This window comes from Cryptomeria japonica, chromosome 8 (genome assembly GCF_030272615.1).
Source record: "Cryptomeria japonica chromosome 8, Sugi_1.0, whole genome shotgun sequence".
Classification (NCBI taxonomy): domain Eukaryota; kingdom Viridiplantae; phylum Streptophyta; class Pinopsida; order Cupressales; family Cupressaceae; genus Cryptomeria; species Cryptomeria japonica.
Window position 1 is genome coordinate 323,200,237 of NC_081412.1, and position 72,089 is coordinate 323,272,325.

The following is a 72,089-nucleotide window of genomic DNA, read 5'->3' on the forward strand; positions in this document are numbered from 1 at the left end:
GATTATATTTTTAAAATGGGTTGGGGCTTAAATCTTTATAAAATAATTGGCAAAACGAAAAATGAATTGAGGTTTGCAAGGCACCGTGTGTCTATTTGAGATAACAATTGAATGATATTAGTTATAAAATGTAAATAGAAGTGCAAAAAATTTAAAAATTAAAAGATAAATGCATATCTCTCTTACACACAATTTTTTGGGGGGCATATTAACACTTAAATTTTCCTTGCTTTTTGTATAAGTACATCTACAATTACAAAACTAAGCTCGTGATTTTATTTATATATTGGGTTGGGGGTTTAATATTTATAAAATGGTTGGGAAACATAATCATGAGATGAAATTTGTAAGACTCTATAGTATGTATTTGAGATAATATTTGAATGATATTAGTTGCAAAATGTAAATGGAAATTAGTTGCAAAATGTAAATGGAAGTGAGGATAAAAAATAAATTATAAAATCCTCCCTACCCCACGTGCCCCTCCCACCTCTCTCTTGTAAATTGTTAATCATCAACATGTATGTGCTTGTGTTGCTTTGTATTGTTTTCTTTTAATGGATTAAAAAATGATAGCATAGATTCATGTTAGATTTTAGATTTTGGAAATTATATGATCGACATGTCATTATTAATGTCTCCAAAAAAAAATTGTGTTCAAACTTCGATCATAAACTTGTTTTATGATTGCTCTTATCATCTTTGTCCTTTTTTGTGCTTCAAGGTGAAGCCAAAACCCTTCTAGGCACACCTTTTTTTTTACTATTGCAACTTGTCTAAAACTCCATGGCAATGAGTGCTAGAAGTTGTGAACACATTTTTTAGTTTTGGATCTTTAAGACAATCTTTGCTATGACATGCTCATACGCATCATTTATCCATTTTCTTAAAATTTTGATCTTGTCATTCTTATACCATACTTAATGGGTCTAAGTGGATATTTGTTGACACATTTTTACTTTTTGGTACACCCTTTGGTCTAGTGCACTCCAAGTCACTTAGTTATCTCTTTTTTACCTTTTTAACAACTTTTGGTATGCTCTTTCTATTGGCACAAATCAAAGCAATGTGTTGGAACCCTAAATTTTAGCAAAACTTTAGGGTCTCCTAAATGAGATAATTTAGTGAACACCCCAAAAAATGCACCCATGAATCCTGATCCCGATGGGCAATTTGACCTTGCAATTATTTTTACCACCCATAAATAAGTATGATCATCTATATTGAGCTTCCTAGAATCAAATTTGATACCTCTGTCAAATAGCGAAATTTAGGTGCATACTAGTCTGAGTCACAAAACTATTCCAAGTAGCCACTTTTGAGAGTTGATAACTTGGTCCCTGTAAGCACTCATTCTAATCCAATTGTTCTACTCAATTTTCTATATGAAAATGAACTCCTGTGTCAGTTTTTAGAGACCTATGACCTCATTTGCTATTTTTCCAAGGTCAATTCCATTTGTGATTTATTCATTTTATTACTTACACATTGCAAAATCTACCAAAGTGGCTTTCTGTTGAAATTATTATTTCACACTTGGATTACAATTAGACTGAACCAATTGATCCACATAATTTTTTGTATCACAATAGACCACAGTGCAAGGTTCTGGAACCCTACTAATCCATTTGATAATTTTCTTGAGCTTAAACCAAATACAATTTATGCATATCTGGAACTTGCATGAGGGTAAAATTGATTGTGTAGCCTACTTTGGAAATTAATATCTTTCACCTCAGAAGGAATTTATCAGAGTTGTCACTTGCATTGCAATCTCTGGTTAAATGTCTACATGATTGTCAACTTTTGTGACCCCATGGTATGATTTGGATGGTTTTCAACATTGATTCTGGATGCAAAATTCATGATTGGACACTTTTTACAAAATATTAGAGTGCACAATTTGATAATGTTTAATCAGTTCATGACCACAAATTTACTCTGAATTGTTCCTATTACCTGTTCAAATGAATTATTTTGAAAAATAAGTCAGAGCAAGGTATGGAGTGTTAATTCAAAAAGAATGGCGTATTTGATCATCAGATAAGGTTAGTACTGTTACAAGTTCATTAATGAAAGACATCTTCTTTATGAAATTTGATAATTTGAATTATTGAAACCAAATGTTTACCATATGTGGGGATAAATGTGGCTCCCATAAGGGTAGAGCCCAACATATAGTTTTAAAATGGGATCGACTTTCATCTGTGCAAACCCATAATGGCTTGTTATTTGAACTCCAATAATAATATTTGAAATGGCCACATTATATGTTTGAAGAGGAATAACACTCAAGAGAAATCAAAATTTAAATCAGTCAAAAATTATTTAAATTAATCATTATGGAGCATTATAAGAAATGATCTTATATATAAACTATATATGTGATGATAAAACGAAAACCATTAAATTGGTTAATATGAGCCAAAGTAGTGGACCTGGCAAAGAGAAGAGTTTGCTCAATTGTGTTATCCACAAAACAAAGCTAATCTGCATAACAAAAAATAGCTTCTCCAAAATGGTGGGCCCCCAAGTGAATACAATTAGCAGGTGTAAGACCAAATTTCATGAAGAAGATATATTAGTGAAAGATGAATATACTTTCATAAAGAGATTTTGATAAGTAAAAAAAACATAGCAGCCAAGTAAAAGTGTTTCATTTAAAGAAGGTAAAAGTGTGAAGATTAAGTGGGTGTGAAGTTACAAATAAAATTATATGAGAGAACAATCAACCAAGGGTAATTAATGAAAACCATCCAGAAAACGTTTTCACATTTAAAAGGTAATTGTTTATCCATTTGCATATTGAAGAGGAATTGATAAATGCTAAGTTGAAGTATTATTACACCAATAGAGTAATTAATTTTACAAAGGCAAAAATGCAATTAGATGTATCTTTTATGAATTATTTCATTAAAAGGTAAAACAGACACGGTATGACAGGCTATAACATGTCATATTGTGATCAAATCTACTCATTAATGAAGATGAATTTGTCAAAATGGTTTTCTTGGTTAGTTGCTACTAGGCACCAACTTTCCAAAACATTTTGAAATTCGAAGTTGGACAAAAATATTAAAGATGGAAGAGGTAATAGTTTTCAAAAATTTGAGAAGGATAGAATTATTCTACCCAAAGTATTTACTTCAATATTTTACAAGACTTGAAGGGAAATGATAATGAATCATATGAAAGAATGAATGGAGTGGGAATAATAACTTAATTGGTGAAAAGATGGGTGAAGTATTTTCACTTGATTATGAAAGGGAAGAATTATTTTGAGAAAAATAAAATCATTTCAAAGAGTTTTGCATGGTGAATGTTATAAAGTGCATTATGACACTTTTAAATATTGTTTTCCATATGAAATGCATTATGGTATTTTCTCATTTTTAATACCCACAGTTTGTGCAAGGAAGGATTATTTTTCAAGTGAAAATTATTACAAGAAGTTGCCAGTGAAGGAGAGTTATCATAACTATCTTCAAGAAATACAAAGGGACTAAAATTAAAAAAAAAATAACCTATTGAAGATGGTTAATCAAATGAAAGATTGCATCACTCAAAGTGAAGGGTCATAACCCTAAAATTGTAGTGTAAATTAACAACTTAGGTGATAATTAATATATTTTAGAGCAACATGACTTTGTTATTAAGCATTGTAACGGTTTGAAAAAACTCCTTGAATATTATAAAAGGAGAAATCAGAACTGAAGATAAGAAAAAGTTTGTAAGAGAAAGGAGTAGATTATAGCCTCAGGCTTACCGTTGTACTATTTTTTGACAAATATATATAATATAATCAGTCATTTTTCCTTTGCGTATGTGTTGTGGATTATTGCATCTTTCTGTAGGCAGCTGCTTGTGATATTATCTAAAGGAGATAAGGTTACTTGTGTTCTTCCAATAAAACTCTATGTTTCATATTGTAAATTTGGATAAAAGATTTACTTGCGAATTGTAATTGTTTCTTGTATTTCTTCCTTGGATGGTCTCTTAAGGTTAGGGTTAAATTCATTCAAGCGGTTTACAATAAAGACATTGAAGTAGAGCTCATAAGAAACAGTAACTGATAGACTAGCTGAGAGGGGGTGGGTTTAAAAATTGTCTCATAAGTTTACACAATAAGTCCTAAAGAAATATAAAGACTTTGTAGCCCAAACAATAAAGAAAGGCATTGGTCACCTATAAAATACAACTCATTACCATATCAATTCATATTTCACTTTAAAGTAATAGGAGTAGCCGAGTAGGAAGTATAGAATAAATTAGCAATAGTGTAGACATATAAATCTCAAGCACAAAGATCAAATAGTTTCTACATCAACAATCTTGAACTCATCTACTATATCTCCATCCTAGGAACTTATGTCATTCTGAGATAGGAGGAAGTTAGATTAAGGCACTAAATCTGCTATAAAAAGCATCAGTCGGAGGAACAACTAGTGAGTAGGTATACCCGCCTAGGTCCTGTAGAGCCTAAAGTGAGAGAGTTAGTAACCAAATAGGTTCACTCTATAAGTTGGCCAAGTCAATTGGAGGGTTTGATCACAGGAGTTGGCATTTCCTTAAAACCTATCCAATCTGTTGATTTGAGACCCAACACAATGGAAGGTCACTTTTCATATTTCTACTTTTTGGAATAGTGTATTGATGCACTTCATAGGTCTAGATGCCCCATTTAAACTTAAAACACTAATATTTGAATTTTGTTTGCATTAGTGAATGATAATGTACTAGCATGCCCATTTTTTAATCCAAACACTTGATTTGAGATGTTTAGTGAATTTGGGCACTCAAATACACTAGGATGTCTATTTTCATGTCTAAAAGTACTTTTGCACCTTCTTTCATGTCCAAGCTTCATTTTTCATCTTGCTCAATGTGTTTGAAAGCTCCTTCAATTGACTATGCGGAGGCATTGGTTAGAGATTGTAACCACAACATTCTTGACCACTGTAAACAAGGATCCAACAATGTTTTTTTACAGATGGAATAACTTTCATTTGTTTCAAAAATTGACATTATATGAAATTTCTTGTATGGGTACAATAACTACTTGAGTCAATTATATAAAAACTAAATCTCACCATGTGCCCAAGTTGGTTTAGTTTCAACTAGTTGTTATGTGGCAAATCCTATGACAAAACTTCAATATGCTATGGCTACCATAATATTTGATAATATCAATATTGATTCCTCTCTCTACCTCTCTTTCTTCCTAGACCTCTATATCTATATTGTTTTGCCTCTCCATCTCCATATCTCTCTCTCTCTCTCTCTCTCTCTCTCTCTCTCTCTCTCTCTCTCTCTCTCTCTCTCTCTCTCTCTCTCTCTCTCTCTCTCTCTCTCTCTCTCTCTCTCTCTCTCTCTCTCTCTCTCTCTCTCCCTATTGCAAAAATAGCATGCATGTTAGTAATGGAGCCTAATTATCTTCCTAATTTAAAGGTTTTGTCTCAGTCATGTATGAATTCCTATAAGTGAATACATAGTTGATTTGAAGCTATCACTTCTCCATTGAAACCTTTGTCGCACAAACAACATCATTTTATAGATGACCTACTAATCAACCTTGTGAACTACACAATTATATACAAAAAATAGACCAAAATTTTTCTCTTCACCATACCCATTACATAATATATTAAGATATATAATTAAATAATAATTTTATACTCTTATTTAATAATCAAATATTAAATTTGTACTCATCCCTAGCAATACTTGTATTCCCTATAATTTTATTCAAAACATTAACTCTCAACTTCATTAACCTATAAGCATTCACTTCTGATAGACTGAATCAACATCCACATCAAAGCCCAAGCCAACATTTGATTTAAATGGAAAAAATAAGTTATGTAACACTTAAAAGAAATTCTACCTAAAACTAAAACCAAATCCTTTTAACAAGATTGTACCCAACAACAGCTTTAGCAAATCAACTTTATAAAGTCCTTTTAAAAGGATCTAACGAACATCATGCTTTTATTTGTTGCACACTTTTCTTGTTAGTTTAAAGCTATAATTTAAAATGCAAGTCATTTGAATATTTGATTGAAATCACTAGTGTGGCATTTGCATGCGACCTTAAGTTACCAAGTAACAACCATTCACTTTGACATACATCCATTCACATATAACATTTATGAAAGATTTTATATCATATGTAAATTTGTTTTTATGTGATATTACAACATTAGTTTTTATTGATATTTTTTGGTTAAGAACAAATGATTTATGAATATTCTTAAAATACAATTTTTATCTTTTGTATGATATATCTAGGAATTTTGAATTTCAATGGATGATATAACCAAAATAATATACCATCACCCTCTTCAATTTTACTCAATCACATGAGCTACAACTCTTTGATATATAACATTTATTTCAATTAAAATATAATATAAGATATGACACCCAACTAACTTGTGGCTTGTTTTTGTCTTTAGACATGTAGTGTTGCGGTTAAAACACTTCATTGGTGAAGCGACCACCAAGGTTCAAATCCTTGTTGGGCCATTGAGCTCGCATGCCTTGTGCTTTAACTAGGCCATTGTGCTCGCGGGTTTGATCAAGTGAAGTATGGGGATGAGGTCCCCCATTTGTGACCTCACCAGTTCATAGCTCCAGGTCAAAAGTGTTTCACCTGGAGCCGAAGGACGTGTCTTGCTATCGTTAGCGGACACCTTAAAAAGTTTACCAGGTATAGTTAAAAAAAACTTGTGGCTTGTTTCTAATGACAATTTATTTTAATAAGATTATAAATGATTTGATCCCATTTTAACATTTGTAACTTTTATATAAATTATTTTCTTGAATGTAATTTTTAATTATATATTAATTAATATAAACATTATAATGTCATTTCATTAAATATATTATATAAAAATAATAAAAATAATAAAAAACATAATTAAATATAATATTTTTAAATATATAATTTTGTTAAAGATAATTAGACAATTATCTAATATTAGATAATAATAAAATTAAGCAAGAAAACATAAATTGCAAATGTTTCCAAATGAATGTATGAACAAAACTCTCATCAAAATATAAGTGAGGCTAAAGGGAAGCGTACATGGGTGGGCCTTTCAGCTTGATTGAAATTGTCGTTAACGTTATTTAAATTTGCCACTCTTTGGTATGGTATTACCATAAATTCTTGAGAATGGTCCATCATCAGAAAATAAGAGCAACATCATGTGTTAAAGATCATGGGAATTTTGAAAATGTTGCAAGTGAACCTTTGATTGTTTAATTTCTTCTAGGAAAGATTTTGTTAGGGCTTATGTTTTCTTTTCTCACCTTCAACAATGTTTATGCAACCATCAGATTGTACATTTGACCATATTTATTAATTAAAAAATAACAGTTTTTTTTAATTTTTTAATTAATTAATAAATAGGATTAAATGTGTAGTATGATAGCCCTGCATAGACAAGAGTCAAGACTCCTAATGTCTTATATTTAATAGCCTTTTTTTATACTATAAATTAAACTAAAGTTGTTTTGGATGACTCTTACGCATCAATTTCTTGATTTTTAACAAAATAACTATCATTTAAAACCAATTAGAGTAAGGGTTTGCAACGTCTTGGTTTTCCTCGACTTCTTTGATAATTCTAACCCCTCATTTCTTTTGAAAGCTATATTCATTGATAAAGTCTTTGAATCTAAAAATTTTTATGAATATTGTCACTTAGGAAACCACGATAATCAATGAATCTAATCTTAAAGTTTTATTCTTTGAGGATTTGGATCATCTTCAAAACCTCATATTGTATAATGATAACTTTACCCTTAATTTTTAAGGTAGATCCATGTAGTTACATCCTTTGCTTGGTTGGTAATATTTTCTCTCCAACTTCACCTTTCGTTATCTTCAGTGGTGCAATAACAACGATTTGCTCGGCAATTTGTGCAAGATCTATCTCAATTCGTTGTTCTTCACCCTCAATAGCCATCTCTTCCCTTTATTTGGGAATTTTTCTCATGATGATCATTATCCTCTTAAAAGGATTAGTAAGTAGGGGTTTCTTATTTCTTTATGCCTTTTATCTACTTAAACCAAGCCCAGAGTTTCTTCAAAACAAGGTACTCCCTATGACCTTTACAATTCTTAGTTACATCCTTCATTTCCTTAGTATCATGTGGGTTCCCACTCTTCCTCTTGTTCAATATGTTATGAGTCTTAATAAACTTTTCAAGACAATTCCTCAAGGGTGCCTTGTACATACAATACCTTTCAACGATGGGACTTCTTAGGTTGGGACTTCTAATAGGTGAACATATATTTGAACATCCAACTTCTTAGGTAGGGAATTCTAATTGGTGAACATGGACATGAAACAAAGCAAATAATAAATGGGGCATTTGACGTCTTAAGTTGTGCAATATCCTTATCTAAGGATACAAGCTCAATAATCATAATGGTCTAGGTTTTAAGCATGGGGTAAGTTGCATAGAATGGTTGTCAACTGATCCATTGTCTTATCATTGTCAATATCAACCATTTGAAAAAAGGCAAATAGAGTAACTTAGAAGTATTATTTAAAATTGTATCCAAGAAGGGCTTCATCAAACTATTAGCCATGTTATTTTGCTCCTATGATCTCATGTCCTTGTGGAAGACATGGTTTTTCAATCTTTTCGTTCCTTTATGGTCTTACTCTTATATCCAAGAATTCAAGTTTTTAGTTCCCATCCAAACCCCCTTTTAATTAGAGGTCTCTAGTTAAGAACAATTGTATTTGTAATGTTATTAACCACCCCTCCTTTAAATGATACTTTTCAACCTTTTAAGGATAGTAATTGTGTTCTCAATGTAATTTCAAACCACAATTTCACTAAGGTCGTCTTCTAAAATGTTGTTGTGCATAGTTTATGATTTTGATTGTGTAAGTTTTTTTCCTTTGGCGTTTAGGATCAAACTCTGTGATCCATCATTTTCTATTTTCTTCTCATGCTTTATTCTTAATGATAGATCAAAGAGTTTGATTTGAAACGTTGAAGGAAAAAATTTACATGGTCAAAACCAAAAACTATGCACAACAATACTATTTATTGACTGTGAAAATAAGATTTCATCTAAAATGTTGATAACTAATGACTTCATCTACTTCCAAAATGTCCATGAAAGAATCAATCTCTACCTATCATTGTTATTAATGGAAGTCTTATATCAAAATTTCCTCCTTTACCTTTATCTACAACTTTCTTAGCTTTCTTGGTTAAGATAAGGGAATCTTTTGGCTCCTATTGTTTATGAGCAATTCTCTTCTCCCATATCTTAGACCAACTAGAATTTTGAAAGTTACAAAAGTTAAGAACTTTTCTAGTGTGAGTTTAGGGCATAACCAAAATCACTAGGAATTGTTAAGAGTTTTATCAGGCTAATTTTGCAAACAAAATAAACCCCTCCAATTCTCAAATTTCTTTCACAATGCTAAGATTTCAAATTTGCAAATTAGAAAATTTAAATAACACCCAACCACAACCAAAGAAATAATGGATTTCACCTGTTTTACACCTGAAATCATCGAAAATCAAGTTAGTTAGAATAAAGGGAAATCACAAAAAACCCAAATCTAAAATAAAATCAAACATAAACCAATGAAAGTACGCAATTTAAACAATAAATGAAATCGATTAAAACTCCCTAATGCACGTCGCTTCCATTGTTCTTCTTAGTCTTGTAGAATGCTGACTCTCAAAGTCGTGTTGCTAACCTGCATTAAGACAACAAGAATTCGAAGATTGTGATTCTAGAAAATGAAGGAATTGATGTTGAATTTATAGATTTTGGAGAGGAAATTTGGACGGTCGAGCTGCATTCGGGAAATATGGTTGAGATTGCTTGAGATAAAACGGATTTAGAGAATAACTCAAATTGATAGAGAGTCGACCTCATTTGATTAATGAGTGAACTGGATTGATTGGGAGTTGATTGGTTTGATTAATCAATTGAATTGAATAGACTGGGGAGATAACTAAGTTAACTGGTTAGTTGATTGATTTGATTGCCTTGTCAGAAAAGGTGATTGACAGTTGAACTCAGAGTCGGCGATAGTTAGGAATTTAAGCATGTGTTGTAGGATTTTGGCATGGAATTTGAATTTAAATTTGAATTTGATTTTCGAAATCATGAAATGACATGCACATTTATTGAAATTAACTAAAATTAAAATTTGGAGAAAATTTGAATTTTTGAATATTTAAGTTAGATAATTAAATAATTAAAAAAAAATTAATTATGGAGACTAGAAATTGAATTTAATTAAACAATAAAGATTATTTAATTAAATTTGTAAATTCATAATTAATTAAACAAGTGCCACATAGTGGCGAGTACTTGCCTTGTTAATTTGTAGTTGAAATAGTAATTTATTAATTGTAACTAATATATTCTTAAATTTAATTTATTTTGTTTTATATTATTATTTTTTGTTAATTTGTAGTTTAAATAGTAATTTATTAATTGTAACTAATATATTTTTAATTTAATTTTTTTTTTATATTATTTATACAATTTGTTATCGCATTGATAACAAATATATTTTTAATTTAATTTTTTTTTATCTATATTATAAACTTTGTCATGATACATGAAAAGTTTGGGGGATTTTAAAACAATAATGTCTATAATTATAAAATATTTCATGAATAACATATTAATAATTATATTTTAGTTATGATATGTGAAATTTTTTACGAGTCAAGAAAATATGTAATTACCACTCTTGTGTGTTCCTTGTGTTAATTTTTATTGATATGTAAATGTCATTTTGAGTTTTTGCGTGGTGATTCCTAAAAACCTGAGATTATGCGTTGTTCCGGGAAACCCGTTTATGAGAGGCAAAGCAATATTAGCCAATCGTTTGCAACAAAAATATTTTTTGTAAATTATAATGTTAACAAATGTGCATCTATACTATAAAATAAATTAAAAAAATTTAAAGAAAGAAAAATAATTGCTTTTCATTGATCTAAATAATTTTTTTTAATAACCATATAAGCACAACAAATGAACTTTCATTACAATAGTATTGCCTAACGACAATTACTAATAATAAAATATTTAATTAATTTTAAGAAGGGGGAGGTTAAATTATTAAATGACTTGAAGGAAATTGAATAATTGGAAGTTATGAAATATGATGATTAAATTAGTTTAGAAGAACAAAATTAAATTAATTAAATAATCATTTAATTATATAATTAATGAAGACGAATAATTATTAGCAGTGTTAAAGATGGGACATTTTTAAGTGTCTACATCACCCAAGCCCAATTATACCAAGAGACTCGTTGCATCAAGTTCTTGTCAATCATGTGATTGTTTGAGTTAGCCTAAAAATTTAATTAGTGTTGCTAAAGAACAAACCTAGTTTTACATTATTTATATGTAACATGTTTATTTAACATTTATATCTAATTTTGTAATTATGTTATTGCACTCTATCCAAAAAAAACTTATTTTAGGAGAATAAAGTTACACACTCATTATTGGCAATTAGTTGTGAGGTTAAACAACAAAAACAAAATCCTTGATGAGAATCAAACCCTACCAAGATTTGACAAGTTTAGAGGAGGGACACCTTGAGAAATATGTAAAAATGTAAATATTACATGAAAAGTAGGTGCAATTATAAAAATACATAGTAATGGCTTTAAATGTACTTCTTGATGCCATTACATTTTTTTTACTTACGATTGTGCATTTTTGTATTGTGTTTTGTACTTGTGTATACAATAATAATAATGTTATTCAAGCATTTAATATTGTTGACATTTGATTCAATAAATTAAATGCATTTAAAATAATATCCACTTCAATCATATTCACATTTAATAAACTATATAATAATATTTTTCAAGTTTGTTGGCTTTATATATGTTTTTAGTAGAGCAAATAATAAGGTCAAAATGTATGACATACAATAATGGTGATGTCATTCAAAAATTTATTATGTTGACATTTTATTTAATGAATTAAATGCTTAAAGGATATGAAAAAAATTAGAATGAATTTGCACTACTCTTTCTTGTATGAACCAATAGAAAGAAAAAATAATAAATAGTGACAGTTTACAATCATTTAAAAAAAAAATTAAACAGACTAGAATTTTAATTCTATTTAAACTAACAGAAGAAATAGAATCCAACCAATGGATAAGTATTCTGAGTGCACTGAAGACTGCAGCTCTCAATAAGATGGAAATACGACCAAATTTAGATTCCAAAACCTGGGAGTTAACGCTAATTAGTTTCCAACCAAAGAATTAGTTACACACGATTTTTTTCAATGAAGCGCGCTTTTCAACTCCTTCAGCTCTGAAATTTGTTCAAGAAATTGCCAAGAAATTGCAAAGTGATGCAAGTGAATGCACAATCTTAGGTTATGCTTAGCATTCAAATTCAGCAGTTTTATTTGATTTTCAAAAGTAGGATGCACTAAACGACGGATGCATTCAATTCTTGGGCAGCTTGGGTGGCAGGTAATTTATTGGTTTTCAGATAGGCAATGAATGCTCGGTGGAACTTAAATTCACCATTAATGCCAGCAATCGACAATGAGAACAATATTTAGCTTAAGATTAATGATTCTGGATACGTTACGGAATGGAGAAACGGTTGTCACATTAAGCACAATCACTCGATCAAAGATTTCAATATCGCTGTTGTGGACTTCATAAAAAACCAACTTTTATTGGCAATCTCCAAACAATGGTCACCTGCCTATCGGAGATGGGTTGCGCAATAGACTGGAATGGCCGAACACCTGATCAAATATAACTTGAATGCTTTTAGATCACTTAATCAATAATATAGACCTCTTCCCTTGGCCTGAGACCTACACAATGCTTGCATGGTCTGTCTAAGCCATCCAATTGGATTTGATCAAATGCTTATCGCTCGGCGAAGGAAAGGGTTTCGGAAGACTAAGAAGCAAGCTTCTCTCTTCTCGACAATTTGAGCCAAATATTACAATGTGAAGAAAACTACCTGTCAACCTTGTGGCTTTGTACTCTTCCTCCATTTCAGTTTTACAAATGGACCAGACATTTGACAAATGTGATCAATTCCTGTTTCATTAAAATTGTACAATCATAATATACAGCTTCCCTTCTAGACATCTTTCTTGGGGACTCTGAATGCTTAGAACAAGTACAACCAGGAAATAATGACATGATTTACAACGTAAACTGTCAACTAGATACTAAATCATAGATCCAATCCACTCTAGTCCAATCCTAGACAATAAATCTGAAGCATTGCTGACTTGCACACAATGTGAATTTCACTTGAGTACAGACCATTTGAATTGCGCGGTATTAATACAAAAAGATTATTGTACTCAGTCAAGTAGATTAGAAGGTCATGAGCACCCTCCAATAGAGTTTCAGAATGTTGAAAGAAAATCCTGCCTCCTTAGGTGCAGATTCAGGTGTTGGTGCCACTGAGTTTTCCCTCATTCTGGTGACACATACAATCTGGCATGGGGAAGTTATATATCGACCCATTGACCTTTCTGAGTGCAATACCTTTAATATCACTTTGGCGGTGCATTGTTTGCATTTGCCGCTTAAAAGTCTCCCATCTGCAACACCAATGAACAGAGATGCAACAAGGAGTATGAAACAAAGCCATTATCATACAACCAAAGCAATCAACAACAGTACTCCAAACCGATATGATCTTTTCTGTTTATTAAAATATAGCCATTTCACAAGTCACACAGACTTCCTATTCTTAAACGTTGTCTTAAACATGATTATTTGCAGATCCTTTCAAAAAATTATTTCAGCTATCCCATATAATAATACATCTGATGCAAAAACAGCTTAATGACTAAGGATGGGGATCAACACAACGAAAACTATTCTCTATGAAAAGCGACAGCTGGTTATCCAATTAAACTTACTTTATCTTTGGATTATCAAAAAGTAGGGCCAATTTGCGTTTGTTTGGCTTGATTGTCTTAGCATGCCCTCTAAAAAGATATCTCCTTTGACCCATCAAAAAATGTGGAAAGTTGCCTCCTTGGGTAGTAACAAAAACTTCACTGTGCAAGCAAACTGTATAGTCTAATGCAGCCATCCTTGAGGAGTACTCCTGCGATCATTAGCCATCTTTGGTTCACAACTTGCATGAACTCAGACATTTGCTTGAATATTTGGAAAGGACCAAAATATATCAGTTTATGTAGTGGTAATCATTAATGCAAGAAAAGAAGGATACCTTAAATGCGGCCAGTTCTTCTGGAGATGCAAGTGTTTCCTTCGTTTGTAACAGGGGAAACATCTGTTGGAGTGCAGCCATGTTTTTCTCTGCCTTGTATATTCTTCCAGATGCTAAATATATTGATGTGTTATTATTAAAGCCCATGCCTCTAAGCATCATGCCTACCTGCTCCATACAACAAAATTAGAGAGATGAGTCAACTTTACATATAGATTCACACCATCCAGATAGTTTAGCTATGTGTAATATTATTTTAGAGAATGTGCAAGATAAGAACTAGACATGAACTAACATTTTGTGCCTTAACGAATCCAGTGCCTTAAAATCACAAAGCTTTGAACTCTGGACTAGTCTATGGTGAATGTGGATCATCTCTGCATTGTCTGTTGACTTTCCCACTTAATCAATTTTAGCAAAATGAACCTAAACGAACATGCAGAATACATTCTCTAAAATTATGACGAGACTCCCGAAAACATGGATCAGTCTATATGCAAATTTAATTGTGTTCTAATGCCAAACAAGCTCCAGTTAAGGAATTAAGCTGTGCATCCAATAAAACATGCTATTTTCTGTGTAAGATAGTAAGCAACCATAATGAGGATAGCAAAATCCTACACACTAGTAACTAACACCGAGTGCCCCTTTCTGTGTACACTTCCTCCAGCTGCACTATATCTCTATCTCGATTGCCTTGCATGGTGACTGGAGAACTTCTAAACTGTGATCTCTTGGGGTTCTGCTTCTCTCTCTCTGTTTTGTCATAGGCTAGGCATTCCATCCCTGCATATGCTATGTTCTTCTACCTGCAACTATTCTCAAGCTTCTCTTTTTCTCTACTTATATATCTCTGCACAATTGAATTGAAATCAAATTTCTACAACCACCACAAGCCTCAGGGGGCCCAAACACTAATCCCCAGGAAATTTAAGAGTTGTATGAGAAAAGAATGCTACTGCCTGTTGTGCGTTGGTAGCACAATTTTGATGGTTGGGCCCATAAAAGTTCAACTTTCAGCCATTTGCCCAAGCTCAAACACTAGCGAAGTTTGCAGGTCACTAGCACGGTTTTCTGGTTCACAACTGCAATTATTCACAAGACCAGGAACATCTGTGGCCAAAATCCAATTTCCAAAACCTTCCCAGAACTTTCTTCCAGTTTCTCAGCATCTCGCCTTCACCAAGCATCAAATCAATGATACGCACTCTTACCTTAATCTCTTTCCTATGCATTAATAGATTCTCTTACCAGCTTAGTGTATCACTGATTCACTGTTATCTATACTGGTAAATGCAATAATTGAAAAAACATAGTTTTCTAGGCAAATACACAATAAGTAAATAAAACACCCTTTCTTTCCTAAAGCTAGTAAAATTTAACCAAAATTTAGCAAATGAATTGTTACAACAGAAACTAAATATTTTTGCTGATCAATTAGCTTCCTGCACAAGGACAATATAAGTTCATCCTAATGGTTATATTTTAGGAGTACCATTCCTTAAAACTCATACATGTTAGCACAGAGATAGCCTAGCATTATTATTTCCCTCGAATACTCACATCTTTAGTCTTTGCCTATTCATGATAATTACATAGCTTTTAACAAAAAAATCATTCTGATGAGCATACAAAAGCTGCATAAATTGACACACTTTCTCTCCCAACTCAATGCTGAATTTTGAAAAAAATTTATCAGCACTACATTATTGAATATTGTTTCCATGCTTACAATGTTTAACCTCTTCCCTACCATCAAACTGTTTTGTTGAGAAAGCTTTTGCCATGGTATTTCCTGTAAAGGCCTTCACACACGAGTGATAATTATAAAAATGTTGCCTGTGATTTTGAAATATAAATGGCTGTGGATGCCTCAAACAAAAGCAGAAGACCACAGAGATTAGGACCGAGCAGCTTCCTGGAAGAAAATACCCTCCCTCTAACAGGAACAACATCTACCTACTACCCTAACAGGAATGACATCTAACTACTGGGTATGCAGATATTTTCACAAAGAACCCCTTAAATCTCAGAGTCTCCACTCTCATATGTGAGGGAATTTCTGCCAGTATAGCCATAGGTATTTTCATTTGTTTCTGAACTATGCACTCCATAAGACAAATAAAACTGGACACTTGCTGTCACAATGAAGAAGAAAAGATAAAGAGAGTCACAGAGTTCTTGATCAAGTTACATAGTTTAAAATCCAAGATGCAGAAGGAAAAGGAAAAGGAAAAGGAGGTTTAGCAGACAACTCTTTGGTCTTTGCATACTCTTCTTTGCTGGCTACCCATGGGTTCCATGGGCTGTTTGCCTCGTGGACGTTATTAAAAGCATTCATTCCAGATTCCTTCATCTGCTTGCCTTACCTAAAATGTGCACAAATATGCTCTGTATTGTATCTCAGGTGAGCGATCTCCGAAGGTAGGATGTAGGCCAGCACACTACAATTTTTTGGCTGGTTACGGTTGGAAACTGAATCTCAAACTTAGGTACAAATTAGTTTTACGTAGTAGCTCTGTTTTACAATCCATTTATTTGTTTCTATAACTACATAGATAGATTGATAGAGAGGGAAGGAGGCTCCTGTCTAAATTTAATTAATTCATCTTAGATAGTCTTCTCTTAATCCTTCCTCTTAGGTTAAGGTAGATTAGGTCTGATAGCACAGGTTAGTAAAATGTATTGCATAGCAGCCATTGTCACATGGACATTACAATAAGTGTTTAAACTTAAAACTTAAAAGTAGAGCTATGAGCAAAGATACAGCTCTCATTACAGACGCACAAAGAACTTGGGACAAAATGAATAGAAAGGCATTGATTGTAAATGGGTCTTCAAAATCAAGTTCAAAATTGATGGCTTAATTGACAAGCTTAAGGCAAGATTGGTAGCTAAGGCTACAAACAAGTTGAAGGCGATGAATATGAGGAAACCTTTGCTCCAATTGCACAGATGATCACAATCTGAGCGGTGATAGCAATTGCTTCCCAACACAATTGAAAATGCACCAAATGGATATCAAAAGTGCATTCCTGAATGAAGATTTGATAGAAGAGGTGCAACCTCCTAGTTTTGCTGAAAAAGGAAAGGAATATATGGTATTCCACCTAAAAAAGGCACTATATGGTTTTAAAACAAGCGCCACAAGCCTAGTATTCAAAAAATGATAATTACTTTCGTTAAGAGGAGTTTTCAGAAATCTAAAGCTGAACCATATCTATACATTGAAATTTTTAATCACAAGTTGTTATTCATTATGCTGTATGTCAATGATTTGCTCATTACTGGGTATGATCAATCACTTAAAGATGAAGTGAAAGAAGATACGAAGACAGATTTTGAAATGTCTAAACTTGGATGACTTCATTACTTTCTTAGAATTGTAGTATGGCAAAGTCAAACACCTAGAAAAATATCTCTCAAATGAAATACGCTCAAGAAAATCTCAACACAGTTCAAAATACAATACTGCAATGCTTCACCAAAGCCAATGGAGATAGGAACTAAATTAACTGAAGACCAAAATGTTAAAGCAATTAATGAATCGCTGAATAGGAGTTTGATAGAAAATTTGATTTACTTGATATTGTCTTGATTCATGACTCATCCAAGACAAAGTCATTGGTTAGCTGCAAAGCAAATTTTGAGATATCTTCAAGGAGCAAAAATTTTTAGATTATCATTAGAATATTCAAAGAATGAAGATTTTAAACTTGCTGATTTTTCAGATTCAGATTGGACAGGTTGCGTCAACTCTAGGAAACCAACCCTTGGTTATTACTTCAATCTTGGATCTGCCATTGTTTCATGGAGTTGTAAGAAAAAATATGACGCTGCACTGTCATCCACTGAGGCTGAGTACAAGGTAGTTGTTGCACATGTGAAACAATATGGCTTAGACAACTTCTTAAGGATCTTAGTCACCCACAACCTAATTCCACAATTGTGTATTGTGATAATCAAAATGTGTTGAAGATGTCCAAGAATCTGTTGTTCCATGCTTGCAAAAAGCATATTGAAGTACATCATCACTTCACTCTTGAGCTTGTCCTCAATAAAGAAATTGAGCTAGTTTATACACCAACCAATGAGCAATTTGCAGATGTCTTCACCAAACTTTGAGTAGAGATAAAGTTGAATACATTCGAGAATGTACTGTTGTTAAATGTTGTTCATTTGTAAATGGTTAGCTAATAAGCCTATTTGTTATAGGCAGCCCCCATCATCTGGTAGAATGTTGGAAATATATACTCCATTTAATCACACTCCCTAAACATCTGTTACATAAGGACACAGTTGTCATGTAGAGACATTTCTTTTCATATATTTTGCCTATTTAAAGGATCTTTGGATCCATAAATCATATATAGAGCAAATACATTCAAACCTCTCCAATTTCAACAGCCACAAGGTACAAGCACAGAAGTTGACAGTAGGTCATTCTTTAACAATAAACTTATTTTAGCCATCAAAATTCTCACTCCTATATCTTTGAATGTAAAAGACAATAATTGCACCCTTGGGAGAAGTCTTGATTCTTGATATGGCATGCAAAGCACCATTCATGAGTTTTAACCACCTTGGACACGCTCAGTTTTGCAGGGTAATAACACCGCTGCCAATAAATAATGTCAAATCCTCAATTCATGTGAACTACAAACAGAGCAGCAAGTTTAATTCCTTTTTAGAAAGTTTGAGACCAAGCACATTGCACCAAATGAACAATCAATTTCTTCCAAGAATCCAATGAACTTAAGCATAATCATGTAGGAATTAGTCTATAGAGAAACAACTTGAATCCCAGTACACTTTTATGCAACAAATTTGACCTGAGATCTTGGCAATGACATTAAACCCTAGGCATCGCGTTATACCAATATAAATTTTAACTTGAACAGTGAGTACTATTTTTCTATTTATTGGAAACATTTTAAGCTTCTTTACTAATAAGGAAAGAGAGAAAAGAAAAGAAAGTGTCATTCACTCTATAGTTTGAGCATGTTTTTGATGTCATGTCTTTCTAACCAAAGGTCATATGAAATCAATCCAAGGAAATATATCAGTGAAGCACCTCCAATGGAGAAAGAGGACATTTCCCATTCTTCCTGTTCATCCCAGGCCTAATGACGCGACCCTTTCTATTGAATTTGCCCTTCCATCCTCTTTCACGTGCAGCATTCATTTCAAGCTTCTCTGCCTCTCCTCCATCATAAACACAGCATGAGAAAGCTACCATGTCCTACAAATTATAGAAGAGTAACAATCATATCCAGAATATACTCATACAAAAATACTACAACATTTTTACCTAGTAAACTTCATGCAGAAGGTAAATATTGTGTCCATTTAAAAGATACGGAAACATGGATGTTATAAGCACCTCTTCAAACCGAAGATGAACAGATATAAACTTCCCATTATGCTTGGAGCTTGCCCTGGTCATGCGCTTTACTAACTTTTCTGCAAGTGAAGCAATGGGCTCAGAAAATTTTAATGCTTCATAATTAGCCAAACATCGGAGACGCTGTATGTTGGATGGGACCTCTGATGCCAATCGATTTGCAAAGGGAGATATCCGGATCACACTAGCATAAAAGAAGAAACATTTTAGATAGATAAATATTGTGTTGGCCAAACTTCCAGAGAGGGTTCGAATGTATTCACCTATACATACAGAGAGGAATAAAATGTATTCACTTATTCACAGAGACTGATTTCTCTGTGCATGATCAAAATATCTCACAGAAACAAACTTCCAGAGAGGAATAAAATGTATTCACTTATTCACGCAGACTGATTTCTTTACACATTATCTGTAAGATTCTCGGAAGCTTATAAAACTCAAATGTGCAAGTTTACAAGCACTTAACCTTTCTTGTGTAATAGACTTAACCAAGAATAAAACCCAAAGCTTCTACAATTACAAAATCTAGATTATTCCTGTACTAATCAATGCTTATAAATTTGTTCAAATCGTTAAGAAATTAAGATAAGTTCAAAGATTTAACCTACCCAGTATCAAGTAATTTGGGAAGAACCTTTTGCAAGTAGTAGTCGACAGAAGACCAAGCCTTAATCCTGAAATTTAAGATATTGCTTGTATTGTAGTCAAACCTCTCCATTAAATCTTGTGGGAGCTCTCTCACTATCCTTACATCGTCTCTCAAAGTTCTTATAAAATGTTCCTCGTCATATATGTCTCCAAACTTGCTGGTAGACAAGAAATTCAAAGCATTAGCTGCCCAGATGAATCATCTTGCATCGTAAATAGAAACAGTATTACAAGTTTACGTAGCCCAGTCATTCCATGAGAAAAGGCAAACCAAGGCAGAGAGACATCATAAATATAAGACAGCTTACCTGGGATCTTGCCAAATACTGTTAAAGTGGAACTTGGGAATCACAAGAGTTGCATTCAGAAGGCCTGCCAGCGCTACTGCATTGCAGATCTGCAAAACCAAGTAGAGTTTGTACCAGAGGCTCAATCCAATATGGAGAAACAATAAACTGTATAGAATAATTCCAGTCAATGATCCACAGAGAGATTATATACCGATGTGCGCTGCTGATTCAGACCACCATTTGCTTCAATAATTATATAACCAGTAGAATGTGCTAATCCTGTAATATGCAAACACCAGCACAGCTTGTCTTTAGCACTGTATTTTCTTTTTTGTCCCCATGAAATATATACTATATAGTATATCTAATAGTTGGTTGCAAAGAATATGAACATATTTGAATTTGTGACCAGTTGTAATTCTTAAACAAACTACGACCTTAACAGCCTAATACCAAGAAATTCACTTAAGCTACCCAAGGAGGCATCAAAACGAATAACTTTTCCCGTAATTCGCTCACTTGGATGACTCTTATTCAAGTCTGTCAAAAAATGCCAGAGTTCTATAGCGTATGATAAAACAAAACAAGTACGAGGCTGGTGAAACAGGCAAGTTAACTAATTAAACGTAGGGACAATATCCCTTTTTCAACTGTAATCTAAACACGGATCTTTTTCTGGTATGGAGTAGCAGGATTCTCAATAAAAAAGTGTGTTAATCGCCTTGACAATAGTGACTAATTTGAGAAATTTTACCGATTCTATTAATGATACATTCGTAAGGCAACGAAACCAAATACTGCTAACAAAATACAACCTGCAACCTTTGAAAAATAAATGAAGTTGGCTAGAAGTTGATATCTTAGATTCTGCCATACAGAGAGAAACTGAATTGACCTATTTCTAAAACCAATCCATAAGCGATTTATAAAACACTAGTTATAGTCTCGATTAATGATACATTCACAATCATAGGCATAATCATCAAGAGTCAAGACCAACATGATCACGATTCTATTTCTTAGCAGAATAAATCTTATGAGAGGATACTAACCTCTACTCAATGTACGGTTTATACAAGGTATCCATTCTTCTCCCTGCCTGGGATGTTGCCACGCTGTCATAAGCTGCAAAAGAAAATTTAATTATAATTTGTTGGTTGATCTCTAAAAGATTCAGCAAGACAAATTCACAGAATCATTATCTTAGGAAACTATAATTGTCATCAAAACTTTATCCGTTATCAGATAAACTTCCTGCGGAGTCGCGGACAAAAATGGCCAAAACCACTTGACCGGGAATGGCACAACATTTACTACACGATACTTAAGATAGATAGAATTTACAAGGTCCAAATGTATGATCCACGTCTATTTCGAAAATTCATGTAGCGCAATTACTTGCCCCGCATTGTAATTAACAGAGCCCATCTACAGGAAAAGACGTAACGTATCGAAAATGCTAATCTGTAACCTTGATGCCGCGCATTAATATGCAGAGGCCGAAGCAGGAAAAGCGTTATTTACCTTAACTAAAAATTAAATCTTCTCATAAAAGCTCTGCCAAGGTATACCATTTGCGTGGTTTGAAATTATATCAATTTGATTGCTAGATTCATATGCAAGCCATATTGATGATAGATTATGGAGTGCGATTGAAATTTGAAATTTTTGATTCATATCCAAGCCATATCGATGATAGATCATGCAGTGCGATTGGAATTTGAAATTGAAATTTTTATATGAAATTTTCATTGCCTAGATTCATGTAGAAGCCATATTGGCGATCGATCGTGAAGTGTAACTGGAAATGTTCTATCCAAAGGCCTTCCAAATACAGAAACCCATTTGTAGGCTTGACAAGCAGCGGTAGCTGGTGGCTGGTGGCTGAGGTGGCTCATATATTGCAAAGTTAGTGTGCAGATATGATTAAAATGGAAATAAGGCCCGGACGTACAAAACAGGGGATTGTGCACTAACTTCCAACAAAACTGCACTCTGATGCATATCAAGATAATGGCGCACAAACCCACTTCCGAGAAGTAATCTGATATAGTAAAGAACATGTTGTAAGTAAATACTACATAAAAAGAGGCAAGATGGCAGAACCAACCACGTCAGAGGCAGAAGAGAGATTGTTGTGATAAACCTGCATTGCAGGCCAGAGATTGCGGAAAACCAGAGGGCTGCGATAGTGCGATCCGGAAGTGGGCTGCTGGGCCACTCCGGGCGTCTCCAATGACATGGTGCCCATGTAGAGCAGCATTCCCGAAATGTAGACCAGCGGCGCCACCAACAACACTGCATGCCTTTTCAACAGAAGCGACACCACCAAGCACACCAGCTTCTGCATGAATTTGGCAGGTGGCAATGGCACTGCCGATGCCAATCCCCCGCCCACCTGCTGCATACGGCTGCTCTTATTGCCACTGCTACATCGCGCATATTTCACCCGTCTTGTCCTTCCCGGAGACGCAGGCGGCGAAGGCGAGGGCGATGCCGATGCATTGGGACTCCTACTCCTGCTCCTGCTCCTACTTCTGCTTCTGCTCCTGCTCCTGCTCTTACTGCTCTTACTACTCTTACTACCCGACTCTTTCCCGTAGACCTGCATGAGGACACCTCTCATTACCGCCTGCCTTGTTCTTTTAGCCCATGAAAGGCACTGGTTTTCATGCTGCCTGCACCAGTAACACCAGTTGCCCTAAAAAGCGGACTTTTAAAAGTACTAGTATCCAAATCCAAACTCCACTGTTACAATGTACGACAAAGCGCCATGAGAATGACCACGGATTCCCAAGGTTGCATAATGCTCAGAGTAAAGTGCAGTGGGGAATCGGCACCCCTGGAGTGTGAAGGAATCTATGCTCTCGTTAAATCAAATAAAGTTTGTTGATGTAGCAAGTGGGCGACAAGAGAAGCAGGAGGCATTTTGAATCAGTGAATCTCCACCTTACACTGTTGGGCAATTTGAGCTCCTTTAGTGAATAATCTTTAAGCCCACCTTAAACCTTTGTCCTGACGCATGGTAGAACGTTAGATGTAAGTCTGAGGCTGGTAGGGCTAGGAGGACATGGACATGGTGGCATTTGCTAGGCTGTAGAGCACTTTGGATGGATTGCGTTTTCAGAGTCACGGGTGCGCCAGTATGAAGATGGAGCATATATCCCGCCGTGACCATACGAACAAGCCTTTCCATTTGCCAAAGCTATTATTATGTCTTATTTATGATGCACTCAGATCTTCATTACTTGGGGGCCACGTGCTCGCCACTGTAAATGAAACGTCAACGTACAGTCCACTGTTCCTTGCTTTTTCTGGTTTTACTGTACGGAATCAACTCAAAAACACAAATAGGACCAAAAGAAGAAAGTATCTAAACAAAGCCTCATTCATTTAATTTTATCCCTTGTTTACCCTTCAAGAGGAATAAAAGGCGCCCCGCTTTAAAAAGGTATTTTAATGTAAGGTGTAAGGCTGCAATATCCAAAATTTATTTTTTTTAGGTGGGTTTGGAAGAGTATTCGGTTGGTAAATCAGCATATTTTTTTATTTTTTTTATTTTTTTATTTTGGAGAAGAATAAGATGCGCGTTTTTTACGAAGTATTTTAATTTAAGATGTAAAAGAGTGCAATAGCCAAAATGGCATCTCCCTTTCTTATTTGTTTGTCTTTCTTATTTGTTTGTGAGGAGTTGTGTGAAAGTTGGTAAAATGAGTATTTCTTTTAAAAAAATTATTTGAGAGATGTAGAGAGATATTTTTAAATATCTATTTTCAATTAGATTTTGGATTAAAATAGAATAGGTATTTTGAAAATGATATCTATTGACATGTTTTTGCATAGATTTTTTTAAAGATAGACACCTTGAGTGAAATAGGGGCATATGAACGTCTTGAGAATGATATTTTTTGGTATATTTTAAATAGGCTTTTTTAAAGATAAGCATACATCTTTCACATAATTTTTTCTAAATGCTAGTTTTATGTTAAAACAATTCAAAATTTATTTTTCTAAGATGGTAGAAAAAAGAAATAATAAATAATTTGAAAAATCATAGATAAGTCGTTTTGTACTCTCTTTTAAATTTTCAATAAATTAAAATTGATGTAAATAAATAAATTTGTTCTACTTAACATGTATAAGTTAAATATTATTTATAAAATTAAATAACATGTATAAATTAAATATAAAATTAAATTATAGAGGTGTGAGGGTGTGAAGAAAAAAAATTGAAAGAAACAAATTAAATAGCAATTATTTATTAGAATAATAATAATAAAACTTTATAAAAAATATGTGAGTGGATATAATAATTAAAACACATGCATATATAACATAAAACAATCAATTACATTCTTAACCAAAAATAGTAAAATAAAGTGAGAGCAAAAGAACAGTTGTGTGATAAAACAATAATAATTACTCAACCAAGGTGGTAGAAAGAAGAAATAATTGGTAAGTCATTTTGTACTCACTCTCTTAAATTTCAATATATCAAAATCGTTGTAATTAAATAAATTTGTTGCACTTTTAACACTTGTAAGAAATAAATATATAAATTAGTTTAAAATAATGAATATAATATATTTCAAATTATAGAGGCATAACTTAGAGTGGCAATACTAGGTGGATTGTAATGGGTGTGATAGCATAACTATGTTGATAAAATAAAGAAATAAAGTAAATAGTCGATATTTATTAAAATAATAATTTTATTATAAATATAAAAGACACATGATAAGTTTTCCACAAAATTTTGACTGAATATCTAAAATTCTTCCACATTCAATTAAAGAGTTGTCAGTGATTATTGTTTGAAGAAAAGATCAACATCGCACAAATTACAATTTTACAGTGAATAAAGATCATGCCTATAAAGCACTACAATACAAAAAAGAACATGATAAGTTCTATTATGATGTCATAATTGATGATAATACTTTGAATGATGTGGAAAGAGATTACGAACACAATATCTTCAAGAAAATGAAAACAATTTCATTTGGAATTTGATTCTGACTCAAATCAAATTGTATTTGTTGTCCAATAATGAAGACAAATGAAGGTAACATAATATATCACACAACGTCAATGGCTTCAAGACCACCTAATGTCTAGAGAGAAATAGACTTAATCTATGTATGGATTAATAACCCACATGCAGATCCTCTAAGAATGATTGATTAGACTACAATTGGTGTGTCTCCAATTAATGAATATGTCACATCAAGATTGCTTGGCATGCATTCTCAACACTATTTGCTAATGGGAGATGTGACTAGTTAAAACCATGAATAAGACAAGTACACCTTCATGAGTATGTTAAGCATTTTCTTCGCTATAAGGATCGCCATTTTGATAAAAACCCAAGATTTAGATAGTACATGATGAACATGATAATGAGGCATCAATCCCAGAATTCAAGTGCAGTCTTTGCAAAAAGAAACATTCAAGAGTTGCCTATCACTATAAATGAATTGCATGAACACATGGAGCAGTTGCCAACCTCACACCTAGCTGATAAGTTGATGTGATTTGGGACATTACTTTGGATTGCTTTTTTAGAATAATGAGAGTCATGGGTGCACCACTTCCATGAAGATGGGTGCATCCTGTTGTGACTATACGAACAAGTCTTTCCATTTGTCAAAGCTATTATTATTTCTTATCTATGATTCACCCAAGTCTTCATCGTTTGGGGGCAATGTGCTTGCCACTATAAATGAGAAATCAACATATAGTCCAATATTCTTTTCTTTTTCTGGTTTTACAATACGAAATCAATTCAAAAACACAAAAAGGACCTTTTTTCTTGACAAAAGAAGAAAGTATCTGAACAAAGTGTCATTCATTTCATTTTATGCCTTGTTTACCCTTCAAGAGGAATAAATGTGTTCTCTTTAAAAAGGTATTTTAATGTACTTGTCTACTTTAAAAGGGTTATAAATGTAAGGTTTACTACAATGCCCAATATTATATCTTTCTTTTTTGGGGTTTGGAAGAGTATTACGTTGGTAAATTAACATTTTTTATTAAATTTATTTTGGGAGAAGAATAAGATGAGCTTTTTTTAAAAACTATTTTAATGTAAGGTGTAAGAGTGCAATAGCCAAAATGGCATCTCCCTTTCTTATTTGTTTGTGAGGAGTATTATATAATTTATGTGCAAGTTGGTAAAGCAAGTATTTATCTTCACAAAAATTATGTCAGAGATGCTGAGAGATATTTTTAATTATCTATTTTCTATTAGATTTTTATTAAAATAAAATAAGTACTTTGAAAATGATATCTCTTGGCATGTTTTGCTTATATTTTTTGAAAGACAGATACCTTGAGTGGAATAGGGATATCTTGAGAATGATATGTCTTGGCATGTTTTATATAGACTTTTCTAAAGATAAACATCTCTTGACATCTTTTGATCTTTCTAAAGATAGATATGCTAGTTTATTTAAAATAATTTAAAATTTGTTTTTATAAATGGATAGAAAGAAGAAATAATAAATCATTAAAAAAACATAGTTAAGTCATTTTGTACTCACTCTTCTAAATTTTCAGTAAATTAAAATTGTTGTAAATAAATAAATTTGTTCCACTTAACATGTATAAATTAAATATAAAACTAAATTATAGAGTCGTGAGCACGTGAAGAAAAATTAAATAGTCAACATTTATTAAAAAATAATGATAAAACATTATAAAAAAAATATGAGTGAATATTAATAATTAAAACACACATATGTAAAATAAATCAATCAATTACATTCAACAAAGACTAATTTATTCAAACATTTTAAAGGAGAATGGCATGAATTGCCGAAGATTTGAATCAGCATCAGTTCCTGAAGGAGCAGCAGGGCAACTACAGTGCGAAGGATGGTAGCGGGCGTGGAGCGAAGCGAGGAGGTGTGGGTGTTTGAGCTCAGGAGGCGGAAGAGGTTATCCCCATGGAAACCATCTGGGATCTAGCGGCGAAAGAAAATTGGAGGACCTCAAACTCAGAAAGATCTCAGGTTCCACTGTTGCCTCATGATGGAAACCAAACAATCCTGTGTATGCATCGACCCCAATGGATTTTTGAAGGGGGCAGATGGTTGGACAAATGCCCTCCTTTTTACCAAAATCAACATCATACGAGTCCTTCTCTAGGCAGAGGTCAGATTTTAAGTCATAAGCAGTGTCTGAATAAACCCAAGCCTCCATGACCCAAACGAAGGTCGATCGGGCCTCAACAGAATCTAAGGAGGAGGGATCCCCTCCCCACAGAAAGTGTATCAGAGCACCTTCAAAGACATGGTTTTAAGAAAGGAAGGAGTGGGTGGTTCAGACAAACAAATATTCCAAGCAGATCAGGACGATAATTGGAGATTCGACATCCAAACCAGTGAAACTTGGAAAAGGAAGGGAGATCAAAAAAAAATTGTTGAGTGCTCCTGGAAACCCACGGAACTTCAAGAACAGGTAAGTTACATTTCCATTTCTACAATCCATTTGAATGATATTAGACTTAATGAGGTTAGGGAAGATCTCTGGAATAGATGCATATTTGTCAAATGGGGTGGGGGACACTGGGGTAGAGGCAAATTTGCAAAATGGTGTAGAGATCAATGGGGAAATGGGATTAGGATCAATCCACTCCCTAATGATTACTTTATGATTGAATTCTTGAATGGAAATGAAAGATGGAAAACCCTAAACAATGGCTCCTATATCTTGGATGGCATTGAAGTTCATTTGATATATTAGAAACTGAATTTTAACCCTAGGACACATATTGTGCTTGAATGTTCGGTATGGGTAAGACTGTACAACATACCATCAGAATATTGGAATATAGAGTCTCTGAAAGAAATTAGCAATTGCCTTGGATCCTTTATATCAGCAAATGGAATCCTGGAGGACAGGATTTGAGGAAGTTTTGTCAGGATATGTGTTAGTGTTAATCAAACCTCAAATATGTCGAATAAAGTCAGGATCTTGGGTGATGGGGAGGTGTGCACATAGAGAATTGACAGAGAAGATCAAATGTTTATCTGTCCTAAATGTTTCTCTAGATAACATATAAGGGTGGAGCGTGAAGTATCAAAAAAAATCTCTAGAGCATATTCATGCACCCAAAAGACAAACTTGCCTTGTGTAGGTAGCACAATCAAAGACCAGAGCAAGGACCCCCTCTCTGACTCAGGATTACCAGAATGGATGGATGAAGGCAAGGACTGCACAGAGACCCAAAGGAGTCTATCGATTGAGGAAATTATGGGAGTCTCTGAGATCCCTACCATCCCCATAACTAGAACACAACGAGAGTTGTCACATCAGTATGACATAGTTCAGATTCAATCAGACATCATTGGAAGGTAATATGGTTGACCTTCAAGCACTGCTACTGGAAGCAAAATCTTTACAATCAAAGATAGAAACTCGGATGAGGGTGCTACCCAAACCACATGGTGAGGATCTGTCCACTCCCCCCAGGGGGGATCAGGATGATAAGATTGTTGCAAAGAGGCTAAGGAAAGAGAAACATGGATTGCAAGAGGAAATTTGTACTCAGCCTGAACACGTCATTAGAGAGCATGATGAAGACATAGGTGGAGGTGATTTGGAAGTCCAGCTGGAAGATAATGGGGATGAGGATACTAGATCTGAGTGGGAAGAGGATGGTGAGAGAGAAATTAATGAATTGGGTGATTGCAGCACAAAAGGGTTTGAGGTCACTATATCTAAAATCAATAAGTCTAACATCAAACCTAAAGGTAGGAGAGGGCGTAAGTCCAACAAAATAATGTTGAAGATAGTAGCAATGGCTACTAGACAAAACAAACTTTTGACAGGGAAGGGAGCTCCCTTTCCCTAGGGGCAATGAAGGTCATGACTTGGAATGTCAGGGGCTTGAATGCCCCTGACAAATGGTGCTTAATAAAGCATCAAATAGATGAGTCAAAAGGAGATATATGGATTCTTTAAGAAATAAAATGGAGTAGGACTGATATTGATAAAAGAATGAGGATGTGGAGGCAGTGGTCTGGGAAATTTGTGGAAGTTGAGGGTGCTTCAGGAGGCATTGGTATCATTTGGAATCGGCTTGGGTTAAAGGCAATGAATCCTTTCTTATCTTCAATGTCTATGGGCCTACTACCACCCCGAAAAAAAGGAGCTTTGGAATATTATCACGAGCAAGCTAGATGTATGTAACAAGACAAGATGTATAACTGCAAGGGATTTCAGCCACTCTAAATGATCAAAGAGAAGATGGGCGGTATTCAAAGACCCAATATTGTCCAAAGAGATTTCTAAATTTTGTTGATCACAATCAACTTATGGATATTATCCCCAAGAATGGTGTCTTCACTTGGACAAATAGGAGGGCAGGTTTCTCTAATATTGTAGAAAGGTTAGATAGATTCTTGTTGTATGGAGATTGGGTTGAACAAAACCCCCTCTTAGATGCTCTCATCCTTCCCCTTTCAGGCTCAGATCATTACCCTATTTAGTTGGATATATCCTTGTGCCACCTTGGAGGAGGCATCCCTTTAAAGTTTGAGAAAATGTGGAGCAGGGACCCTAGTCTTTAGAATTTGATTTCAGTTTGGTGGGGTGAGATTGATGTGGGACATAACTCGCACATGTATAAATTTTACAAAAGGTTGAAATACATAAAAATGAAGCTTAAAGAATGGAATCAAGATCATTTCAAGAACATTTTTACAGAGAAGAGAGGAGTGATGGAGGAACTTGGAAAAATCAATGAAACTGTAATTTGTAATTGTTGGACATTATTGTTGCTAGGATATGTTGGTGTCATTGATGTCAACATATTTCTGTGATTTATTGCTCTGGTGAATGCAGATTGGTTTATTGGGATCATGGTTTGGTATATGGAATATTTCTAGTGTCATTACATCTTTCAGTACTGCTTTTAGTGATTCGAAAAGCTTAATTGATCATATCATATGATTCGGTTTGCAGTTTGGTTCTTTGTAGAGTTCGGTATATTTCGATGTGATCAGATCTTGAGCTGAGTTTTTGGGATATTGTTTGGGATGGTCTTGTGTATCTTCATTGCAGATGGTTCATGATTTGGTGCTTTGCAGGTTATCTTTCTTCGTGATTGTTGCTATTGTTTGAGTGTTCTTAAAGTTTTGATGTTGATCGATGAAGATTTGATAAGTGGTATTGGTATAGTTATTATTGATGATTTTAACATGCTTGTTGGTGTTTCTTAATTATGTCTTCTTTGCTTTGACGATCTGCATTGACCATTGTGCAAGTTTTTGGTGATTTTGTTGAACCGGTGTTGTTCTATGTGTTATGAGGTAATCTTGGTGATGTAGCATGTTGTGTTATGTGGTTGATCTTGGCAAGATTTTTAGTGGTGTTGCGTATTTGGAGACTTGATTTAGGTCCATGTTATATCATGTATATCAGTATATTGGTCATGTTGGTGTAATTAATTATTCATGTTGGATATTATTACACCTTACTTAAGTTTACTTAGGATAATGCATTTCATAGTAGTTTGGGTATGAGACACTTGGGTCTTTGTGCCACATTGGGATAGTGTGTGTAGGAGAATTTCCACCTTTTGTGGTCTTATCTTGTTGTTACATTCCACATTCGGTGGGTGATCCACCTCATGTGGAATATTATATTGTTTCTCCTACCTACCCCTACTTATCCCTACCTACCCTTGTTTCTTATTGAGCCACATTTCATGTTTGTGTGCTCCCTTATCCATATAGCATTGCCTATATAAGCAGGCTCATCTACATTGTATGTAACAAATATTAAACAATTGATGATCTATCTATTGACAAGAATATCATTTACTTGTCCTATATTTTGTCTCTCTATTTGGTACTTTTCATTGAGCTCTTGATCTTGGCAAAATCTCACATGGTATTAGAGCCATTAGAGTGTCATTGATTCATCTTTGAGAGGCATTATTGCAGTATCAAGAGGCAGATCTGAGGAGCAGCATCTTCTAGAGGCGTCCTAAACCAGATCCGACCTCACCATCGCATTCGGGTGACCGTTTCCATGAATTTTGATTATAAATTCATCTATATTGGGTGAAAGTCGACTTTGGGGCTTGGAAGAAAAATTCAGCCTATTAGGCTGTACGGTACGATTTTTATTTTTATTTTTTAATTTTAAAAATTATATTTTCTGCGAAATTTTTTTATTTTAATTAAATTCCAATTTTTTTAAAAAAATATTTCACACTTTTAAAAGTCTTTTTCAAATATAAAAAAAATCAAATTACATGGGGGTCATTGCACCCCACCCCGACCCTTACCGTAGACTTTATTGTGCAGGGCGTACTTTTTGGGAGGGGACCACCATCCTTTTGGGCTCTGTTGAAACATTGTACCACCTACACTTTTGCTGTCACACGCCGTCATCTATCATCCTCGTTGGTTCTTCGGCGATCTCGAGCACCCGACGTCCTGCAACCACCGTCAAACTTCTCCAGCCAACCTCTTGTCAAACCCCCTGCAGCTCGCCAACTACCGTCTTCCGTGGCTTTTATTCCCGGTGGCAACTGTCCTCCCCATCTGCCATGACTGTTATGCTAGCGACAAGACCTCAGGATCTCCGTTTGGTTGGCCCGTGCTTTCCCACCGGTATCATCGACCTGCTCTGGCGACCTTCCGGCTCCCAGGTCCCTTCTGCTCTGGCGTCCTTTGGCTCATGGCTCCACCAACGGCCCCTCCAACCGCCAAGCTCTTCGCCAGCGACTGCCGCTTCCCGGCGACCCTGCACCTACCGATCGCCGACATTTGGATCTCCCATCGACACCTCTGGCAGCTTTCCGGTCATCTTGTCTTCTCTTGCCACGCAGAGAATTGGGATTCGTTGATACCTACATAGTAAGTTGTACAACGTGGCGCACAACTATTCGCCTCCCAGCGCCCAGTCACAATACACTTAGGTAGACACCTAAGCAGTCATATAGGCCACGTTAGCGCATAGTCAACGCTAGTTGGCACCACCTCATCAACCGTACACTGTCCAGTCACCACCTCATCAGCTTCCGTATGACACGTGTCAGAATCTGGTTGGTCCACCTAGTTGTTCGTACTGTACGGATGCATAGTCAGCAGGGGAGCAAAGTTTTGGTGACGGTCATACGACCATCAAATTTAACCCCACTATTTGTTGACGTCATCATTATTTTGAAAATTTGGCAGGCCCCTCCCATTGAGCTTTTGACTTTGCAGTTCAACTTCAAATGGCCATATCTTGCTCATTTTTGCTCCTTTTTTGGTGCGATTTTTTTTTGAAATGGGCTAATTTTTCGTTTACTTTCTTTTAGTGGCATTTATTTCTGATCTTGGTGGACATATTTTTCAAAAATTGCAGTTTTTGGTGACTGTACCTATCTAATCCCCGTTTCTGCAACTTTTGGGACTCTGTTTGGGCTCATACAAACTCCTTTTCAGGTGTCATTTTTTTTGAAAGTGCAATTTTTGTCTACTTTCATAATTTGTTATCAATTTGTAGTGATTTTGAGTATAAATTGTAATTTCAGCATATGGTCTTTTTTGGCCAATTTGGCACTTGTATTGCATAGATCTATCTTTCTGGTCTTTTGCATTGTAGTTCTTAGCCTATTGGGGCAGTTATAAAACAAAATCAAAAGTCCACCTTGCCATTGTTTACAAGTGCCCTATTGTACACGCACTACATATAAAGTGTCAAAATCATCATTTGGGGGGTACTTTGATTGAGTGAATTTGGGGGGGTGTCTCTTGTGCTTTTGTTCTCTTGTGTTCTTTCATTTTGTTGCTATGGGTTCTCATAAGTTTCCTCTCTTAACTCCTCATAATTATGCTACTTGGAAAATTGATGCATGGAGTAAAGTATGGAAAAAGGACTAACTCATTACATTGATGGAACTATTGTTGCTCTTGTTGATCCTAAGGCTGATCTTGTTGCTCACTTGGATTGGCTCACTAAAAATATCATGGCAATTGGTACCTTAAGAAAGTATGTTTCAAAGGATCTCATCTTTCATATTGAAAAATGTACCCTAATTAAGGATGTTTGGCAAAAGTTTCAAGACTTGTATGGTCAAGTTGATGAGATTAGGGGATATCAGATTGATAGTGATCTCACCATTTTAGATCCCAAGAACTTTGATACTATACAAGATTATGTCACTAAGGCAAAAGAGTTGAGGGCACAACTCAAAAATTGTGGCATTGATAAGAAGGATACTCAATTGAACTTCAATTTGATGGGAAAGATTCCACAAGAATATGCATCATTTGTTTCTAGTTTCCAAACCCATAGGATGACAATGGGTTCAAGCTATACAATGCCTACATTTGATGCTTTCGCCGAAATATTGATGATGGAACAAACTAAGTTGATAAGCATGGGCATTCTTAAGACTTCTAAGTCTCAAGCATTAGTGGCAAATCAAGGGAACAAAGGAAATCAAGGAAAGGACAACTCAAACAAGAATAAATGGCAATCAAAGCCTAAGGACAAAGCACCACCTTCTCCACACCATGGAGATTCATCCTCTTCCAAGAAGGAAAATTCACCAAAGAAGGAGAGATCTACTTGTGCCTATTGTAAAAAGGTTGGTCACGAGGAGCATCGTTGCTATTCTAAGAAGATTGATGAGCTCACACATATCCTCAAAAAGCACAACATTGCTTTGCCTAATTCCTGCAAGAAGGAGGATTCATCAGCTTCCACTTCCTTACATTCAAAATGGAAAGGGCAAGCATTCATGGCTTCTACAATTGGGAAGACTCACTCTTTTGGGACAAGAAAAGGAAAAGCTTTGTGTGCTACCACAAGTCATGATTCAAGGAGATGGCTTCTAGATTCAAGGGCTTCTCATCATATGACATCTTCGCAATCTATGTTTTCAACATTTGAGTCTTGCACCAGCCCGTAGATTTTGATTAGCAATCATACATACATGGATGTGATTGGAAAAGGAACTATTGCCATTCATGATAGCTCCTTCAATGATGTGTTGTGTGTACCCCACTTGACAAACAATCTTCTTTCCATCTATCAAATCACACATGGGGCAACAAAGAGAATTGTGGATTTCATGCCTGAGATAGTTTTCATTTGAGACTTGGAGACTAGAGCTATCATTGCGACTGGGATGGTTGATCATGCATCTCGGTTATATTCCTTTTCAGATTTTATTGATGGGGATGATTTCACATATGATGATTCTTCACATGATGATTCAGATTTTGAGGAGAACTTTGGGTACTTGAACTTGGGGATTCTCACATGTGACCCTGCTCTTGAGCATTGCATTTCATCTCCTCCTATTAATATCACATCACCTATTGCACATGATGATGCAGATAGTGTGACAGTTTTTCCTTCTTGTAATTCAGTGCAGCAGGATATATCTTGTCTTCCAACTTCAGTTTCATGGGATGAGTACTTGACAGACATTGCAGGTTTGTTTGTGGAACCCTATATTGCAGATTTGGGAGACATCATTGATGATATTCATCTTCTCTTTGATGATGATGATCCTTCTTCAATTGTTGTGAGGGCACACTCTAACCCTCTTTTTCATTCTCTACATGATCATTCTTTCGAGGTTGACATGATTGTGGATACTTTTGTACAATAGTTGGAGGAGGTCTCTTTATCTTTAGAGGAGACATGTGAGTCTTTGGGACTAGTTCAACATTCATCTCCACTAGATCTTGGAGTACCTTCCCAGTTCACCACCTTTAGAGGGGGTATCTTTCATCATCGACATGGGGACACTTGAGCAGTTTTTAGAGATTCCTTTCATCATGAGTTTTTTTCTTACTTCTTCCCTTCACGATTGGAGAGACTACATGGATACACCTTTGGTTTTGTTTCTTCCCAAGGGAAGGAACGTTGTTCGACGTTCATGAAGCAGTTTCTTCATTCATCTTTATTCTTCTACCATTGGTGTAGATTCTACATTGAGGGGGGGCTACCTAGCTTCTCTTCTTCTCTCATATGGGGGGGACTTTTTCCTCAAATGGGGTTTTGTTCCTCTCACACTTCTATGAGAGTTCTCTTGTATAGTTTTTATCTCTCTTTTGGGGGAGGGTTTTTTCCCATTGGGTTTTTCTCTCTTTCCCTTCTTTATGAGAGATTTCATTGCATTGGTTTGCATGCATTTGCATTTGCATTTGTACATGGTTACCTAATATGGCCTCATAGTCAGGACCCATCTTGCATTGCTTAGTTGCATTATAGACTTAAGTGCATTCCCCTAAGTTGCACTTAAGGGGGGGTGTTGGTGTAATTAATTATTCATGTTGGATATTATTACACCTTACTTAAGTTTACTCAGGATAATGTATTTCATAATAGGTTGGGTACGAGACACTTGGGTGTTTCTGGCACATTGGGATAGTGTGTGTAGGAGAATTTCCACCTTTGTGGTTTTATCTTGTTGTTACATTCCACATTTGGTGGGTGATCCACCTCATGTGGAATATTATATTGTTTCTCCTACCTACCCCTACTTATCCCTACCTACCCTTGTTTCTTATTGAGTCACATGTCATGTTTGTGTGCTCTCTTATCCATATAGCCTTGCCTATATAAGCAGGCTCATCTACATTTTATGTAACAACTATTAAACAATTGATGATCTATCCATTGATGAAAATATAGTTTATTCTTGTCCTATATTTTGTCTCTCTATTTTTTACTTTTCGTTGAGCTCTTGATCTTGGCAAAATCTCACAGGTCCGGTGGTCGATCTTTATATCGTGTGATGTAATTTTGTAATTAGGTGTTGAGGGTTTAGCCAACCTTGTTGTCAAGGTTGATGAAGTGTATAAATAGGTGGTATAGTCATGTAATTTTGATATGGAGGTTGTGTCTACATTATCAGAGAATGATGTATGTGCAAACAAGCGAAATCATCCTTTAGTATTGTGATTGAGTAGAGATTGAACTGATGCAGAGGAGACATATATGCTTAACTGGAACTATCATCGGGCATTAGCAGATGTTGTTATTGTAGTTCATTTGATTCTGGATTGTTGTCCGAACATTTTGTAAGTCAACGAGACTTCCTTGTAAGGTAGTGAACCTTCCCTGAGGGTTGTTTCCTTTCGGGTTATCATATCTTGAGTTGTAAGCTCTAGGCAGTGAGCCTGAATGCAAGTTCATTCCCCATTGTAATATACACATACTACTATAGAGTATCATCTTATTGTGGGTAGGTTCCCACCATGGTTTTTCCCTTAACCGGGTTTTCCACATCAAAATCTTGGCGTTGTGTGTTGTGCTATCTATTTGCTTATCTTTGTTGTTGTTGCAGTTTATCACATTTGGATTTGTGGTTAAGTTTAATAATCCAAGTAAAACTGAACCCCCCCTTCCCTTCTTAGTTTTCCTTCATTATTATTACCAACAATTGGTATCAGAGCTAGATCCTCTAGAAGAAGCTTGACTGCTTGAGGTGATTTTGGATGGCAACTGGAACTGGAAGTGTTATCTTTAAGAAGGAGAGTTTGATATTTGATAACTGTGCTATATGGAAGAATCGAATGGAGGTTCAGTTGAGATGTCTTGGAGAGGATTACTGGAAGATTACTAAGAATTCCTATTCTATTCCTCATAATGGACTAGTTACTACTGATGAGATCAAGGAAGATGAAAATAACATTATAGCAAAGGAAGCATTGTTGAGTGCGTTGACTGATTCAAAGATGACTAATGTGATGGGACTTCAAACTGCACGTGAAATCTGGGAGAAGCTTGAAACCTTGTATGAAGGAGATAAACAAGTCAAAGTTTCTAAGTTGCAGAGTTTGAAAGGGAAGTATGAGATGTTGAGAATTGGAGAAGATGAGAACATAAATTCCTTTATGGCTAAGTTGAATGAACTTGTCCTAGGTATCAGATGTGCTGGTGGAACCCTTGAAGAAGATGAAATTATTGCTAAGGTTCTAAGATAATTGCATCATGCTTACATACATAAGGTAGCTGTTGTATACACCTAAAAAATAGTCTGAAGATAATTAATTAAATAAGCAATTATTTAATTAATCCTCCTTCCCAATTTAATTGAATTCACTAAGCAATTTGATTAAATTTCCCCTTTCATCTACTTATTAATAAATCTAAGGATTTATTTAATAGGTTCATTTCAACCCTTTAATTAATTAATTACTTCAAATTAATTAATTCCCTCCATCAAAATCATTTCTTCTAAATCCCCTAATTAATTAAAACAAATCAAATTCATGAGTTGTTGAAATTAATTAGCCCTTTCCTATTATTTGAATTTTTAAATTCAAATTCTCCTAACTTCTACCACTCCTAAACCTAACCCATTCTACCTACCCACATGTCCCCTTTCATCCAACCTCTTCTAGAAGCTTTGTGACACTTGTCACTAAGTGTTCCCTTTCATCTAACCTCTTCTAGAAGCCTCTTGACACTTGTCACCATAGAGATGACAGATGTTCCCTTTAATCCAACCCCTTTTCCAACCTCCTCCAATTTAACCATTGATATCTTCAAATCAATCTTGACTGTTGATTCCTGCCACCTCACCCCTAGCCTTAAGAAATCCTATAAATAGACCTCATTTTGGAGCACAAAGGGTCCCAATTTCATCTCATCTTATGCATTGTTACTATAGGCATCTAACTTCTATTTTATCATTTCTTAGCAATGTTATCATGCTTAATTTTAGCTTAATTGCATCTTCATTCTAGCTTATTTTCTAGAATAATCATGAAATCATGTAGCTTAATCATGCTATTCTTGCTAGATCATGCATCTTCATCATTCAAATCCTCCATTTAAGTGTAGTCAGGTCACTGGAATTTTCATACTAAGATCTGAGAGCAAAATTCATACTCTCATTTACTAGGAGGTGATAGATCGCTTAGCCATGGTTTTGTCTTTCTTTGATTTAATTCACTAACCATTACTTGTAATGATTTATTGAGTGCATTGTGTTTGTAGGTACAGGTACACTTCATAGAGAATGACATTTTGGCACCCACCATGGGGCCGGAATCATCACTTTTAGCCTCTTAATCTTCAGCAAACTTCATCTCTGTCTGACTCTGGTTCAAAAATTCGTACGAGTTGCCTTTTCAGCTCGTACGAACTTCCTTTCAGCTTAGGCTGACACCTCATCCTGACTTGTACTAGGTATAAATCTATGTCGTACAAGGTTCTATGTTGCAAATTATTTATTTGTACTAGGTCTAAAGTTGTGTCGTATGAGTCTATTTCTTGCAAATTCTTTATTCGTACTAGCATAATCATGTGTTGTACAAGCTGGTTTTGGCTTGTGTCAGAGATCTAAATATTTGTCATTTCATTTGATAAATCATGTCGTACGAGTTTCTGCATCTGTGATTTTTTGATAAACTGTATGTTAGGGTTTTCTGATTTTAATCCAAACTTTACTAATGCTAACCCTGATTGGTTTGTGAGATTTTTGGCAACCTAACTCTTTTCTGCACAAAGATTGACGAAGATACACTTGCCAAAGACATAATTTAAAAACTAATCAATGACTACTAATGGATCTATTTTGTAGGTTGCCTATAAATCCAACTAAACTTTGTGTATTCATTAAAGTTTTCTAGGCACACTTTAATTTGGCTAAGGGAAATGAACAATCATGTATTTCGTGTCTTTGATGATAGGCGAGTATTCTCTCACCTTTCTTAGGTGATCAGAAAGCTAGACTCATCTTTTGCTTTCATTAGTGCATTTCTTTAGCAGGCCTGCCCTCCCGAGGAGTAATAAATCCTAGTCATTAAGGCCGGTGAGAGGGGAATGACCTAAGTGGGAACGGCTAACGCCAAGTAATCCAACCCACTATAAAATAAACATGTTTTTGATGAAAATCAAAGCAACGACAGTGCTCGGGAATATCTCTCCTCCGTACCTTCGAGTATATCAAACCTTGGTTTTCAAGGCTGGGAGACCTCTTAATTGAGTTTATACCTCGACATGCCGAACAGATCCCTTACTAGTGTCGGTTAAAATAGAAGCTACCCGATTCACCTCTGAAAGGGTGATAATCTTTGTGTAGGAGAGATAGTAACTCTCCCAAGACACTTGACATATCGTGGCCCCATTAGCGTTTGGAGTCGGATAATACGGCGTTGAGAATCCATTGTGTGAGACTCAGCAGTCGTATTCTGATTAGCCATTGGGTGTGTACCTAAGTCAGCAAGCAAAGGTTTTCATTCTCAGCCAACTTCCTTAGGGTTTAGCATGCTTGGAGTCACTTATCATATCATGTGTTTTTTGTGTATTCATCCCTAAATCGACAAATCAGACATCCAAAAACTGGAAGACATAAGCAAAACATTAAACTTCAGTTATAAAAAATTCAACCAAACAAACATTTTTATCTCTACTCTATTATCTGTCGTACGAGTTAGGATCTCTGTCGTATGAACTTGTTTGCATAAAATCTTGTGTCGTACCACACAACATTTTGTGTCGTATGTGTCAGTTATTTTGTCGTATGGTTCAGAAAAGTTTGTTGTACGAGCCTCTACTTTTCACATGAAAACTTATGCTTTGTCGTACAGACTCATATCTTGTGTCATTCTAAACTGCATATCCTATCATACGAAACTCTGCATTTGTCAGTCCAGAATTGTGTCTTACATGCCTATTTCAGATTTATCATTTCTACTTGATCAATTTGCAGTAAACATAAACACATGTTATTTGTCAATTTGTGCTTAGATTGTCATCTTGGTTCACTTGGTCAAGTTACACCTGTCAAAATCAGACTCTAGAACATAAACACCTCAAGATTTTCAAGTGTTCACCCTTAACAAGTTCAAGATCTAAACATCTCAAAGTGCATCATCACTCTCTTTGGTAAACTGATCACTCAAACATAGTTTCTCATCAGGATCAATCATCCTTTATCACGAAACTAAAATGTTTGGTCAGGATAATCTTGTCCCACATCATAGGATATATCATTCCTACTGGACTTGGTTCTTATCAAATCATCATCATTGCACTCCTAAACCGAAGATCGAAAAACTTGCAAACTTTTAAACACTTGAATTCTCTTTTAGTGTCATATCACTCTATTGCCTTGAAATTGACTGTTGATCACTTATCAAAACAACCTTTTGGACAATCGAATACTAGCAAAATAACACACGTGTATGCCTGTTCTAACTAGAGCTCAGAGACGAAGGATTGTAGAGACGAAAATCAAAACATTGGAAATAACTGAAGAACACATAACCATGGAACATGAAGATGAAATACAAGTTGAAGAAGAAATAATAGAACAAAACATCAGAGACATCAAAAAGGATCCTCAATTCAACAAGTTTATGCATAAATTATTGGAGGAAGAAAAAGAAAAATACTTCCTAATGTTAGCCAAATCTGGTGCTATACTTCCCCAAGATTTTGATGTGAATAAATTGACACAAAATAAAAGTGATCCTCCCCCTAATAACGAACAATATGAGGACATCTTTGGTCTTTGCATGAATGACACATCAATTCCCAATAACACCAGAACCAATGAAGAAACTGGCATACCTATAAGAGATGAAGTAGAAATCCTGAATAACATTCAATTCAATGAGGATGCAAGAAGAGCTAGAGATGAAACAAGAAGAGATCCCAATCCTCCTAGAATGCAAAATCATGGTCATGCAAGAACAAATCATGTTGATAATCCTATCATGACTCTCACACAACAACTGCAAGCAATGCAAACACAAATCCAAGAGATGCAAAGAGGAAATGTTAGATGATACTCACTTCAAGAAATCTGTCCTTATCCTTTTGACAAAAAGCTAAACATGATACCATTTCCTATAGGTTTTGAAACTCCGAGATACAAAAAATATGATGGAAGCACTGACCCTCAAGATCATATACGAGAATTTTGCACAATGAGTATGGAGTTTGCACATGAGGATACCTACTTAATGAGACTATTTCCGAAAATCTTAACTGGACTAGCTATGGAATGGTTCTCCAAACTTACACCTGGAATCAGACCATTTTTAGAGTTGGTGGATAAGTTTGTTTCACAATACTCTTACATCATATAACATGAAGTAACAATGCTAGACCTATGTAACACTAAACAAAAAAGTGGAGAACCCTTCATGACATTCTTACAATGATGGAGACACCTAGCATCGTGGTATCCTCGTACATTGCCAGAGTATGAAAAAATGGACATATTCATTGACAAATTAAATGATCAAATGAGTTATTACTTAAAAATGCAAGGAAATCAAAGCTTTGGAAAAATGGTTGATAATGGAATCAAAATGGAGGAAGCCATGATAAAGAAAGGTGAGTTGAAAATATACAAAGAAGGAGTCCATCCTCCTAACATTAACAACAATAACAACAACCACAATGATAAACCAAAGTTTTGGAATAGAAATCAAAATGTCGTCAACGAGGGAATGGTGGATAACAACAGTGTGAAACCAAAACAACCGATTTTTAATTTATCCACTTACTCAGCAGCAACACAACAAAACAACAATCACCAAAGAGCAACTATTAAAACTTTCTTTCGAAGACAATTTACAAACATTGGTGAACCCCTTGGATCAACACTAAAAACACTTCTCGCAAACAAATTGATCACTTTACCAGAAGAAAGGAACTACGAACCTCAAATCAAACCACCTTGGTGGAATGATAATCAGTATTGTGATTTCCATCGAAACAAGGGACATCACATAGATAGTTGTCAGAAGTTGAAACATATCATACAAGATATGATTGATAATGTAGTAATAACTGTGGATGGGCATACAACAAATGAATCTCATACAGCTTTTAAGATTCCAATTCCAAACTATGAGAAAGGTGAATCATCAACAACAAACAATGGTAAGGGTAAAGCAAAGGTAAACTACGCTCATACATATGACAATGTGGTGAATGTGATTGTAGTTAAAGAAAAACAAAATCAAGAACATGCTCAAGCTATCAAAAGAAGCAAAGCCAAAAGTGTTTTGTCAGGTCCTACAACAAACACATCATCCGCTACAACAAAACAATACAATCTAGTAGAACAATTGCAAAAAACACCTGCGCAAATATCCATTTTGGAGCTTTTAAAACTTTCACCTACACACAAGGAAATTCTTGAACGAGAATTAGTAGATACCACTGTATCCAAAGATCTTGATATCGACCAATTCCAAACCATGGTGGGACACCTCACAACCCTTCATTGCTTATCATTCACTGAAGAAGACGACATGTCCTTGCAACACCCTCACAACGCTCCTTTGCATATTGAAGTCCTCATTCACAAAACGCGAGTTAAGGGTGTTCTAATAGATGGTGGAGCTGGCCTGAATATTTGCTCATTGAGTCTTGTTCGTGCCTTAGGATATTCAGAAGATACAGTTGATGTTCAGAAAATAGTCACTATAAAAGCTTATGATGAAGAAGAACGTTCCTCCAAGGGAATTGTGATACTACCTATCAGAGTGGGACCTCTTCAAAAAGACACAGCATGCCAAGTTCTAGACTTGGACTTATCATATAATGTACTCCTAGGGAGACCATGGATACATGACTTACAAGCTATACCATCAACATACCACCAATGTGTAAAATTTCCCTACGAGGGACAAGAAATCACAATCTCTACAGATGCAAATCCATTCCAATACTCCAGCAATCTAAAAATGGCTCAAGAAGTAATTGTTCCACATAATAGGGAGGCAACAAGGTCAAAAACACAATCCAAGGAACAATCATTTGCATCTATTTTATCAAGCATGGAGAAACAAATGCAGCTAAGAGACCAAGGGAATGGAGAATACTCAATATCACAATTACCACTTTCTCCTAAATCCTTGGGAAAACCATCAAACTCTAAACAACAACCAATTGTGAAACATCTTCCAATATTTGATGGAGCATTCATTAGTGCTGGAACCTTATCAGAGGAGATAGAAGACAAAGATGTGCTATAGTGGCTATACAAAGATGAAGAAGTTCAACAAAAGGTCAACAATGTCAGAATACCTACAGAAAAATATGGAAAAGGATTCAACATTCTTTGAAGGATAGGATAAACTGGAACAAGCCCTATAGAAAAAAGAAAAGAAGGTATCTCAGAACCTATTTAGCCTCACACTCAACAGACCAATGACAAAACAGGCTTAGGGTATAGACAAGTCACTCTACCGGAAGACACATATTTTAGTCAACAACAAGAGGAATATGAAAACAGACAAGAACAACTGACAATTGAAAGGGAAGAAAAATCTATTAAGCAACAAGCACAAGCAAACACAAAATGGCAAAAGAAGCAAGCTTCAAATCAACAAGATAAACAAACTAAAACCATCTATCAATCAAAACAAGAAAGAAGCTAATATAAGTCCAGGAGAACTCATAGAAAAGTTGACAAAACTCAATCTCAGTCCTGAAGAGGTTGAATATGAAAGAAGAAAAAGTATAGCCAGAAAGAAACACTATATGACCAAATCTGTAGACTGCAGGATGCAAGTGATACAAATTCTAATGAATTGGAATGAGATTCCTATCACTCTGAAGAATCAGTTGAAGAAAAATGCTTTGAGGGAGATGTAGAAGTCGATGTAGTTTACACATATGCAGGACAAACGTCAGGAATTAGTTCACTTGAATTGGAATCACATTTGGCTAACTTGGACTTAACCGAGGACAATCAGGAACTTCTTACATGAGGTCATTCTAATGAGGGTACCATTTTAGACATTGGCGTACATATTGAAAACTTTGATACATCCATCATGACCCTTGAAACCCTTGAAACATACCAACCTGAAGATCCCCTACCTCTAATTTATTCTGAGCTTATTGATTGGGAAAATGAAGGACATACTGCTATTGATACCTTTCCAAATGACCATGCCATATCTGTATATCTTAACGCAATCGAAACCATAACAACTTTCACCAGGAATTTTAGCAACGCATCTTCCAATCAAGTGGGTGTCAAATCTCCTAGTCACAAAATTGAAAATAAAGAAAAGAATATCAAGTCTAATGCTGAAAACCATTTATTGGCAACATTAGATCTGGAAAAAGAAAAAAGAAAGGAAGCATCTAATGGTGAAAACCTCCTTGAGGCACTGGAAGATGGGAGATTTGACACTTTACCTGAGCATTATCAAGAAAGATCATCTATTTTGATCGAACCAACAGAGGCAGTTAACATTGGCACAACAAAGCAACCAAAGATTGTTCATCCAGCGACATCTTTATCAGAGGTAGAAATGCAACAATATGTGGAATTCTTCAAACGACGACAAATCAATTTTACCTAGTCATATGTAGACATGCCAGGGTTAGATCCAGAGCTTATTATGCATCACCTAAATGTTAGTCCGAGAGCCAAACCAGTCAAACAGAAGTTAAGAAAAATGCATCCACATATCGCTCTCCTAGTCAAAGCAGAACTAAAGAAATTACTGGATGTCGGATTCATCAGACCTATAGCTTATCCTTAATGGGTATCCAATATCATTCCTGTTTCAAAACTAGATAAAAGCATCAGAATATGCACAGACTTCAGAGATCTTAATAATGCATGTCCAAAGGATGAATTTCCTTTTCCTAACATTAACATCATTGTAGATTTAACTGCTGGACACTCCATGTTTTCTCTAATGGATGGTTTCTCCAAATACAATCAGATCAAAATAGCACCCAAAGATGAAGAAAATACAACTTTCACATGCCCATGGGGTACTTTCTGCTGGAACATCATGCCTTTTGGATTAAAGAACACAGGTGCTACATATCAAAGAGCTATGACAACTATATTTCATGACATGATGCGTAAATTCATGGAAGACTATGTGGATGACATATTAGCTAAATCATACAACAGAGAAGAACATATAGAGATATTGGAAAAGATCTTTGACATGTTAGAACAATACAAGCTAAGGCTAAATCCTAAGAAATGTGCCCTTGGTGTCACTTCAGGAAAGATATTGGGATACATTGTTTCAACTAGAGGTATCGAAGTAGATCCAACTAAGGTTAAAGCAATCATGGAAATGGCATCTCCCAGGAATATCAGTCAACTAAGATCACTACAAGGAAGACTCCAGTCAATCAGAAGATTTGTTGCTCAATTAGCAGATAAATGTCAACCATTTACTCACCTATTGCACAAACATGTTAATTTCAAATGGGACCATCAATGTGAAGAAGCATTCAACAAGATCAAGGCATATCTCATGCAACCACCTGTTTTGATGTCACCAACTCCAGGAAATCCATTATTACTCTATGTATCAACTACCAAAGAATCATTGGGAGTTTTGCTCGCACAAGAGGATAAGGAAGGAAAAGAATGAGCCATCTACTACATCAATAGAACACTAGTGGGATACGAGGATAACTATTCATCAACAAAAAAAGCATGCTTGGCAGTAGTTTTTGCTTCTCAAAAACTACGACACTATCTACTATCTCAGTCCATAAAGTTAATAGATAAAATCGATCCTCTAAAGTATTTGCTTAGCAAAGCCACATTGACAGGACGAATAGCAAAATGGATCATGATTCTAAGCGAGTTTGATATCGAATATGTTGACAGAAAAGCTATCAAGGGACAAGTCATCACAAAAACACCACTTCAAGATGAACATCCTTTACAGATTGAATTTCCTAATGCTGATATCCTAACAGTCACAACAAAAACATGGCAACTATACTTTGATGGTTCATATACACAACACGGATCAGGAGCAGGAATTCTATTCATCACACCATAAGGTCATACAATCCCAGAAGCATACAAATTAAGCTTTTCGTGCATAAATAATATAGCAAAGTATGAAGCATTGGTTAGAGGTATCAAAATGGTTGTAGAATGGAACACTAAACAACTTCAGGTCTTCAGAGACTCTCAACTCATCATTAATCAAATCAATGATGACTATCAAACAAAAGATGATAAACTCATGCCCTACAAAAAGATGGTGGATGATATCAAGAAATACTTTGTAGAAATAACTTTTGAATAGATTCCTTATGGGAGACTTATGGGATACTTCAATACTCCTTTGAGAGAGGAGGAAAAATATGGAGGAAGCCCCCCTCAGCTCGAAAGCAGGTTGGCCCTTATGGATTTCATTAACTCTTAAGCCTCCCTCAATGACTTGGAAATACAGGGATGTAATTATACTTGGACCAACAGGAGAATGGGTACTGATCTTATTCAAGTTTGTCTTGATAGGACTCTCATTTTCGATGACTCGTTTAGTCATTATTTCTGTTCTCTGTCGGCCCACAATTGGGTTGGTTCAGATCATTTTCCCATCACCTTCATTGCTGACTCCATCAACAAAAGGAGAAACTTTCCCTTCAGATTTGAAAAAATGTGGACCCTCCACCCAGACATCAAAAGTAATATCCAGAATTGGTGGAGCATTCAAGTTGAGGGAACTGCTATGTATAGAGTTGTTAAGAAGCTTAAGAGTGTAAAGGACAACATAAGAATCTGGAATAAATCTAGCTTTAGGAACATTTTTGAGGCCAAAAGCAAAGTCCAGGAAGACCTCAAAGAAATACAAACTCAAATCCAGAAAGATGGTTTTAGAACTGTGTCCATTGCCGATGAAAATGAGACTCTCAAAAAATATCACGATATCATTGCCAAAGAGGAATCCTTTTGGAAGCAAAGATCAAGATGCATCTGGCTTAAGGAAGGAGATAGGAACACAAGATTCTTCCACATGTCGACTATCAAGCATAAAGCAGTTACTAGGGTTACCAAACTCGTGGTGGATAAAGGGGAGATTATCAAGGAGGAGGAAATTAGAAAGGAAGCTAAAAGGTTTTTTTCAGAACTGCTAATAAGGGATAATAGATTGGATGTTGAAGCTCAATCTTCTTTTCTTCTTAACATCCCTTGTCTCATTGATGATCATAAGAATGCCTCCCTTTCTTCCATTCCTTCTAATCAGGAAATCAAAAATGTTGTCTTCTCCTTTGATGGTAACAAAGTGCCGGGCCCAGATGGTTTTCCAATGTTCTTTTTTCAAGATTTCTGGGACATTGTTGGGAAAGATGTTACCAATGGAGTCAAGGAATTTTTCAGGGCTAGGAAACTTTTGAAAGAAATCAATGGCACTTTTCTAGCTCTCATTCCAAAATCTCAAGGTGCTGACTCTATGGACAAATTTAGACCTATCAGTCTTTGCAATTCATTTTATAAGATTATCTCTAAGGTTCTTACTTCCAGATTGCTTTTTGTCCTTCCCACTCTTATTAATCACTAGCAAAATGGTTTTGTCCCTGGTCATCAAGTTCTTGACTCTATTATTACTGTCCATGAGAACATCCACTCTCTTTTTAAAGCTAAGAAGTAGGGTCTCATCCTTAAGCTTGATCTCTCCAAAGCCTATGATAGGGTTGACTGGTCTTTTTTCTTGAAGGTTCTCATGTCTTTTGGTTTCTCACCCAGAGTTTTGGATCTCATCACCCAACTTATCACCTCTGCTTCTTTTGTTGTCATTATTAATGGTTCACCTTCTCCTTTTTTCAAAGCTTCTAGAGGTCTTAGGCAAGGGGATCCTATTTCTCCCATCCTCTTCATTATTATGGCAGAATGTTTTGGAAGGAGTATGGAAAATTTGGTTTTGCAAGGCTCCTTTAAGGGTCTCCACCCTTCCTCTACAGATCTTGTTTGTTCTCATCAATAATTTGTCGATGATACTATTATCATGGGGGAATCTAGTATTTTTTAAGCTAAAATTTTGAAGAGTACTCTTTTTAAGTTTGCCTATGCGTCGGGTCAGCTTATCAATTGGACTAAAAGTGAAGTTTTTTTCATCAATAACCCAGAGAGAAGACAACAGAGAATTAGTAGAATCCTGGAGTGTAGGATTGTTGATCTTCCTACAAACTACCTTGGTCTCCCTATGGGCACTACTCCTCCTAACTCCTTTTGGAGTTCCATAGTGGAAAAATTCCAGAAAAAGTTAGCTGGATGGAAAGGAGCCCTCCTAAGTCAGGCTAGAAAGCTCCAACTTCTTAAAGAATCTCTTCTAAGTATTCTGATATATGCTCTTAGCCTTTTCAAAATTCTAGTTAAGTATGTTGTTGCTATCGAGAAAATCCAAAGAAGATTCCTTTTGTCTAGGGTTGAGGACAAGAAAAGAATGTCCTTGGTGGCTTGGGACCAGGTCTGCAAACCGAAGAGCCATGGTGGTTTGGGCCTGAGGAGGATCCGAATCCTAAATGAAGCTCTTATGTCCAAACAAGTCTGGAGAATGTTTCATCTTGATACCGAATGGTGTAAAATTTGGTGAAGTACTCTCTTCAATCCTCTTCCCTCTCTTCTTTTATCAATTTGGATATAACTATTAATGGATCACATATGGAATCGTGCCTCTAAATGTAAAGAAAGTATAGCTAAAGGAGTGATTTGGAAAGTTGGAAATGGTAGGAAAGTTAAATTCTGGGAGGATCCTTGGCTTTTTTATAAACCTTTGATAAAAATCAATGAATGGGCCCCCTATGCTCCCTCTTGTATAAGATCTTTTGGCTCCTTAGTTGCTAAGTACTGGACTGGTAACGAATGGCAGAATATTGAAAGCATCCACCCAAGCCTCTCTAAGCTCAAGATCCATTTGTCTGCAATTTGGTTGAACAAAGAGGTTGACTCCCTGATCTAGAAACATGATCCCAAAGGTACCCTTACTGTTTCCTCTATGTATTGTGTTTTGTCCCCTGATCCTTTAGGTAATCCCTTCTGGTGTAAAGTCTGGATTAGAGGCCTTACCCCCAAGATCAATTTCTTCTTTTGGACCGTCCTCCATAATAAAATCTTGACCCTTAACAACCTGAAATGCAGAGGCTTTGCGATCCCTAATAGATGTGCTCTATGCCTTTAGGAAGAAGAGTCTGTGGACCACCTTGCCATTCACTGCCCCTTCTCAGCCTCAATCTGGGAAAGATTTCTCAATAGTTTTAGCATTGCCTAGGTGTTTCCCAACACCATCACAGACCCGTTTTCCTCCTAGAACATAAAATGGACTAATTCTTTTTTGAGATCTTTGTGGCAGCTCTCTCTTCCTCACATCCTATGGGGACTATGGAAAGAAAGAAATAATCAAAACTTTAGGGATGTTTCCCTCAATCAGGATATTTTGTTCCAGAAAATCCAATGGGCGATTCAGGAAAATATAGAGATCATTGAGGGTCCTTGTTTTTCGAACAATTCACTAGAAGCAAATATTTTAAGGGTGTGGAACATGAAGAGTACCGACAGTCCAAACCTCAATCATAATAAAAGGCTTGAAGCCAAATGGCAAACCCCCCCTCATGGTTGGTTCAAAGTTAATTTTGACGATGCTGCCAAAGGTAACTCAGGTCCTTCAGGATGTGGAGTTGTTCTAAGAGATGACAAAGGAATGTGCAAGGAAATGGTTGCTATCCCTATTGGAATTCAAACTAATCATAAAGCCAAAGCTATGGCTACTCTCCAAGGTATCCTCCTAGCAAAAAGATGGAATTGTCCCCACCTATGGATTGAAGGGGACTCAAACAATATTATAAATTGTCTTAAGGGGGTCTCAAAACCTTCATGGTTGATCAACAACATTATCATCTCTGCTAGAGACCTTATTAGTACCTTTAAAAAAAGCTACATTTCCCACATTTACCAAGAGGCCAATGGCTCTGCTGACTGGGCTTCCACTATGACAGTTAACAAGGAAGCAATTACCACGTGGACGGGAGAACAAGGACTCCTTGAAGATGTCAGGCGAATCATTTGCTATGATCGTTATAGAAGTACTCCTAAGATACTTGATGGACAGGATAATTATGAAAAGAACTGACTTGAGTACTTCGAGGCATTATAATAATGAGAGACTCATTTATTATATTACCAATGTCATAAGTTCCCACGCTTTCTGGGTGACTTTGATAGTGGGTGGTAACAGGAGACAATATGAACCAAGTAGCTGTAAAGAATGGAAACAAAAGGAGGAGGTTTGGGGTAATCTGCAGAAGGGTGGCTTCTCAAAATTCATGGAGAGACTCCACAGTTGAGACGACATGGTCACCAGTTTTTTCTGTAAAAATTGGAAAAAGGGCATGCTGAAAATGGAAGAACAAACTATAGAAATTGATGAAGATTTAATTGCGCAAGCTATGGGCCTCTCAAGAGAAGGGTGCAACTTCTACAGAGATAGGAAAGTCAGTAGGGAAGCTATTGAAAGATACCCGAACACCGAGAAAGAGAAAAAATGACTGGTAAAGTTGAGAAAAACCTACTACCCGCCCATGGCTTTTGCCAAACCCTGGCGGGAAGTCCTCTTTGTTTTAATGTGATACATCACTCTAGATGGTAGGTTCACTAAATTTTATGGTTATCACTTTGTTCTACTGAATCACTTTAGGCACAATGATAAGGTTAACTTCCTTATTTTCTTCTCTGTTCGATGAATGCATCCCTCAAGGCCTATAAAGAGAACCCATGGGGTGATACGACCATGCACCAAGGCCTTATGGTACTAATCTATGACCATCTTAAGGCTAACCAAATTGCTCGGATGCAGCCCTCTACGGATTCTGAGGATGAGGGGTCTGACCCTGCCTTCTCAGAGGAAGAGGAGTCTTAAAGTGACCCTTCACCTGATGCTAACGACAACATGGGTGTCTCAGATTATGAAAGTGGGAAGAAGAGGAAATACATCAAAACCAAACCCTCATCCTCTAAGGGCAAAAAGCCTAAAGGTAGACCCCTGATTAGCATTTCTTTGGAAGAGGAGAATTCAGACAACTCTGAGGAGGAGTACCCTCAAGGGCGGCTGAAGAAGAAGAAAAAATCTCACATCCAGGCCAAAAAAATGCACAAGAAGAAAGAGGAGACTGTTAAGGAACCGGAAGCCCACAAGCAGGTAAGGGCCCTGGAAGATGATCAGAATCTGGAAAAGGAAACCATGGAAGAGGCTCTTAGGGGCTGTTGACACAACCATCTAGCACACCCCTAAAGAGGAAAAGGCAACCTCTGGAAAAGTTGACCCCCCCTCTAACCCTCCCCCCGAGGGTTTGCAAGGTTTCATGGAAATAATGGAGTGGCCCATCAATGGTTACAAGAAAGCTATGGACGAAAATAAAAAACTCTGTAACAGAATCTTGATCCTAGAAACCATCAATACAGGGGAAGGGAGGACCATGGCCAACATCATAAAGGACCTGAAAAGTACCATTGCCAAAGTTGAAGACATAAGAGATGCTTTCAACCCCAGGTTCAAAAAAGTTGAGAAGGATTTGCTGGAAAGAAAGAATCTTGCTGACACTAACGACCACACTCTCATGGAAACTGTCAGCAAAATTGGTAAAATTGAGGAGTGTTTGAAGAACATTGTTGAATAGAGCCTTAGCATCCTGAAGATTTCAGCCAACAACACCAACACTCTCATCAGCAAACTGGATGATGAAAAGGATATCCTGGACATTGACCTAGAAACGGAAGGAACAGGGGAAGCTCAAGGCCCCAGAACCCACACCAAAGGCAAAAAGAAGGACAAAAAACCTAACAAGGATCTGGAAGACCTTAAAGCTGTCGGGGCTTCTTATGACGAGCTAATGACAAAGGTGGAGGACTTGTTGAAGAAAATTTCTGTGTAGCGCCTTCTTAGTTTCTTTGTTGTTGTTAGTTTTGTTGTCCTTTCGGTTCACTGGCTTTTTTCTAGTCTTTTTGTATGCGGTTCTTGAGCACTGATCTTTTTGGGGTCTTATCTTAATATCTTATGTTAAAGGTTTCAGGTCCTGAAAACCTATTTTTTTAATTAATCAGAATAGATTCCAAGAAATGAAAACAAAGCAGCAGACACCATGGCTACACTTGCTTCTCTATTATAGACACAGGAAAATCAACAACGTTATGAATTCCTGGTTGAAGAGTTGTTTTATCTCGCCTTTAATTGTCTTGATTCCCAAACCATCTGTCAACTTATTGGACATGATTCCTCCTGCTATGGACAAACTTACACATACCTGAAAGATAACATCTTACCTCCAGATTTATCGAAGAACCAAAAGAGAAACTTTATTCGCCAATCCTCCCATTATACTCTCATCACAGATACCCTGTTTAAACGAGGTCTAGATGGTACTCTTTGAAGATGTCTTGAATAAGAAGAATCTGAGAAGGCTTTACATGAAGTCCATAATGACATTTGTGGCAATCATTCAAGTGGTCTTACCCTTTTGAAAAAACTCATACGCTTGGGATATTATTGGCCGACTATGGAATGAGATTCTTTTAAAATATCAAAAACATGCAAACAATGTCAGATTCATGGGAACTTGATTCATGCACCAGCACAAGAACTGCATGCTTTAGCAACATCGTGGCCTTTTTGCCAATGGGGTCTTGATTTGGTAGGAAAGATAAATCCTTCTTCATCTAATGGTCACAAATTCATCCTTGTAGCTACATAATATTTTACAAAATGGATTGAAGTGATACCTCTCATCAATATCATAGGAAAACAAATTGTTGCATTTATCTTGAATTATATCATATGTCGCTATGGAATACCAATGACCATTATTACTGATAATGGGTGACCATTCAAAAATCAAGATGTACAAGAGCTATGTGAGAAGTTCAAAATCCAGCACAGATTCTCCACACCCTATTATCCACAAGGAAATGGGCAGGCAGAAGCATCTAACAAAACTATTCTGAAAATCCTCAAAAAGACAGTGAACAATGTTGGGAAAGATTGGCATATTCAACTGAACCCTGCTCTATGGGCCTACTGCACTCGAATCCGTACATCGACGGGTGCCACACCTTTCTCTCTTGTATATGGATCAGAAGCCATATTGTCAATCAAAGTAGAGATACCCTCTCTACGTGTATCACTAAAAGGACTCATCCCAGATGAAGAACAACGAGTATCTAGACTACAAGAGTTAGAACTAATCCATGAACGGAGAAAAAATGCCTTTGATCATTTAAAGGTATATCAACAAAGAATGTGTCGGAGCTATAATCACAAGGTTAAACCATGAATCTTTCAAGTGGGAGAACTAGTGCTAAAGGAAAATCCACGCAACTAGGCAGATCAAGAAAAGAAAGGAAAGTTTGAACCAAACTGGTTAGGTCCATTTGTGGTCACAATAGTATTTGGGTCAGGAGCATTTCAGCTATCAACACAGAATGGGGATCAGCTAGAGGAATCTATCAATAGCATGCACCTGAAGAAATTCTATGTCTGAAAAATAATAAAAAAAAAAAACAAAGAAAAAGCAGAAAATCCAAAAAAATAAAATCAAATATCAGAGAAAGTGCAATAAAAACAGACGGTGAAAACCTGGCAAACAAGCGCTATTTGTCTGCTAGCTCTTCCATCTATTAGTTCATGGATCCTTCCACTTGCATTCATTTTCCATCAGCACTGGCCATCATAAGCCTTTCTACATACACAGACATCCCAGGTGGCTTCTTACCATGGTTGGGATCATTGGATATATCATAACAACTTTGTTTCTAGGCTTGGGGCAAAATCCTACACCTAGCTGGGGGCAAACTCTTGATCATTTGGAACTAAATCAAATAGGTAGAACATCAGTTAGACAACTCTTATCAAGCAAAAAATGAGACACATCCAGCATTGAACACAAGATCAAACTATCAATTATCAAGCTATTACAAAATCAATCTAAGCACATCACACACTTTTAAGTGGATAATATCTTTTTGGATAATGATTGTAACATGATTGTTCAACTTTTCTATATTGATTTTCGCTATCATGATTTTTGAGCGACTCCAGGATGTCATTGACTAGAGGAACAAGGAAGAAACATGATATTTTTCTTGTTTGCTGTCTGAAAATTAATCATTAATATGCGTAAATTTGTCTCGGGACATGATCATCAGAATATCATTGAAGACATTTCTGATTTGCATATTGAAATGATTAATACTGTCTGTTTTATGCAAGCAACACTCAGGTCATCTGGGTTCAATTATACCTTGATGCTTGTGTTAACTTGCTATATCAAAATCCAGGAAAGAAGTGCTCAGGTCATCATGGTTTAATTATACCATTGATGTTTTCACTCATTCCCACATTTCAAAAAGCTCAATGATGACAAAAACGCAAAATAATCCAGTGACTGGTCTGGTCATAGTTTGCATCTCATTGCATTTTTCATTTGCATTTTAGCTTGCATTTCATTCTTGTAAGGGATCCTACATGCTCCTTTTATCCAAGGTTAAATCTATCGCAAGAATCATCTAAGTATCATCATAAGTGTATACGCAATCAGAATAATGACTCATATCTCTCTCATGATATTATCGACCTAGCCCAAATCTTATGCTATCTCTCTCAACAAGATCAACATCAACATATCCAAATATTTCTGCAACTTGATATCAACAAACTGTGAGTTCTTTATCTAATCAACCTTATCAAATCAAATCAATCAATCAAACCTAATCGATTCTGATAATGTCTTATACAAGATGAATCCTTCTTGAAACCAAACGATATGATTCTTATTCATGTCTTATACAGGATGTATCCTTCCTAAAACTAGACATTCTGATCATGTCTTATACATGATTAATCCTTCCTGAAACTAGACGCTTTGATTATCGTTGTCTTATACAGGATGAATTCTTCCTAAAACCAAATTGAATCTCAATCTAATTGATCAAGATTTTTCAATCTTACCAATCTAAGTAATCAAGCTAATAGAAGAACTCACATTTTCATCAAAACACAGTTGCAGAGATCAAACCAAATCTATCGGGATATCAATTTCGCAAAAACTCCAAAGATCAATTATCTCAATTGATCTCCTGAGGGGGCATCATCATACCAGAATTTAGCAATCAAGAGCTGGGGCATCCTATCAAAATATCATCATCAAAATGAAATTATTCTTTGAATCAATGCATCATCACACCTCACTTCAAAGAGGGGCAAAATGTATACACCTAAAAATGGTCTGAAGATAATTAATTAAATAAGCAATTATTTAATTAATCCTCCTTCCCAATTTAATTGAATTCACTAAGCAATTTGATTAAATTTTCCCTTTCATCTACTTATTAATAAATCTAAGGATTTATTTAATAGGTTCATTTCAACCCTTTAATTAATTAATTAATTCCCTCCATCAAAATCATTTCTTCTAAATCCCCTAATTAATTAAAACAAATCAAATTCATGAGTTGTTGAAATTAATTAGCCTTTTCCTATTATTTGAATTTTTAAATTCAAATTCTCCTAACTTCTACCACACCTAAACCTAACCACTCCTAAACCTAACCCATTCTACCTACCCACATGTCCCCTTTCATCCAACCTCTTCTAGAAGCTTTGTGACACTTGTCACTAAGTGCTCCCTTTCATCTAACCTCTTCTAGAAGCCTCTTGACACTTGTCACCATAGAGATGATAGATGTTCCCTTTAATCCAACCCCTTTGCTAACCTCCTCCAATTTAACCATTGATATCTTCAGATCAATCTTGACCGTTGATTCCTGCCACCTCACCCCTAGCCTTGAGAAATCCTATAAATAGACCTCATTTTGGAGCACAAAGGGTCCCAATTTCATCTCATCTTATGCATTGTTACTATAGGCATCTAACTTCTAGTTTATCATTTCTTAGCAATGTTATCATGCTTAATTTTAGCTTTATTGCATCTTCATTCTAGCTTATTTTCTAGAATAATCATAAAATCATGTAGCTTAATCATGCTATTCTTGTTAGATCATGCATCTTCATCATTCAATTCCTCCATTTAAGTGTAGTCAAGTCACTAGAATTTTCATACCAAGATCCGAGAGAAAAATTCATACTTGCATTTACTAGGAGGTGATAGATCGCTTAGCTATGGTTTTGTCTTTCTTTGATTTAATTCACTAACCATTGCTTGTAATGATTTATTGAGTGCATTGTGTTTGCATGTACAGGTAGACTTCACAGAGCACGACAACTGCTATTGGTGAGATATGGAGTGTGACTATTGTGACAAGAGACATGCTAGTTGGAAAAATTGTTGCATTTGAACTAAGCGAGTTTGGTGAATCACATGGAAAGTCTAAGATAGCATTTAGAGCATCAGTATTTGTAAAGTAGAAGTATGATCCTGATGAATGCAAAATTTCCAGATATGAAAGAGAGAGAAGAGAGATGGAAGAGCAATAAAGAGAATTGGAGGAGCTTGAAGCACTGATTGCCCAAAGATTGCCTAAGGGAGCTAGTAAGGATGATGGAAAATTGCCTTTGAAATGTTTCTCTTGCAATAAGATAGGACATTTTGCTTCTAGGTGCCCGAAGAGAATGTCTAAGTATGATAAGCATGATAAATTTGATATGCATGATAAATTTGATAGATGTGAGAAGCTTGAAAAGTATGGTAAGCCTTACAAGCCTAACCGGAAGTATAAGCATTAGAATAACTATTATTATGTTGTTGATGAAGGTGTTACAAATGAAGAATCAAAAGGAGATAATGTTGTATTTATTTCTATTAAAGAAGATGTGTCGATACCTTTTGATTCCACAAGCTGCACTATTGAGGATATATCTCTAGCTGCTAAAGTTGAAGAGAAAGATGAATGGTTAATTGATAGTCGCTGTTCACATCATATGATTGTAGATAAAAGAAATATTTTGAATATGGAAAGATATGATGGTGGAATAGTAAGATTTGGAGATGACAAAGCCTATGTAATCTGTGGTAGAGGTTCTATTTCCTTTGATGGTAAGCATAACACTGATGATGTCTTGTATGTTGAAGGTTTGAATCATAATATTTTAAGTGTTGGATAGATGGTAGACAAAGGTTATGATTTTCAATTCAAGAATGGAAAATGTAAGATCCTAAATGCCTCTGATATAGAAATTGCATCAAGAACTAAGACTGAAGGTAATATCTTTCATTTGAATGCTGGTGAGAAAATTTGTTTGATTTCTCAAATTGATGAGAGTTGGTTGTGGTATAGGAGAATGTGTCATGTTAACTTTGATTCAATGATTAAGATCAGTTCTACACAGGTTGTTAGATATTTGCTTAAAATTGTTAAGCTTGCTAATCCAGTATGTAAGGAATGTCAAATGGGAAAACAAACAATAATTTATTTCAAGAGTAAGCAGTATATGTCTGATGGATTTCTATATCTTGTACATACTAACCTATGTGGACCTACAAACATTAGAAGTGTGCAGGGTGACATATATTTTATGTTATCGATTGATGATTATTCCAGAATGATGTGGGTTGTCTTTTTGAGGGAGAAATTAGAAGCATTAGATAAATTCAAGATATTCAAAGCAAAGGTTGAGACTAAGACAAGATTGAAGGTAAAATGTCTGAGATTTGACAAAGGAGGAGAATTTTGTTCTGGTGAGTTTGATTCATTCTATGAAAAGCATGGGATTAGAAGACAATTATCTGCTCCTAGAACCCCACAGTAGAATGTAGTTGTTGAAAGAAAGAATAGGACTATCTTGGATGCTGCAAGAACTATGCTGATTGAAGGGAATGTTCCGAAGATCTATTGGAGAGAAGTTGTTAGCACTGTTGTTTACACATTTAATTGAGTGCATATAAAAGGCAATACTAGTAAGACTCCTTATGATCTATGGTTTGGTCATGTTCCTACTATAATATATTTCAGAATTTTTGGTAGCAAGTGTTATATCAAGAGAGATGAGGATATAGGAAAGTTTGATGCAAAAAGTGATGAAGGAATTTTCTTCGGATATTCAACAAAGAGAAAAGCCTACTGGTGCTACAATAAGAGACTGAGGAAGATATGGAAAGTACAAATGTGAAAGTTGATGAGAACTGTGGAAAAGAGATTAGAGCTTGTAGATATGATGATCATAATGTTGTTTTGACACTAAATCAAACTGAAGAATTAAAGTAGAATGATCCAGTAGAGACTATTAATCCAGATGTTTCTACTATCAATGAAGAGATGTAGGAACCTGAAAATCAGAACAATAAGAAGACTCTGAGGTATGTAAGATTGAATCACTCTGGAAATCAGATCATTGGAGATAAAAATAAAGGTGTGATGACTAGAAGAAGGTTAGCTGCTGAAGAGGTATGTTTGATTTCTAAAATTGAACCTAATGATGTTGTTGAAGCTTGCAAAGATGAAAATTAGATAAAGCTATGGAAGAAGAATTAGATCAAATTGAAAAGGACAACACATGGGAGCTTGTGCTTAGACCTAACGATAAGAATGTGAATGGTACTAAATGGGTATTTAGGAACAAATTGAATGAAGTTGGTGAAGTTGTCAGAAATAAAGCAAGACTGGTATGCAAAGGATATTCATAGAAAGAAGGGATTGATTATGAGGAGAATTTTTCTTCGGTAGCTAGACTTAAAGATGCTAGACTATTGCTTGCATATGCTGCCTATAAGGATTTCAAGGTATATCAGGTGGATGTCAAGTCAGCCTTTTTGAATGGTGATCTTGAGGAAGAAGTCTACATTGAGCAACCTGATGGATTTTCATTATCAGATGATGGTGAGATGGTATGCAAACTGAAGAAAGCTCTTTATGGATTGAAATGAGCCCCTAGAGCCTGATATGCTAGAATAGATAAATATTTGCTAAAATTAGGATTTAATAAAGGTATTGTTGATAGTAATTTGTATTTCAAGATTGAGAATGATAACATCTTAATTGTTAAAGTTTTTGTTGATGATATTATCTTTGGAGGAGATGATAACTTGAGTATGAAGTTTGTCGGTGATATGCAAAAAGAATTTGAGATGTCTATGATAGGAGAGATAAATTTTTCTTAGGTTTGTAGATTTCACAGACTGGAAAAGATATTTTTATATCGCAAACTAAATATGTGAAGGAATTTCTAAAGAAGTTTGGGTTAGAAGACTCCAAATCGGTTGAATCTCCTATGGTGATTGGCTGCAAATTATTTAAAAATGATGAATCTCTTAAAGTTAATCAGACTTTGTATAGATCTATGGTTGGTGGACTGCTATATCTTACTCAGACTAGACCAAACATTATGCATGTTGTGTGCTTGGCTGCTAGATATCAAGCTGATCCAAAAGAGAGTCATGTCATTGTTGTAAAAAGGATATTCAGATATGTGAAAGGAACTATGGATTATGGTTTGTGGTATTCAAGGAATGATGATTTCATGTTATGTGCTTACACTAATGTTGATTGGGCTGGTGATGTTAATGATTAGAAGAGTACCTCTGGTGGTGCATTTTTTTGGGTAAGAAATTGGTTTCATGGGCTAGTAAGAAACAAGATTTAGTGTCCCTATCTACTGCTAAAACTGAGTACATTGTTGCTACTAGTAATTGCACTCAGGTAGTTTGGATGAAGAAAATATTGAAGGATATCAGAGTTATCTATGATGAGCCTATTGTCATATATTGTGATAACTCTAGTGCTATTAATATGTCAAAGAACCTCGTGCAACATTCAAAGACTAAACATGTGTCAATCAAGTATCATTTCTTGAGATAAAAAGTCAGTGAAGAGGAAGTGAAGTTAGAATATGTGTCTACAAAGGAACAAATTGTTGATATTTTTACTAAGCCTTTGCTTGTAGATACATTTGTCTATTTGAGAGACAAGTTAGGGGTATCCACCCCTCCTAATGAGAACTAGATGCAGTGAGTTGAATCAATCCGGTGGACTTCATAGTTTTATCCTTATGTCTAGATTGATGAGTTGGTGTTGGTACTCTACTAGAGTAGTCAGTGTGTTTTAGGGGGAGAGAATCATGATTTGTTTATATATGGGGGAGAGCAAGTTTGGTTTTTTTTCTTGAAGACCTTTGCCATTGATGTCAAAGGGGGAGAGAAGCATGTAAAAAACTATTTTATCTGCTTGATCTTAGGGGGAGTCTATTGGAGATGTTTTCTTTCTTTGCATTGGTTGTTTTTCACATTCATATGTTTCCATCAATGCCAAAAGGGGAGATTGTTGGATATTGTTACTGCTAGGATATGTTGTTGTCATTGATATCAACATATTCCTATGATTTATTGCTCCGGTGATTGCAAATGGGTTTATTGGGATCATGTTTTGGTATATAGAATATTTCTAGTATCATTACATCTTTTTGTATTGGTTTTAGTGATCTGAAAAGCTTAATTGATCATATCATATGATTCGGTTTGCAGTTTTGTGCTTTGCAGAGTTTGATATTTCCTCCGGTATATTCCGACATGATCAAATCTTGAGCTAAGGTTTTGGGATATTCTTTGGGATGGTCTTGTGTATCTTCATTGCAGATGGTTCATGATTTGGTTCTTTGTAGGTTATATTTCTTCATGACTATTGTTGTTGTTTGAGTGTTCTTGAAGTTCAGATGTTGATCGATGAAGATTTGATAAGTGGTATTGGTACAGTTGTTACTAATGATTCTAACGTGCTTTCTGGTGTTTCCTAATTATGTCCTATTTGTTCTGATGATCTGAATTGATCATTGTGTGAGTTTTTGGTGATTTTGTTGAACTAGTGTTGTTCTTCGTGTTATGTTGTATTCTTGGTGATGTAGCATGTTGCAGTTGATCTTGGCGAGATTTTTGGTGGTGTTGCGTATTTGAATACTTGATTTAGGTCCATATTATATCATGTATATCATTATATTGGTCTGATGGTCTATCTTTGTATCGTGTGATGTAATTTTGTAATTAGGTGTTGAGGGTTTAGCCAACCTTGTTGTCAAGGTTGATGAAGTGTATAAATAGGTTGTATAGTCATGTAATTTTGGTATGGAGGTTCTATCTGCATTATCAGAGAATGATTTATGTGTGAACAAGAGAAATCATCCTTTGGTATTATGATTGAGTAGAGATTGAACTAATGCAAAGCAGACATATGAGCTTACCTGGAACTACCATCTGGTATTAGTAGATGTTGTTATTGCAGTTCATTTGATTCTGGATTGTTGTCTAAACATTTTGTAATTTAGTGAGACTTCCTTGTAAGGTAATGAACCTTCTTTGAGGGTTGTTGCCTTCCGGGTTATCACATCTTGAGTTGTAAGCTCTAGGTAGTGAATCAGAATGTAGGTGCATTCCCCATTGTAATATATTCACATACTACTACAAAGTATCATCTTATTGTGGGTGGGTTCCCACCATGGTTTTTCCCTTAACTGGGTTTTCCACGTCAAAATCTTTGTGTTGTGTGTTGTGCTATCTATTTTCTTATCTTTGTTGTTGTTGTAGTTTATCAGATTTGCATTTGTGGTTAAGTTTAATGATTGTAATATATTCACATACTACTACAGAGTATCATCTTATTGTGGGTAGGTTCCCACTGTGGTTTTTTCCCTTAACCGGGTTTTCCATGTCAAAATCTTGATGTTGTGTGTTGTGCTATCTATTTGCTTATCTTTGTTGTTGTTGCAGTTTATCAGATTTGCACTTGTGGTTAAGTTTAATAATCCAATGAAAACTAATTCACCCCCCTCTTAGTTTTTCTTCATTGTTGTTACCAACAGTAATGGCATGAGAAATGCAAATTTCCTAAGAGAAAAGATGTTAAAATATGAGCTCAATGAAATTTTGAAAAGGGGTGAAATTCATTAGAGACAAAAATCAAGAGAGATATGGCTCAAGGAAGGAGACAGAAACACCAAGTTCTTCCATAGATCCGCAATTGCTAATCAAAATAGGAGTAGAATCTCAGAAATAAGAAAATTGGATGGTAGCATGGCTCAAAATATAGAGCAAGTTAGTAAAGTAGTAGTGGACTTTTTTGAATCCATTTTGAACAAAGGCAACCAAGTGGATAGAGCGGCTAGGGACAAGATCCTGGATTGCATCCCAACAGTAATATCTAAAGATCAAAACAAAGAGTTATTCAAATGCATTGATGAGGAGGAAGTTAGGAAAGCAACCTTTCAGCTTAACCCAAATAAGACCCTTGGACCTGATGGTTTTCTTGCAACCTTTTTCCAATCCTACTGAGACATTATAGGAAAATATCTTCATCGGGTGGTGGAAGAGTTAAGAAAGACGATGTCTATGTTGGGAGCGATCAATAATACCTTTCTAGCTCTAATCCCAAAAAAGAGTTGCCATCAGGAGATGGGGGATTTTAGACCTATTGCCCTTTGCAACACAATATACAAGATAGTGACAAAGATTATTGCAAATAGGTTGAAATGGATTATCAATCTCATTATATCCGATGAGCATAGTGTGTTTGCCCCGGGAAGATCGATTATGGAAGGTATTATCATGACCCATGAAACACTTCATTCCGCCAGGAAAACCAGGAATGCCTGCATGATTCTGAAGTTGGATATTCTGAAAGCATATGACCTGGTGGATAGGGAATTCCTTTTTGAGGTCCTGGAAAGATTTGGATTTGGAAATTATTGGATCAAGTGGATAAAGAGCTGCCTATCTACCCCAAAGTTTTATGTGCTAGTTAATGGGTCTTCTCATGGGTTTTTCTCCTCCACCAAAGGTATAAGACAGGTTGACCCAATCTCCCCCTTTCTTTTCATCATTATGACAGAGGCCCTAGGAAGAACAATTCACAGTTTGCATCAGGACAAGCGCTGGGTGAAGGTGAATGTGGCAAATGGGGTTGAGCATACTACTCATCTTCAATTTGCAGATGACACTATACTCCTTGGTGCTTCGAGTATGTGTGAGGAAAGAATCATTAAATCTTACCTAGATGATTAATGCAAGGCATCAAGCCAGAGAATTAAGTGGAATAAATCAAAAGTCTTCTTAATCAATAACAACTGAGGCTACAAAAAAGCCCTGTCTAAGATTCTAAACTTAAAGGTTGCCAATTTACCAAGAAGGATTTTGCACACTCCCCTTTTTATTGGTCTAAATAAGATTAGCTATTGGGACATGTTGATTGCAAAATGAAAGGCCAAGCTAGAAAATTAGAAGGGCAAGTGGTTATCTTCAGCCAAGAGACTCACCATGATCAAATCAGTACTAGTTGTGATCCTTGTATTCTCAATGGCATGCTTAAAAATCCCTACGACTATTGAAGATGACCTCATTCAGATCATGAGAAAGTTTATGTGGAACAGAGTAGGAGAACAAAATAAGTTTCTGCTGGTTGCTTGGTAGAAAATTAGTTGACCCAAGGAATTAGGGGGTGTACACATTCGCCAACTGTCTATAATGAACCTAGCCATGGGTGCAAAACTTGTATGGGCCATTTGTAGTGGGAGTAATAAAAAATGGGCTAGAATCCTCAAGCACAAATATCTGGATTCAGTTGAGCCAAAAAGGATTCTTATGACTATTAACCCTCGCAAGGGATCAACAATTTGGAATTACATATTGGAATGCACAAACATCATCAATAATCATGTAACTTGGGAAATTTGAAACGGGCAAAATGCATCCTTTCAGAATGATTCATGGGGAGGAGGAGAGATATTGAGCTCACTCCAAAATTTAAATAAAATCAAGGAGGAGACTACTCGAATATGGGGAAGCAAGGTCAGTAATTTTTGTGAGATAGTTCAACAAAATGGAGTAAAAAATTGGAGATAGTGGTCTCTCGACAATTTAAATGTTGATCAACAACAAAAAAATAGCTTAAGCAGCATTCTGAATAGTCGTATGATCATCCCATCTAGGAAGGAAGACATAATTCAATGGTGTGGATCCAAAGATGGAACTTACAAGGTCAGTCTGGGCTATAAGATCAAAGAAGCAACTAGAATTAACCAAGAATGGTCATCAAAACTATTGTGGAATAAGTATTGTTTGCTGAAAGTTGGGGTTTTTGCCTAGATGGCACTATAGAAGAAAATTCTAACTAGCGACAGGCTCATGAAATTTGGAGTTTAGGGCCCCAACAGATGTGTTCTATGTGAAAAGAATTTGGAGTTGGTAGAGCACTTGTTGTTGTCATGTGAGTTTTCCTACAAGTGTTGGTGGTATTTCATGCAAAAACTAAATTTTTACTGCTCATTCCCTACAGGGATCGATGATTGGTTTAGAATGTGGCCACAAAGGACCTCGAAGTCAGTGCTTGAAGACCTATGGCTGATTCTCCCATCCCTCCTGATTTGGGAAATATGGAAGGAGCGTAACCAGAGAATTTTTCAGGATAAACTCATGGACTCGGGAATCCTCTGTCAAAAGATTGAATCCCAATTGACTGAGGTAACTAATGCAGATGCCAAATGGAAGACTTTGAAAAAGAACTCAATACAGGATGGGATTGTAGACTTAAACTCATATTTCCAAACCTCTCAATACCCACTCTCTTTTGTAGTAATTCTAGCAACTTCTCATCCAACTCCAAACCCCCTATTTAGACGTGTAATGCTCCAGATCCTAGCTAGGTCAAGGTAAATTTTGACGAGGCTTCGTTGGGCAACCTGACCCTAGTGGCATTGGATGTGTTATCAAGGATGAATTTGGAAATTGTATTGAGGAAGTTTCAGAGCACATTGGGCATACTACAAACAATGTGGTAGATTTTCAAACTATATTACATGGCCTTTAGGCGGGGGTCATTGGGGGGGCCCAAAAAATCCACTTGGAAGGTGACTCTTTAAATGTGGTAAATGCAATCAGAAAGAATGAAACTCCAAGATGGATACTCAATCAATGGCTTCATCCAATCAAATCTTTGCTGGACAGATTGGATTTTCGAATCAACCACATGTATCAGGAAGGCAATGTGGTGGTAGATAACTTAGAAAAAGCGACGATGTTGTCTATAGATTCATAATTTAATGGTACTATGATCACATCACACTTTCAGTTGAGTGTCTGGTTATATTCCCTCATACCACATCTCCCTCATTTTTCTTGGGCAACAAGATCATTGATCTTCATTATTTTCCATCTGAGTAGATATGATTTGACATGTTTTGTATGAAGCAAATATCATGTTTCACTATCACTACAATTGTGATGACTCGTTAGTTGGATGGCATGAAAGATCATTAATAATAGGAGTGATTGGAAATCTCACTCATTTTCGACAATCATGAGAAATTATGGATGGTTCTATTTATAGACCTTCAATTTCTATTTTTTCACACTTCTTTGTGTTGTTAAGCTAGCCTAGGGGGGTTGGTTTTTGTGTGATATAAGAGCTAGGGATGGATTTGCCTATTATGTTGGATTCTACCAAGAAATAGATGGCCTTTTGGGGGGAAATATCTAACAAGTAGTTGTTAGCAATTATGGCCACGAAGCACCCCCTAATTCTACATGTCATGAAAAGGATTTTGGGTGGGGTTTTTATTAGAGCTTATCACCATTACCGGGTAAACTCAAGCATCCTGACCATGTTTGTCACCATGCTAATTTATATAGGGATGAGTAACCAGTGAGTCAAGAAAATGACTCAAATGACATTCAGACATTGCTTCTGTGGTGAAATTGATACAATCTTGGATAATTTTGATGCCAATTTGCGCACCCCCTTACCGCAAAATAACTATATGTCTTTGGGTGCGGTAGTGGAGGTTAATAAATTTGTGGTGGTTCAAGCCCTAGACCAGGAGAGCCTAGTTGTTGAATGGGATGTGAAGGACCATAATATTTCCTTCTTGCTGAAGGCTATTGGAATTCTGCCTGGCTTTAGCAAGGCATGGAAGAGACAATATGTGTTGGTGGAGGGTCTGAGTGAAAGGCAGGATATTGCAATTCAAGAAAATGGCGCAGAAGACCTTGAAAAGGATTGGGGGTTTGGTTGCGGTGAGGAGTGGAACGCGGATGATGAATGACTCCCAGAAGAATTGGTAGATTTTGAAGCCCATGCAGACTGTGGAATGGAGTGCCTAGTGGTGTTGAGAGTGGTCCTAATTCAGAAAGCTAAAGAGCATGAGCAGAGCTCCCAAGAGGAGGAGGGCAACAACCTAGAGGTCATCAGCCCTAAGGAGGAAGATGTTGGCTCTGCTTGAGCCTTAGGCTTTGGTTTTTATTTCTGGTTTTATTTTTTGGTTGTAGCTTCATAAAATTGCGACCCTTGCAATTTTTGACCGCATTTGGGTCTTTTCATTAGCGGGCGAATCCCTAAGCTTGATCAAAGACCCAAAACATGCTCATGTCATAAAAAAATTGCATTTTTCCATCATTTTGCATTGCCTTTTGCTGCTGCCTATCCTAAATTAGGGCAAGAGGGGTGTGGCACCCTTGTCCTAGCCCTATTTTGGGCTCCCTTTGGTCCCCCCTTGCATTGGGCTTCTCAATTGTGAAGTGGGAAAAGTTTCTCTATGTCGGCCTAAGACAGGAAATTACCTAAATACCCCCAATCGGAAAGTATATAAGGAGCACTTCCCCTCCTATTTGCATAAGCGATAGTAGGGTGAACAAACGAGAGGTCTCCATTATCGTTATCAAGCATTCAGACATTTATTCAAGCATTGAGCATTTCAAGTCTCCTCTTAAGGCTAGGTGTTGCATTCAAGATAAAGATTCAACCATTGAAGAGGATATTTCTATCAACATTCAATACATTCTATTTCACATATCCATTCAAGAAAATTCACCTACAAAGGTATCAACCTTTCAATTACATCCCCTCCTTGAGGTGGATTTATTTAAGACGTTTCCTTTCCTTTATTTGCAACATTTTTCAACCACTTGGTTAAATCCAAAACCGGGTTTGACCTAAAGGCAAACCCCCAATCCCAACAACATTTCCCTCTCTTTTGTGTGTGTAGGTTGCAGGTGCGCGGCTGTAATTGTAGGTTTAGGCTTCATTTTTAGAGACAAAAAAACCCTTTTTTGAGGTGCAGATTTTTTCGGAGGACCGTGTGCAACTTACATGCAGTCTCTACAACTTTTTCTCAGATTTGTAGGGAAGCTTTGTCGCGATATTCTACTGCTAATTCCAAGTGTACAACTTCAGCCGGCATCTCTATCTCAAGATATAATCGTTCCTTTGTCATTTTTGCACTTTTTCTCAATTTGCTTAATTCAACTAATTTTTTACAAAAGAGGGTTAAATTACTTTCCTAATACCTTCCAAATTTACTGCAATTCACTTAGTATTCAATCTCTTACCATTGGGGATTGGGTCTAGTGAATTCAACCCCTCTTTTGAATGTAATGTGTGAAAAATTGAAAGGAATCCTTTGTGAAACTTTCATCCCTCTTTTGAGGGGAGTAAAGCTTTCCACTCGATCTCCCCTCATCATTTTTTCATATTACATTTTGGTGAACCCGACGTCTTACATGATTTACATTGAAAATTATTAGATACTTTTCATTTACAAATTTAATTTTCTTGTAATTTACACAAACTTAGTGGTTAAATCATTCAAAACCCTAGTTGCTAAAATTGAAATTAAACTTGTATTTTGCAAAAAATGCTATCTATTGTCTTAGATCTGAAAATTACATTGCTTGTCAAATTCAATTCTTTCATTGTCTTGTTCAATTTGCAAATCAAATTTACAAAATTAAGTGGTTAATTATCAAAACCCTAATTTTCAAACATCAACTTGAACTTGTGCAAAAATTGGATTTACATTTAATTTTCAGATTTGTCACTGTTTTCAGACTTGTCTTCTTGCCTAAAATTCAAATTTTCAATTTCTCTCCTTTTCCCAAAAAATCAAAATTTCAAAATTCAGTGGTTAGGTCCTAAAACCCTAATTTTCAAATTTAATTGGATTTTGTGCAAATTTCAATCAATTTCAACCAATTCCATCTTTCTAAATATTATTTAAGGTGACCCTATCCAGTAGGTTTGACCTTTTTCAAAATTGCAATTCAATTTCTTATCTTTTTCAAAACCCTAATAGGGTCATATTTCGATATTCAAACCTTAATTTCACCTATCTACAGATCGTAAAATCAATCAATTTTTTGGGGTTAGCTCTTAAATCATCGTAGCTTTCATACTGTAAAGTGAAAAATTGGATCTTAGTGACTCCCCACCTAGGAGAGAGAAAGGAAGCCACTAGGATGATTTTCACTTGGGAGATATTTTACATTCAAAATAGGGGCTTGAATCTGCTAGATCCAAATTTGAGGGAAACAAGGATGTGAATTCTAAGTGGATTGCAAGCGGTTGAAGTGTGATTACCCTCTTTTCTAAATGAGAAAGTTGACTTGTTGACTATGTGGAAAAGAGAGAGGAAATGAGTTAAATGAGGAGCTACTAGTTTGGGATCTCGTTGTAACTTTGGATCTGAGCTAATTAGACTGATACAGATCTGCCCTACAAATTTGGAGAAAATTCATCAGGACCGTGGCGGGAATGTACATGGTCCGCCACAAAATCCACGAAACAAAAAGGGTTCTTCCGTCTCTGCAAATGAAGCCTAAACCTACAATTACAGTTGCGCACCTACAACCTACACACAAAAAAGAGAGGGGGAATGGTTGTGGATAGGGGTTTGCCTCAGTCAAAGCCCGATTGAGGAATCAACCTTGAAAGAAAGTAATTGCAATGCTTGAATGTAAGCAATGGAAATGTATACCTTGTAGATCTGCAACTTGTTGATGATGATTTCTTTGCTTCTTGAATGTAATCACAAATGTTGTATGGAATGGCATGTAACATGACAAAACCCTAACACACACACATGATTGCAAATGAATGTTATAATGTTTCTCCCATGGATGAATGAAGAAGACTCAAATGCTTGAATGCTTGATGATGACCTTGAAATCTCGTATCTTCTCCTTATGCCTCTTATCCCTTATCATCCGTCTATCCATTCTTGAATGAGGGTATTGAATTCCTTTTTATACATGCCTCAAGGATTAATTTTCAACCACCAAAGGCCAACAAAGAGGAATTGTGAACCCCGAAGACAAATTGTGCATAGGAGATTGGGAAGATCTGACATAGGGCCACCCTAAGGGGTGGGGAAAAGGGCACCATGCCCCTGTCCTAGGGGGACAGGGGCACCACGCCCCTATCCTTCCCTATTTAGGGGCTTAGACAGGGTCTAGAGTAGACAGAAGACATGAAGGAGGAAGGGTGAAAGGGTGAGAATGCATAAATAGGTCTCAGTTAGGGAAGGAGATGTCGTCGCCAAGGTGAGGACCCAAAATGTGGGTTGCAATTTTATGACACTACATTTAGCCCCCACTTTAGTGGGAGTATGGCTTATGCCACTACTGCTGATAAAGTAGAAGAAAAGAGAGATGAAGATGAGAGATGCAGAGCAATACCACAAGGAGTATAAGACATCACTAATATTAAGGAGCAAAAAGCCCCCAATCTTAGGGTCTCAGCTCATGCCAACATATGCAAGAGCACACAAAACAAAAAGGCACAAGATACACAAAACAAAGACAAAACACAAAAAGACACCCGACAAGAACAAGACACAAGATGACAAACTAACTAGCCAAAGAGATCTCGAGCTCAGATGTCTCAACAACTAATCAGGAAACAAAGATCAATGCCATTACATAAACACAAGCGATCACATAAAAGAGGAAAGATGAAATCATCCATGAACTATCAATAGTAAAACTATGAGTTCATGAGAGGAAGAAGAGAGAGAATATGAATACACACTTTGGTGATCCATGAGAAGAAAAGAGAAGAAGAAAGAAACCATGGACGTCTCACCCCTAAAACTAGGTGATCCATGGAGAGAAGGACATGGAAAATCTTGCCCCTAGAGCTTGTCTAGGTGATCCATGTAAAGAGAGAGAGTAAGAACACCATTAGTTCCACTCAACCTCATGCGCATGTGTACAAGTGAGGTTTGAAGCACCTCATAGGAGTCTATGCCCGAGTACACTACAACCTATATAGAATGTATAGTACAAGTGTCAAGAAAGGTGTGATATCTCGCTCTAAGAGTCTGTGCTCTGGTTTCGAGAATAATCACCCCACATAAAAGAAAAGTGGAGTTATCTCGCTCTAAGAGATCGTGCTCTATTTTTGAGAATGACCCATTGTACAAGAGAAAAGTGACGACATCTTTCTCTAAGAGGTTTCCCTCTGGTTCCAAGAATATCTCATTTTACAAGAAAAGAAGAAGTGAAGACATCTCGCTCTAAGAGACCATGCTTTGGTTTTGAGAATGACCCACTGTATAAAAAGTGATGACATATTTCTCTAAGAGGCTTCCCTCTAGTTCCAAGAATGTCTCACTGTACAATGCATGAGAGAATTATAGTACAAAGGAGCAGTGTGGGCGCCCCCCCATTAAGATTTCAACATAGGGTAATGTTGATATCTTAAGGAAATAAGAACAAGGATACCTACCTTCAACACAAAGAAGATATCCGCTATGCAACAATGTCATAAATCCAAGCAAGAGAGAGAATTCTCTTCAAGCAAGGATAAGGTAGTTGAAAAGAGATATCTTATTGTAAGTGTAATGGCGATCCTTGGAGGAGAATAGATCTTTGTTGAAAAGACATCTACCCCCAAGAGGAGTTGTCTTAGACAAATATAACATCTTCTAGAACAAGAAAAGGAAAGAAAAAGAGTGCAATCCTTCCTCCTATTTCTAGGTGAAAGGGATTCTTGACGAGGGATGACTCACTTTTAGACCCCATAGGGATGGGTGAATTTATCATATATGTACATTACCAGGTGTAAAAGAGGTCGTAGTCAAGGACTAACACCTCTTGTATAAGAGAGGATCCTTGAGTGAACAACAAAAATTCCACACAAGAAATGATATCAAGTAATAGAACTCAACACCATCCACTTATAGGGCAAAGTGGATACCTAGAGAAAGACAGAGAGAAGGATCATTGTCCCCCAATCTAATGGGACAATGAGAAGAGCTTACTCAATCTACTAGAGAGAGATTAAACATAAGCAAATGTGCAATGAACTTACATGAACACATGCAAGAAAAGACTATAGTAAATGTAAAATACATGTCTCAAGAAGTGGTAATCTTTGAAAGGAAGAGAAAAAAGCATCATATATTCCCCAAGGGGGATTAATCATAAAAGCATACCATTGTAAGAAATGATAATCACATATGAAAAATGCAGCCCCTAAAAGAAATAATGATAAATGAGAAAGAAAGAAAGGGAAAGGAGTGAAAATCCTTTCTCCCCAAGTGAGGACAACAAGGAGAAACATTACACATGTTTTGATGGTGATTAGTTTCAAGTGATATACCGTCCAAGTGGAACAAAATCCTCTCAAGGAAAGGATACATACTTATCAAGAGATCATTCCCTGCTAAGGAGCGTATCATACTTGCGAATAATCGAAATCATAGAAGAGGTAATATTTCCAAGAGAATGAATGAAATAGAAGAAGTGTAGTACTCATTAAATATTCCCCTCTCCCAGCAAAGAGGGAAACCAAATAATAATTATATGCTCACACAAGAATAACCCTATGCAATAAAAGAGATCTAATAATGAATAATACATAGAGATAGAGATAAATGTATAGAAAGAAGAAGAAAAATGGACTTCATGTTGCTACGCCAAAGTATGTTAAAGTGAAACAATACCACCACTAATGATAAAGAGCCCCCGTTAAATGGGCTAATTATGCCATAGGGTGAAGAGAAACATGAAGGGAAAATAAATGC

The 72,089-nt window shown here is 35.9% G+C and overlaps 1 protein-coding gene across 1 annotated transcript; it reads right to left on the minus strand.

Moving 5' to 3' along the window:
• Positions 1-12,689: 12,689 nt before the first annotated feature.
• Positions 12,690-23,786, minus strand: LOC131061505 (O-fucosyltransferase 10). The gene is made up of 10 exons (XM_057995223.2): positions 22,706-23,786; positions 21,648-21,720; positions 20,807-20,874; positions 20,614-20,702; positions 20,266-20,463; positions 19,634-19,838; positions 19,325-19,492; positions 14,251-14,418; positions 13,934-14,124; positions 12,690-13,609 (listed from the first exon to the last, which is right to left on the minus strand). Exons 1-10 carry the CDS (start codon positions 23,219-23,221, stop codon positions 13,453-13,455), a joined length of 1,833 nt encoding a protein of 610 aa, XP_057851206.1. The 5' UTR covers positions 23,222-23,786; the 3' UTR covers positions 12,690-13,452.
• Positions 23,787-72,089: the final 48,303 nt, after the last annotated feature.

Bases quoted from the DNA above. Each gene is read 5' to 3' on its own strand.
- LOC131061505 (XM_057995223.2), bottom strand. From the start codon at position 23,221: ATGAGAGGTGTCCTCATGCAGGTCTACGGGAAAGAGTCGGGTAGTAAG. The intron at 21,721-22,705 runs GTTGGTTCTGCC...TTTCTTTTGCAG, and splicing joins TCTCTTCTGCCTCTGACGTG to CTTATGACAGCGTGGCAACA. The intron at 19,493-19,633 runs GTGCTTATAACA...TATAATTTGTAG, and splicing joins TTCATCTTCGGTTTGAAGAG to GACATGGTAGCTTTCTCATG.